The 72,089-nt window shown below is 38.3% G+C and overlaps 1 non-coding gene across 1 annotated transcript; it reads left to right on the forward strand.

Annotated features, from left to right (window-relative positions):
- Nucleotides 1–33,356: 33,356 nt before the first annotated feature.
- On the forward strand, nt 33,357–33,464 carry LOC148577526 (small nucleolar RNA R71). Its single transcript, XR_015903671.1, has one exon. It is a non-coding gene; the product is annotated as a small nucleolar RNA R71 (small nucleolar RNA).
- Nucleotides 33,465–72,089: the final 38,625 nt, after the last annotated feature.

The following is a 72,089-nucleotide window of genomic DNA, read 5'->3' on the forward strand; positions in this document are numbered from 1 at the left end:
TTTATTTGGTGTCGATTAGTAGATGAATAACATAATATAGCGAAGCAGTAAACAGAAGATAAAGATAGAAAGAGAAAGTAGAAAGAACAGAAAGTAGAACACAAACAAAAGAATACAAGAAAATAAAGCACAAAAATAGCATACGAGCAGACAAACATAAAGAAATAGATCACACACAGAAAGGAATGCAACAGAGAATGATGCGCAGACAAGAATGATGCATGTCTAGCCCTAGCGCAGGCCATGAGCTCATGTGTCGGTTGGCTGCCCGCAATCCCGACATTTATCCGGTCACGAGTAATCCCGATTTCCCGAATACGATTTTCCGTTCCTAAATAAATGCGCATATAATAATAGCCGCTCATTTGAGACATCCTCTGCTTACTGCAGGAAAATATATATACTCTGCTCTGCTCTGGGGAAGCGGAAAATAGCTGTAGGTAACTTAGTTTCCCTACAGAAGCTCTGGGTTGCATTAAGCAACTAATATATATTAAATATAGCTCTGGGTTGCATCAAGCAACAAATATATATATATATATATATATATATATATATATATAGCTCTGGGTTGCATCAAGCAACTAATATATATAAATATAGCTCTTTATTATATTACTCTTCTCTTTATATCTCTTTACTCTGTTCTGGTTTCTCTTTTCTCTGTATCTCTTTACTCTGTTTTAATTACTCTGTTCTCTGTATCTCTTTTCTCTTCTCTGATTACTCTTTTCATCTGTATCTATATTACTCTTTTTCTCTTTATCTCTTTACTTTACTCTGGTTACTCTATTTTCTGTGTTTCTCTACTCTGCTCTGATTTCTCTGCTTAACGTATGTATTTAAAGTTTATGTAAATTTCGGTATGAATAGTTCGCCTGTCCCAAGTATAGGTTCATTAAGTCTATACTGAAACAGTTTAACTTTTCATATAATACCTAACCCTAGTCGCAACTCAAGTACTAACTAAGTTGCCCTAGTTCGTTCACTAGTCTCTGTCTGTTTTTCTGTCATTAAAACTTTATAGACTTTTTTTTGGTGTTTATCTTTTCTTTAACTTTTTATCTTTTATTTATCTTTACCTCACTAATATGTTCTTACCACTCCCTAGGTGTTTTATGAAGGTAATTATGAGATTCTGCGCTTAAAGTTGTCTTTCTAAAGCTTTTACAGAAAACTACCTTTTTCGCATTATTTTATTATTTTTATTAAAATATTATTTTTAATTAAATATTATTATTTAATATTTTATTATTATTTATTATTTTATTAATATATTTTCGAAAATTAACTTTACTTTAACCTTTAACCTTTAAAATTCACTTTTTACCACCCGTAACTTCTAATATTTCTACTTTTACCACCCTAACTTCCAGAAATTACCATATGACCCCTTAAACACCAAAAATTTTACTTCCTTGCCCTTTTATGAATCAAAAAGGTGTTCTTCATTGTTCTTCACCACACTCAAAGTGTTCTACATGTTCTTCATAAATTCTTCAGATTCTTTCTCTGTTTTTACCCGTTTTTCAGTCTTTTCAGCAACCGATTTTTACTATAATTCATAATAAATTAGCAGCCACTAAAACCCCATCTTTTCTACATGATTTCAACACAAATTGAACCTCAATTTAAGCTTAGGGTTTCGTTTTTCCAGCTGCCCAAGAACATGAACTTTAAAGCTTGAATTTCATCAAATTTCATCAAAATTTCACCAAATTTTCACCAAGAATCAATCATATATGCAACCAATTTTTAGCACAGCCAAATAATACAACATTCACACATCTCAAACACAAATAATCAAGATTAATTTCGTGGCACCCTACCTTGATTTGCTGCTCCAAATCCGGTTAAACTTTCAGGTGGTCCTGAAGCACTTTTTCCTCCTAAATCACATCAAGAACAACTTTAAATCCAAAAACTCTCAACTGACCAAATCTCACTCAGTATGTTAGGAAGAGATATCTCACCTTAGACTTTCTGAAAATTAATGTTTCTTGGCCCTCAAGTCAAGTTAAGCATGATTCCTAAGGAAGAACATCAAGAAAACACATGTTTTGCATGGTTTTCCTTGAAAACCGAGTTGAAAAGGGAGGGAGACAGCCATCTCACCTTATTTCCAGCCTTGATATGTTATATGGTTATGTAGAGGAAGAAGAGAGGATCATTTTGGTGAAATCGGAATTTTGATTTGAGTTTTAGTTCAGAAGAAATCAAGCTTTGAAGATTAAGTGTTCATGAAAGTTTCTCTCTTTTCTCTCTTGTTATTTTCGGCCAAAATGATGAAATGAGACAGCCTTGGAGGTCTTGGGGGTGTAAGGTGAGTTGTGATTGGTTGGCTTGGAGGTGGATTAAAATAATATTAAAATATCTCTGGTGTACAACTACTAAAACTAGGTGTACCGGAACACTCGTAAAAACATCTCTAAAAATTATTTTCTGAGCTACTAGCATAAATGACACTAGTAACATATTTATTATGAGAATAGAACATTTATAATGACGCCTTAGCATTGCTAAATTCATCAGAGAGTGCTGGTGCTAAGCTGCACCAGTAAACCGTAAACCCGGTTAAACCGATTTTCTGTTTTTAACAAAAACAGACCAGGTGGTGCACGAATTGTGAATCACACTTTTCACAACGCGTACCACTAACCAGCAAGTGCACTGGGTCGTCCAAGTAATACCTTACGTGAGTAAGGGTCGAATCCCACGGAGATTGTTGGTTTGAAGCAATCTATGGTTATCTTGTAAATCTTAGTCAGGAAGTCAATTATGTTTATCAGTTGAATTGTGAATAACCAAGAGAGCATAAATCAAAGGTTACTTGTTGTGCAGTAATGGAGAATATGTTGGAGTTTTGGAGATGCTTTATCTTCTGAATCTCTGCTTTCCTCTGTCTTCTGATTCACGCACGCACGTCCTCCTATGGCAAGCTGTGTGTTGGTGGATCACCGTTGTCAATGGCTACCTTCCATCCTTCCAGTGAAAACTACGCTCACGCGCTCTGTCACAGCACGGCTAATCACCGGTTGGTTCTCGATCCGGTTGGAATAGGATTTATTATCCTTTTGCATCTGTCACTAACGCCCAGCCTTCAGGAGTTTGAAGCTCATCACAGTCATTCAATCCTTGAATCCTACTCGGAATACCACAGACAAGGTTTAGACTTTCCGGATTCTCATGAATGCCGCCATCAGTTCTAGCTTATACCACGGAGATTCTGATTAAGAGATCTCAGAGATACTCATTCAATCGGATATAGAACGGAGGTGGTTGTCAGGCACACGTTCATGGTTTGAGGAAGGTGATGAATGTCACTGATCATCACCTTCATCACAGTTAAGCGCGAATGAACATCTTAGATAGGAACAAGCGTGTTTGAATAGAAAACAGAAATACTTACATTAATTCATCGAGACACAGCAGAGCTCCTCAACCCCAACAATGGGGTTTAGAGACTCATGCCGTCAGAGAATACAAAGTTTAGATCTGAAATGTCATGAGATACAAAATAAATCTCTAAAAGTTGTTTAAATACTAAACTAATAGCCTAGGTTTACAAAAATTGGATAAACTATGATGGATGATGCAGAGATCCACTTCTGGGGCCCACTTGGTGTGTGCTGGGGCCCACTTGGTGTGTGCTGGGGCTGAGACTTAGCAATTCACGTGCAGAGGCCATTTGTGGAGTTGAACGCCAGTTTTTATGCCAGTTTGGGCGTTCAACTCCAGCTTTTGATCCTTTTCTGGCGCTGGACGCCAGAATTAGGCAGAGAACTGGCGTTGAACGCCAGTTTACGTCGTCTATCCTTGTGCAAAGTATGGACTATTATATATTGCTGGAAAGCCCTGGATGTCTACTTTCCAACGCAATTGGAAGCACGCCATTTCGAGTTCTGTAGCTCCAGAAAATCCATTTTGAGTGCAGGGAGGTCAGAATCCAACAGCATCAGCAGTCCTTTTTCAGCCTGAATTAGATTTTTGCTCAGCTCCTTCAATTTCAGCCAGAAAAATACCTGAAATTACAGAAAAACACACAACTCATAGTAAAGTCTAGAAATATGAATTTTTCCTAAAAACTAATAAAAATAGACTAAAAACTAACTAAAACATACTCTAAACTATATGAAATTATCCCCAAAAAGCGTATAAAATATCCGCTCATCACAACACCAAACTTAAACTGTTGCTTGTCCTCAAGCAACTAGACAAATAAAATAGATGACTAAAAGATTGAGAAGCAATAATATCTCAGAGTTTTTGATTGAAGCTCAGATCCTAATTAGATGAGCGGGACTAGTAGCTTTTTGCTTCTGAACAGTTTTGGCATCTCACTTTATCCATTGAATGCTCAGAGTGATTGGCATCTTATAGGAACTCAGAATTCAGATAGTGTTATTGATTCTCTTAGTTCAGTGTGATGATTCTTGAACACAGCTTCTTTATGAGTCTTGGCCGTGGCCCTAAGCACTTTGTTTTCCAGTATTACTACCGGATACATAAATGCCACAGACACATAACTGGGTGAACCTTTTCAGATTGTGACTCAGCTTTGCCAAAGTCCCCAATTAGAGGTGTCCAGAGTTCTTAAGCACACTCTTCTTTTTGCTTTGGACCTTGACTTTAACCGCTCAGTCTCAAGTTTTCACTTGACACCTGCACGCCACAAGCACATGGTTAGGGACAGCTTGGTTTAGCCGCTTAGACCAGGATTTTAGTCCTTTAGGTCCTCCTATCCACTGATGCTCAAAGCCTTGGGATCCTTTTTATTTGCCCTTGCCTTTTGGTTTTAAGAGCTTTTGGCTTTTTCTGCTTGCTTTTTTTTTTTTTTTGCTTCAAGAATCATTTTTATGATTTTTCAGATTATCAATAACATGTCTCATGTTCATCAATCTTTCAAGAGCCAACATATTTAACAGTCTTAAACAACAAATTCAAAAGATATATGCACTGTTCAAGCATTCATTCAGAAGATAGAAAGCATTGCCACCACATTTAACCAATTAGAATTTCTTTTATTAAACTCAAAATTTTATTGCTTCTTATTCAAAAGATCTACTATTTTATTCATGTTTAATGATGATGAGAAAAATAAACTACAGCTTAATTGGAGATAAAATCAAATAGATACTAATTACTATTATATGACTTCTAAGGTAAACTTTTTATAAGGACACTGTCACAGAGTTAAGGCAGAAATTGAAAATTAACAACCTTTATTCTGGGGGTATGGGGGTTCCTCTGATCCTTGGGATGCCTGGTATTACAGAAGACTTTTGGCGCTTCAGTTCCCTTAAGTCACGTCCCTGCTCCTCTTGTTCTTTAAACATATGGGTCAGCATTTGACTGTGTTCCTTCTGTTGTTTTATTATTTGCTCCATAGCTTCCTGTATCTTGGTGACAGACGTCTCAAGATATTCCCAATATTCCGCTTGAGGAATCTCTGGGAGGAATTCCTGTACTCTCTTCTTGAAAAGATCCTCCTGTGCTTGTTGTCTCTCCATTGATGCTTTGGTGATTGACTTTTCAATTAGGATATATTCAGTTATTCCCATCTTGACTCCAGCGTCCTTGCAGAGCAGAGAAATCACGCTTGGATAAGCCAACCTGGCCTCTTTTGAATTTTTGTTAGCAATCTTATAGAGTTCAGTGGAAATCAGCTGATGAACCTCCACTTCCTTCCCTGTCATGATGCAATGAATCATCACTGCTCTTTTAACTGTGACTTCAGAACGGTTGCTAGTGGGCAACAAAGAACGCCCAATGAAGTCCAGCCATCCTCTGGCAACTGGTTTGAGATCCTCTCTCTTGAGTTGATTTGGGACGCCCTTTGTGTTGGTGGTCCACCTGGCTTCAGGGATACATATGTCCTCTAGAATTTTATCCAGGCCAATGTCTGCTCTCATCATCCTCCTGTTGAAAGAGTCTGGATCATCCTTTAGCTGAGGTAGCTTTAACATCTCTCTGATCTTGTCAGGGGTGGTATGAACAATCTTTCCCCTGACCATGGTCCGAAATTCGTAGCAGGCAGTTCCAGATAGTCTTTGCTTGTCAGTCTGCCACATATTAGCATAGAACTCCTGGACCATGTTCCTTCCTACTTTCGTTTCAGGATTAGCTAGGACTTCCCAGTTCCTGATTTGAATTTGCTCCTGGATCTCCGGATATTCATCTTCTTTCAGATCGAATCTAACTTCCGGGATCACTGACCTTAGACCCATTACTTTAAGATAATGGTCTGAATGTTCTTTAGATAAGAACTTCCCTTGATTCCAAAGTGGTTTTGGAACGCTCTCTTTCTTGCCTCTTGGAGTGGATTGTTTTCCTTTGGGAGCCATGATCTTAGTGATTTCGGATAAACACACCAAACTTAGAGGTTTGCTTGTCCTCAAGCAAAAGAAAAGAAAGGAGAGGGATAGAAGGAGATCGAGGTGCACTTGGTGATGGAGGAGGGGGGAGGTCGAACCCAATTATAAAGGGGTGGGGGGGTGGGTTTTCGAAAGATTGGAAAAGATAAGATAAAAAGATTGAGTTGAAAAAGATAAGATAGAAGATATAGTGTTTAATTTTGAAAGGATATGATAGATTTTTGAAAAGATAACTCTGAATTTTAAGAAAGATAATATGGATATTTGAAAAAGATATGGATTAGTTGAAAAGATTTTTGAGTGAAAAAGATAGATTTGTTTTCAGAAAAGATTTTGAAAAGGGTTGGATTGAACTTGGAAAGATGGATTTTTTTGAAATTAAGGATTTTAGAAATCAGAGTTCTTGACATGTTCATGTAAAAATCATGCATTGAAGCATAAAATTTGAAATTAGAATGGAAATACGTGTGGTATAAATGAATTTGGCTCCTCCCTGTCTTCCTGGCGTTTGAACGCCCAAACACTGCTTGTTTTGGGCGTTCAACGCCCAAATGCAGATCTCCTGGGCGTTCAGCACCCAGTTGCTGCCATTACTGGCGTTCAACGCCCATTGGGTGCCTGTTTCTGGCGTTGAACGCCCAGATTGCTGCCCTTACTGGCGTTCAGCGCCCAGTGGATGCCCATTTTGGGCGCTGAACGCCCAAAATGCCCCTTTACTGGCATTTTCTTGCCATTGAGCTCCCTATCTCTGTTTTGTGTGCGGATTCCTTCTGTAACCCTGTAAACTTATACAAATGATTCTGTACCTTAGTGTCAGTGAAATTTATATAAACAAATAAAAATAAAAATAGGGCAAAAATGCTTAGAGGATTGATGCCCCATGGCTGGGTTGCCTCCCAGTAAGCGCTTCTTTATTGTCTTTAGCTGGACCTTGCTGAGCTTTTAATCTAGCTTCAGCCTTGAGCATTCTTGCTCAATGTTGCCTTCAAGATAATGCTTGATTCTCTATCCATTGACAATGAACTTCTTATCAGAATCAATATCTTGAAGCTCCACGTAACCATATGGTGACACACTTGTAATCACGTATGGTCCCCTCCACCGGGATTTCAGTTTCCCGGGGAATAGCCCGAGTCTAGAGTTAAACAACAGGACCTTCTGTCCTGGTTCAAAGATTCTAGATGACAGCTTTCTGTCATGCCATTTTTTTTATTTTTCTTTATAAAGCTTGGCATTTTCGAAAGCTGTGAATCTGAATTCCTCTAGCTCATTTAGCTAGAGCAATCGTTTTTCTCCTGCTAATTTGGCATCAAAGTTTAGGAACCTGGTTGCCCAATAGGCTTTATGTTCCAGTTCCACGGGCAGGTGACATGCCTTACCATAAACAAGTTGGTATGGAGAGGTCCCTATAGGGGTCTTGAATGCTGTTCTGTAAGCCCACAGAGCATCATCCAAGCTCCGTGCCCAATCCTTTCTACGGGTACTTACTGTCCGTTCCAGGATTCTCTTTAATTCTCTATTAGAGACTTCAGCTTGCCCATTGGTTTGTGGATGATATGGGGTGGCTATCTTGTGGCGAATTCCATACCGAACCATGGCAGAGTAAAGCTGTTTATTGCAGAAGTGAGTGCCCCCATCACTGATTAGTACTCTAGGGACACCAAACCTGCTAAAGATATGTTTCTAGAGGAACTTCAGCACTGTTTTAGTATCATTGTTGGGTGTGGCAATAGCCTCAACCCATTTTGATACATAGTCAACTGCCACCAGAATATAAGTGTTTGAGTATGATGGTGGGAAAGGTCTATGAAGTCAATTCCCCATACGTCAAACAACTCAATTTCCAAGATTCCTTGTTGAGGCATGGCGTAACCATGAGGCAGATTACCAGCTCTTGGGCAACTGTCACAATTACGTACAAACTCTCGGGAATCTTTATAGAGTGTGGGCCAATAGAAGCCACATTGGAGGACCTTGGTGGCTGTTCGCTCACCTCCGAAATGGCCTCCATATTGAGATCCGTGGCAATGCCATAGGATTCTCTGTGTTTCCTCTCTGGGGACACACCTACGGATAATTCCGTCTGCACATCTCTTAAAGAGATAGGGTTCATCCCACAAGTAGTACTTTGCATCAGTAACTAATTTCTTCTTTTGTATTCTATTGTACTCCTTGGGTATGAACCTTGCAGCTTTATAGTTTGCAATATCGGCAAACCATGGTGCTTCCTGAATGGCAAATAGATGCTCATCAGGGAACGTCTCAGAGATCTCAAGAAAGGGGAGGGACGTCCCTTCCACTGGCTCTATTCGGGACAGATGATCAGCCACTTGGTTCTCTGTCCCTTTTCTGTCTCTTATTTCTATATCAAACTCTTGCAGAAGCAATACCCATCTGATGAGCCTGGGTTTTGAATCCTGCTTTGTGAGTAGATACTTAAGAGCAGCATGGTCAGTGTACACAATCACCTTTGATCCTACTAAGTAGGATCTGAACTTGTCATTGGCGTAAACCACTGCAAGTAATTCCTTTTCTGTGGTTGTGTAATTTTTCTAGGCGTCATTTAAAATGCGACTAGCATAATAAATGACATGCAGAAGCTTGTCATGCCTCTGTCCTAATACTGCACCAATGGCATGATCACTGGCATCACACATTAGCTCAAATGGTAATGTCCAGTCTGGTGCAGAAATAACTGGTGCTGTGACCAGCTTAGCTTTCAACGTTTCAAACGCCTGCAGGCATACTGTGTCAAACACAAATGGTGTGTCAGCAGCTAGCAGATTGCTTAGAGGTTTTGCGATTTTTGAAAAATCCTTTATAAACCTCCTATAGAATCCTGCATGCCCTAGAAAGCTTCTGATTGCCTTAACATTGGCAGGTGGTGGTAATTTCTCAATTACCTCTATCTTTGCTTGATCCACCTCTATTCCCTTGTTTGAGATTTTATGCCCAAGAACAATTCCTTCAGTCACCATGAAGTGACACTTTTCCCAGTTTAAAACTAGGTTGGTTTCTTGGCATCTTTTCAGAACAAGTTTCAGGTGATCAAGACAGGAGCTGAATGAGTCTCCATATACTGAGAAGTCATCCATGAAGACTTCCAGAAATTTTTCCACCATGTCAGAGAAAATAGAGAGCACGCATCTCTGGAAGGTTGCAGGCGCATTACATAGCCCAAATGGCATCCTTCTATAAGCAAACACTCCGGATGGACATGTGAATGCTGTTTTCTCTTGATCCTGGGGATCTACTGCAATTTGGTTATAGCCTGAGTAGCCATCCAAAAAGCAGTAATAATCATGACCTGCTAGTCTTTCTAGCATCTGGTCTATGAATGGTAAAGGAAAATGATCCTTTCTAGTGGCTGTATTGAGCCTTCTGTAGTCAATACACATGCGCCACCCTGTAACTGTTCTTGTAGAAATCAGTTCATTTTTTTCATTATGAATCAGTGTCATGCCTCCCTTTTTTGGGACGACTTGAACAGGGCTCACCCAGGGGCTATCAGAAATGGGATAAATAATCCCAGCCTCTAGTAATTTGGTGACCTCTTTCTGCACCACTTCCTTCATGGCTGGATTTAGCCGCCTCTGTGGTTGAACCACTGGATTGGCATTATCCTCCAATAGGATTTTGTGCATGCATCTAGCTGGGCTTATGCCCTTAAGGTCACCTATGGACCACCCAAGAGCTGTCTTGTGTGTCCTTAGCACTTGAATAAGTGCTTCCTCTTCCTGTGAATTTAAAGCAGAGCTTATGATCACTGGAAAAGTGTCACCTTCTCCCAGAAATGCATATTTCAAGGATGGTGGTAGTGGCTTGAGCTCGGTTTTAGGGGGTTTTTCCTCTTTCAGAAGAAAGTTCAGAGGCTCTTTCATGTCCCCTGAATCCTCCAAATCAGGCTGAACATCTTTAAAGATGTCTTCCAACTCTGATTCGAGACTCTCAGCCATGTTGATCTCTTCTACTAAAGAGTCAATGAGATCAACTTTCATGCAGTCTGTTGATGTGTCTGGATGCTGCATGGCTTTGACAGCGTTCAACTTGAACTCATCATCATTGACTCTCAGGGTTATTTCCCCCTGTTGGACATCAATGAGGGATCGTCCAGTTGCTAGGAAGGGTCTTCCTAGAATGAGAGTAGCACTCTTGTGCTCCTCCATTTCCAGCACAACAAAGTCAGTAGGAAAGGCGAATGGCCCAACTCTGACAATCATGTCCTCAATCACGCCTGATGGGTATTTAGTGGAACCATCAGCAAGTTGGAGACATATCCGGGTTGGTTTAACTTCTTCAGTTAAGCCAAGCTTCCTGATAGTGGATGCAGGTATCAGGTTGATGCTTGCCCCAAGATCGCATAAAGCTGTCTTGGTGCAATCACCTTCTAATATGCATGGTATCAAAAAACTCCCAGGGTCTTTAAGCTTTTCAGGAAAGCTTTTCAGAATGACTGCACTGCATTCTTCAGTGAGGAGAACTCTTTCTGTTTCTCTCCACTCCTTTTTATGACTCAAGATCTCTTTCATGAACTTGGCATAAGAAGGTATTTGCTCAAGTGCCTCTGCAAATGGAATCTTTATTTCAAGAGTCCTTAGATAATCTGCAAAGCGAGCAAATTGCTTATCCTGCTCCTCTTTCCGGAGTTTTTGAGGATAAGGTATCTTGGCTTTATATTCCTCAACCTTAGTGGTTAAAGAAGCCTTTTTAGAGGGGTTGCTATCAGCACTTGTGTGTGTCTGATCCCTCACTGGCAATTGAGTGCCAGAGTCAGAAGCTGGAGTGACGTTAGACGCCAGCTCACTGTCTGTTCCTGGCGCCTGAACGCCAGAAATATGCCCATGTTGGGTGTTCAACGCTGGATTCTGCCCCATTTGGGCGTTCAACGCCAGATTCTTGCCCATTTCTGGCGTTGAACGCCAATCTTGCCTTGCTTCTGGCGCTGAACGCCAGTTTTGGGCATGGTCTGGGCTTAAAGCGCCAGCCTTCCACCCATTTTCTGGCGTTTTAGTGCCAGAATTATTTTTCCCTGGGCTCTTACTGTCCTCAGGTGAATCTTTGGTGGGTCGCTCATTTCTTGAATTTTTGATGCCTTGAGGTGGGGTATTTAGTGTTTTCCCACTTCTTAATTGAACTGCTTGGCATTCTTCTGCTATTTGCCTTGATAGCTGCTGCTTTGTTTGCTTAAACTATTCGTCCATATGTATATTAGCTATCCTTGTCTCCTGTAGCCTGTCCTTGAATTCAGCTAACTGCTTTGTTAGAAAATCCAATTGCTGATTGAATTCAGCAGCTTGTTTTACAGTACTGAATTCAGCAGTTACTGTTTTAACCTCTTCATTCATGGAAGGGTTGCTGCTTAGATACAGATGCTGATTCCTGGCAACTGTATCAATGAGCTCTTGAGCCTCTTCAATTGTCTTTCTCATATGGATAGATCCACCAGCTGAGTAATCTAGAGACATCTGAGCTCCTTCTGCAAGCCCATAGTAGAAGATGTCTAACTGAACCCACTCTGAAAACATTTCAGAGGGGCATTTTCGTAGCATCTCTCTGTATCTCTCCCAGGCATCATAAAGAGATTCATTATCTCCTTGTTTAAAGCCTTGGATGTCCAGCCTTAGCTGTGTCATCCTTTTTGGAGGAAAATACTGATTCAGGAATTTTTCTGTCAGCTGTTTCCATGTTCTTATGCTGGCCTTAGGTTGGTTATTTAACCACCTCTTAGCTTGATCTTTTACAACAAATGGAAACAGTAATAGTCTGTAGACATCCTGATCTATTTCCTTATCATGTACTGTGTCAGCAATTTGTAGAAATTGTGCCAGAAACTCTGTAGGTTCTTCCTGTGGAAGACCGGAATACTGGCAACTTTGCTGCACCATGATAATGAGCTGAGGATTCAACTCAAAGCTACTGACTCCAATGGAGGGTATGCAGATGCTACTCCCATATGAAGCAGTATAGGGGTTAGAATATGACCCCAGAGTCCTCTTGGACTGTTCATCTCCATTTATGTCCATGATGGATATATGGATATAACTTGGACTGATTTACCTTTTTAATTATTTTATTTCAAGGAAAGAGGACAACTTAACCAAAAATAAAAATAACAAAAATTATGATTTTCGAGAAAGTGAGGAGAGAAAAAGTGGTTGGAAAGTTTTGAAAAAGATATGATTTGGAAAAGATTTTCAAAATTTTTTTTTTATATAATTTTCGAAAATTTGTTTTTAAAATAGAGAGAAAAGATTTTTTTTTTTAATTTAAAGAGGAGAGAGAAAAACAATAAGATAACACAAGATTTAAAATTTTTAGATCTAATGCTCCCTATTTTCGAAAATTTTGGAGGGAAAACACCAAGGAACACCAAACTTAAAAATTTTAAAATCAAGTCACAAGGAAAACTCAAGAACACAAAGAGAGAACACCAAACTTAGAATTTTTAGCAAACCAAGCCAAAATTTTTGAAAACCAAAGGGAAATCAACAAGAAAACACCAAACTTAACGTTTGGCACAGGATTTAATAAAAAAAATATTTTTGAAAAAGATTTTAAAAATATGATAGCCAATTACCATGAACATAAACACCACGTTCTAACTAATTGAGCTATAAATTTAAAGTGTTTTAATAAGGGATAAATAATAAAAGACTCTAAACCAAAAAGAGGAAAGATTTTTCCTAATCTAAGCAACAAAATAATCCGTCAGTTGTTCAAACACGAACAATCCTCGGCAACGGCGCCAAAAACTTGGTGCACGAATTGTGAATCACACTTTTCACAACGCGTACCACTAACCAGCAAGTGCACTGGGTCGTCCAAGTAATACCTTACGTGAGTAAGGGTCGAATCCCACGGAGATTGTTGGTTTGAAGCAATCTATGGTTATCTTGTAAATCTTAGTCAGGAAGTCAATTATGTTTATCAGTTGAATTGTGAATAACCAAGAGAGCATAAATCAAAGGTTACTTGTTGTGCAGTAATGGAGAATATGTTGGAGTTTTGGAGATGCTTTATCTTCTGAATCTCTGCTTTCCTCTGTCTTCTGATTCACGCACGCACGTCCTCCTATGGCAAGCTGTGTGTTGGTGGATCACCGTTGTCAATGGCTACCTTCCATCCTTCCAGTGAAAACTACGCTCACGCGCTCTGTCACAGCACGGCTAATCACCGGTTGGTTCTCGATCCGGTTGGAATAGGATTTATTATCCTTTTGCATCTGTCACTAACGCCCAGCCTTCAGGAGTTTGAAGCTCGTCACAGTCATTCAATCCTTGAATCCTACTCGGAATACCACAGACAAGGTTTAGACTTTCCGGATTCTCATGAATGCCGCCATCAGTTCTAGCTTATACCATGGAGATTCTGATTAAGAGATCTCAGAGATACTCATTCAATCGGATATAGAACGGAGGTGGTTGTCAGGCACACGTTCATGGTTTGAGGAAGGTGATGAATGTCACTGATCATCACCTTCATCACAGTTAAGCGCGAATGAACATCTTAGATAGGAACAAGCGTGTTTGAATAGAAAACAGAAATACTTGCATTAATTCATCGAGACACAGCAGAGCTCCTCAACCCCAACAATGGGGTTTAGAGACTCATGCCGTCATAGAATACAAAGTTTAGATCTGAAATGTCATGAGATACAAAATAAATCTCTAAAAGTTGTTTAAATACTAAACTAGTAGCCTAGGTTTACAAAAATTGGATAAACTATGATGGATGATGCAGAGATCCACTTCTGGGGCCCACTTGGTGTGTGCTGGGGCCCACTTGGTGTGTGCTGGGGCTGAGACTTAGCAATTCACGTGCAGAGGCCATTTGTGGAGTTGAACGCCAGTTTTTATGCCAGTTTGGGCGTTCAACTCCAGCTTTTGATCCTTTTCTGGCGCTGGACGCCAGAATTGGGCAGAGAACTGGCGTTGAACGCCAGTTTACGTCGTCTATCCTTGTGCAAAGTATAGACTATTATATATTGCTGGAAAGCCCTGGATGTCTACTTTCCAACGCAATTGGAAGCACGCCATGTCGAGTTCTTTAGCTCCAGAAAATCCATTTTGAGTGCAGGGAGGTCAGAATCCAACAGCATCAGCAGTCCTTTTTCAGCCTGAATCAGATTTTTGCTCAGCTCCTTCAATTTCAGCCAGAAAAATACCTGAAATTATAGAAAAACACACAACTCATAGTAAAGTCCAGAAATATGAATTTTTCCTAAAAACTAATAAAAATAGACTAAAAACTAACTAAAACATACTCTAAACTATATGAAATTATCCCCAAAAAGCGTATAAAATATCCGCTCATCACCAGGTAACCTTATAATATCATTCAAGCATTTTCTAATACTAATATAATGAAAATATTATACTATTATCTCTCTCCTCTCATGAATCGAGTCCGGTTCGTCAAACAGAGACTATTTACGAAAATCAGAATCAAAACTGCCAACCGATACAGTTCAAAAACTAGGTTCTTCGCGATTGTATTATCGAGCTTGCCTCAAAGGAGGTTCTAGCTTAAAGATGACATAATGATAATGAGGATTGAGATGCTTGATGATATAGCAGAGGTGTTCCCTTTACTGATCTTCCGGAGAAATCCGTACTTTTAGAAAAGATCTCATGTACTCGAAAATCAGGATTGTTACATTCTACCCTCCTAAAAGAAAATTTTGCCCTCAAAATTTCAGTTACCTAGGAATAAATGCGGGTAATCAGCTTTCATCTTATCTTCCAGTTCCCAAGTGTGCTCTTCTTCTCCTCTTGGTTTCCATGCTATTTTAACTAAGCGAACGATTTTGCCTCTTAGCTGCTTATCACTTCTTTCTACGATCCGAACTGGTGATGCTTGATATGTCAAATCATTTCGTAACTGTACTGTCTCTGGTTGTAAAATATGACTCTCGTCGGGAATATATTTCTTAAGTTGCGAGACATGAAAAACATCATGAAGGTTTGATAAATAAGGGGGAAGGACTATTTGATAAACTACTAGACCGACTCTTTTAAGTATTTGGAAAGGTTCTATGTATCGTGGGTTAAGCTTTTTAGTCTTAAGGGCTCTACCTATTCCAGTAATCGAGGTTACTTCTAGAAAGACACGGTTTCTGTCACTAAACTCTAAGGGTCTACGTCTATTATCGGCATAGCTCTTTTGACGGCTTTGTGCAGTCTGGATCTTTCGACGAATCTCCTTTATCTTCTCAGTAGTTTCTTACACTAATTCTGGACCTAAGACACTAGCTTGTCCATCGTCATTCCAACACAATGGTGTCCGACATCTTCTTCCATAGAGAGCTTCATATGGTGCCATCCCGATACTTTATCGGAAACTGTTTTGGTTATCCCAAAAGCAAATGCTTATCCCAGCTGCTTTGGTTGTCTATTATACATGATCGTAACATTCCTCTAACGTCTGGATTGTCTGTCTATCTGAGGATGGTATGCTATACTCGTGTGCAATTCTGTTTCCAATGCTTTCTGGAAAGCTCTCCAGAATCTGGATGTAAACATCGGATCTCGATCTGAAACAATTAACAAAGGTATCCCGTGCAATCGTATGATTTCTTGAATATATATCCGTGCCAGCCTTTCTAAAGTATAGTCAACTCGAATCAGAAGGAAGTGCGCTGACTTTGTCAACCTGTCCACAATTACCCAGATGGCATCGTGTCCTGTTGAGGTCCTTGGCAATCCCGTGAAAAAATCCATAGTAATCTGCTCCCATTTCCATTGTGGTATTTCTAAGGGTTGCAGGGTTCCTGACAGCTTCTGATGTTCCACATTCATCTTCTGGCAGGTTAAACATTTTGAGACATAATCAACTACTTCTTTCTTGAAGCTCGGCCACCAGAACATTTGTTTTAAATCTCGATACATCTTTGTCACTCCAGGATGCATAGAAAGTCTACTTTGGTGAGCTTCAGCAAGAATCTTCTATCGCAATTCTCCAGAGTTAGGCACACAAATTCTTTTCTTGTACCTCCATAGGCCACTACGATCCTATCTCACAGCTTCTTCAGCTCTGCAAGCAATGGTGACATCCCGTACAGTGCTATGGAAATCGGTCCGGCTCCAGGTACTAGATCAATGCTAAATTCTATCTCTCGCTGAGGAGGAAACTCAGGTATGTCGTCCAAGAAAACATCAGGAAATTCCTTCATCATTCAGATTCATTCTAAGCTTAATTCACTATCATTCGACCTAGCCGCTAACAGAACGTACTCCTCACAATCACTCCCGCCTAAGGTAACTCTTACAAAATTCAGATATAAGGTGTGGGACATAAATGGTTTAGTACATAGACTATCGGATGGAATAACAGCAGTTCTTTTAAAATAATCAAGGAAAGCATGATACTTAGATAACCAATCTAATCCTAAAATAACTTCTAAACCACATAGAGGTAAACAGATTAGATCGTGTATAAAAGTCCTGTTCCTAATAGCGAATGGTACTTGCAGAAACACTAAACTGGTCAAAGCATTTTGGGATGCAGGTGTATGGACAATCAAGTAAAAATTCAATTTAAAGAAATATAATCCTAACTCGTGAGCAATAGTTAGAGAAATGAAGAATGCGATGCACCCGAATCATACAGTACAGTTAGAAATCGATTCTTGACATAACCTGACCTTGAATGAGGGCGTTCGATTGCACAACATCATCAATAGTGATAGCAAACACTCGTCCTTGTTGCTGGGTTCTAACTGAATTTTGAGTAAATCCCTTCGGACAATCCTTGGCAATATGTCCAAGTTCTCCATAAGCATAGCAGTTAGGTAATCCAAACTGGCAAGACCTGTTACTATGCTTTTTTCCGCATTGCTTACATGCAGGGTTTATGTAAGCCTGACGGGCTCGTTTACCATTGCCTTGCCTTACTTTACCTCGAGCGATAAATCCAAACTTTATAGTACTGCCAACAGACTCATCTACCATTCTTTTTCGACAGTCTCTTACCCGATGTCCTTCCTTATTACAGTAGTAACATAAACCTGTTCTGAACCGACAAAGCCTACTACCATGATGCTTTCCACAAGTTGGGCATACTACACCACTTTGAGCTTGGTGAGGTTGACTCTCATGTCCTTGTTCAATGTCACGGTTATTGTCACTACGATTATTGCTAGTTAGAAGGCTGACATCTCGGTGGTTTCCATTCCAACACTGGAATTGACCAATAGCTTTAAAGTTGCGACCTTGAGGGGCTAAATTTTGAACAAAGTCTCTTTGTGAACCCTTCCTACGACCTGCTCAAGCTATCGCGACCTTCTTTGAACATTGTTCCACTAGTTTACTTTTATTCACTAGTTCAGCAAAATTTCGTATCTCTAGCGAAACAACAGAATTCATCAGTTTTTCTCGGAGTCCTCCTTCAATCTTAAAACACTTTCATTCCTCAAAGTCTTCTCGGTTCCCTTGACAAATCTTGGAGAAACGGCACAAGTCATCGGACTTATGGGCATACTTAGCAATAGTCATATCCCATTATTTCAACTGCATAAGCTCCATCTCCTTAGCATCTCGTGCTGCTCCCAGAAAATACTTTTTATAAAATTCATCCCTAAAGATATCCTAAGGAATGTCATTTTCATTCTGTTGTAGCAGTCGCTGTATCCCCTGCCACCAGTACTCAGCTTCTCCCTCGAGCATATAAGTAGCAAACTCCACGTGTTGTCCTTCCGGAACATGTTGCACTCTCAGTGATTGTTCAATACCTCGAAACCAATTATCAGTGTCAGTTGCAACGAGTGTACCCTTGAACTTAGGCGGATTAACCTTCAAAAAGGTCGCAAGGGTCATAGGTCTTTCAGGATGCCCTAAGTTGTTCTCATCATTCCCATTATCTTCTCCGTATTCATTCTCGTTCCCATTTCTCACTCCGAGACGTTCAACAGCCCTAGCCGCTGCTACAGTAGCTTCACGCACTACTTCAGCCACGTTGTTCATGGTAGCCATAAACGTTTTCTGTTCCCTCTCGTAGTTAACATTAGGAATTCCTTCCCGTACGCCTCGTCTCCATGAACCCATTGTAGTCTTGTTCACACTAAACAATCATTGTTAAGTGATCAGTCTTAACACTTCAAGTCAAGTGTGAACATTCCCAAAATGAAAACACAGAGACAATCATGCAACATATATCACTGGGATATCCTATACGCATGAGATACACAACAAAGTATGCAATGAAGCATAGTCAGTCCACTCCCCAGGCTCTACTGGGAACGAACTGCTCTGATACCAAATTGTAACGACCCAATTTTCAATATGTCTAGATCATACCGGAAACTGAGCGCTACCAATTTGTCTTCCTAATTATTATCTATTATTTATCATATGAGCCTGATTCGTTGTTAAACACGTAGTTAATTTGCGTGGTGTATTTTTTTTTTGAAAACATTTGGATTAATAGACAGAATCATTTATAATCAATTCACAAGTAATATCAGATAAAGCAGTTATAAATAACCATACAAAAATACATCACAAGTAGTTGACAACATTCGGTGATTCAGCCTTTATTAGCATATAGACTGTTAGTTAGAACACCCCTAGATATAGCTAAATAATATCTATATACATATATATATATATATATATATACAACATCCCAGGTCCTGACCTATTCAAGAGGTCACTAAGCCGGCACCTAGGCTAGCCTAGACTCTATACTCACCTAGTCCCTCTATACTACTAAAGCGAGGGAAAGTACGTTCTAAGTCTTCACAACTCAAGTCAGGTAGAACGTCATCAAAAGATAGAACATCATCTGCTATTCTTCTGCACGATCAGACTTTTCCACAGGACGTCTCTCTGGTACCTCATGAAGTAGCCACACAACAGGAATCTCGTACACAGGATTTAGGTTAAAGTGCGCATACGAACGGGGTGCAGACGTTGGCTGGTCTCACAGTATATACATGTAAACAGAGAACGATATTCACCCTAGACTCAGAAGACTATCTAGAGCAAAATCCACTTCTTGCGAACGGTCATCAGCGAACTATGGTAAGGTACTCTTACTTCCATCTGAAGGGGGAAGGGAGAGAGAAGGGGTAAGAACTAGGGAGTTCTTAGTAGGGCCGGGGTTATTAGTTACGTTCATTTATTTGGTGTCGATTAGTAGACAAATAACATAATATAGCGAAGCAGTAAACAGAAGATAAAGATAGAAAGAGAAAGTAGAAAGAACAAAAAGTAGAACACAAACAAAAGAATACAAGAAAATAAAGCACAAAAATAGCATACGAGTAGACAAACATAAAGAAATAGATCACACACAGAAAGGAATGCAATAGAGAATGATGCGCAGACAAGAATGATGCATGTCTAGCCCTAGCGCAGGCCATGAGCTCATGTGTCGGTTGGCTGCCCGCAATCCCGACATTTATCCGGTCACGAGTAATCCCGATTTCCCGAATACGATTTTCCGTTCCTAAATAAATGCGCATATAATAATAGCCGCTCATCTGAGACAGCCTCTGCTTACTGCAGGAAAATATATATACTCTGCTCTGCTCTGGGGAAGCGGAAAATAGCTGTAGGTAACTTAGTTTCCCTACAGAAGCTCTGGGTTGCATTAAGCAACTAATATATATTAAATATAGCTCTGGGTTGCATCAAGCAACAAATATATATATATATATATATATATATATATATATATATATATATATATATATATATATAAATATAGCTCTGGGTTGCATCAAGCAACTAATATATATAAATATAGCTCTTTATTATATTACTCTTCTCTTTATATCTCTTTACTCTGTTCTGGTTTCTCTTTTCTCTGTATCTCTTTACTCTGTTTTAATTACTCTGTTCTCTGTATCTCTTTTCTCTTCTCTGATTACTCTTTTCATCTGTATCTATATTACTCTTTTTCTCTTTATCTCTTTACTTTACTCTGGTTACTCTATTTTCTGTGTTTCTCTACTCTGTTCTGATTTCTCTGCTTAACGTATGTATTTAAAGTTTATGTAAATTTCGGTATGAATAGTTCGCCTGTCCCAAGTATAGGTTCATTAAGTCTATACTGAAACAGTTTAACTTTTCATATAATACCTAACCCTAGTCGCAACTCAAGTACTAACTAAGTTGCCCTAGTTCGTTCACTAGTCTCTGTCTGTTTTTCTGTCATTAAAACTTTACAGACTTTTCTTTGGTGTTTATCTTTTCTTTAACATTTTATCTTTTATTTATCTTTACCTCACTAATATATTCTTACCACTCCCTAGGTATTTTATGAAGGTAATTATGAGATTCTGCGCTTAAAGTTGTCTTTCTAAAGCTTTTAAAGAAAACTACCTTTTTCGCATTATTTTATTATTTCTATTAAAATATTATTTTTAATTAAATATTATTATTTAATATTTTATTATTATTTATTATTTTATTAATATATTTTCGAAAATTAACTTTACTTTAACCTTTAACCTTTAAATTCACTTTTTACCACCCGTAACTTCTAATATTTCTACTTTTACCACCCTAACTTCCAGAAATTACCATATAACCCCTTAAACACCAAAAATTTTACTTCCTTGCCCTTTTATGAATCAAAAAGGTGTTCTTCATTGTTCTTCACCACACTCAAAGTGTTCTTCATGTTCTTCATAAATTCTTCAGATTCTTTCTCTGTTTTTACCCGTTTTTCAGTATTTTCAACAACCGATTTTTACTATAATTCATAATAAATTAGCAGCCACTAAAACCCCATCTTTTCTACATGATTTCAACACAAATTGAACCTCAATTTAAGCTTAGGGTTTCGTTTTTCCAGCTGCCCAAGAACATGAACTTTAAAGCTTGAATTTCATCAAATTTAATCAAAATTTCACCAAATTTTCACCAAGAATCAATCATATATGCAACCAATTTTTAGCACAGCCAATTTATACAACATTCACACAACTCAAACACAAATAATCAAGATTAATTTCGTGACACCCTACCTGGTTTTGCTGCTCCTAATTCAGTTAGACTTTTAGGTGGTCCTTTAGCACTTTTCTCCTAAATCACATCAAGAACAACTTTAAATCCAAAAACTCTCAACTGACCAAATCTCACTCAGTATGTTAGGAAGAGATATCTCACCTTAGACTTGCTGGAAATTAACGTTTCTTGGCCCTCAAGTCAAGTTAAGCATGATTCCTAAGGAAGAACATCAAGAAAACACATGTTTTGCATGGTTTTCCTTGAAAACCGAATTGAAAGGGGAAAGGAACAGCCATCTCACCTTATTTTCAGCCTTGATAAGTTACATGGTTATGTAGAGGAAGAAGTGAGGATCATTTTGGTGAAATCAGAGTTTTGATTTGAGTTTTAGTTCAGAAGAAATCAAGCTTTGAAGATTAAGTGTTCATGAAAGTTTCTCACTTTTCTCTCTTGTTATTTTCGGCCAAAATGATGAAATGAGACAGCCTTGGAGGTCTTGGGAGTGTAGGGCGAGTTGTGATTGGTTGGCTTGGAGGTGGATTAAAATAATATTAAAATATCTCTGGTGTACAACTACTAAAACAAGATGTATCGGAACAATCATAAAAACATCTCTAAAAATTATTTTCTGAGCTACTAGCATAAATGACACTAGTAACATATTTATTATGAGAATAGAACATGTATGATGAGGCCTTAACGTTGCTAAAGTCATCAGAGAGTGCCGGTGCTAAGCTGCACCAGTAAACTGTGAATCCGGTTAAACCGATTTCCTGTTTTTAACTAAAACAGACCAGGTAACCTTATAATATCATTCAAGCATTTTCTAATTCTAATATAATGATAATATTATACTATTATCTCTCTCCTCTCATGAATCGAGTTTGGTTCATCAAACAGAGACTATTTACGAAAATCAGAATCAAAACTGCCAACCGATACGGTTCAAAAACTAGGTTCTTCGTGACTGCATTATCGAGCTTGCCACGGAAAAGGTTCTAGCTTAAGGATGACATAATGACAATGAAGATTAAGATACTTGTTGATATAGAAGAGGTGTTCCCTTTACTGATCTTCTGGCGAAATCCGTGCCTTCGGAAAAGATCTCGCATACTCGAAAATCAGGATTGTTACACAAGGTGGCGGACAAGTCCTCTACTTTGGCAAGGTTAGCCTTCCCTCATCTCATTTGTCACCTCTGCAATTCAGCTGGAATTGTCATAGAGGAAGACACTCTCATTGAAGAGGACAAGCCCATCACTAAAAAAAAGGATGGAGCAAACAAGAGAGCCCACTCATGGACCTCAACAAGAGCATGAGAAAGTTCCTCATCATGAATTCCCTAAGATGCCTCAAGGGATGCACTTTCCTCCACAAAACTATTGGGAGAAAATCAACATCTCCCTAGGAGAATTGAGTTCCAACATGGGATAACTAAGGGTGGAGCACCAAGAGCATTCCATCCTCCTCCATGAAATTAAAAAAGACCAAAGAGCCATGAGGGAGGAGAAACAAAGGCAAGGAAAAGACATTTAGGAGCTCAAGCACTCCATAAGATCTTCAAGAGGAAAAACTAGCCGCCATCACTAAGGTGGATCCGTTCTTTAATTTTCTTGTTCTTTATTTTCTGTTTTTCGAATTATATGCTTTATGTTTTGTCTATGTTTGTGTCTTTATTACATGATCATTAGTGTTTAGTGTCTATGTCTTAAAGCTATGAACTTCCTATGAATCCCTCACCTTTCTTAAATGAAAAATGTTTTTAATTACAAAAGAACAAGAAGTACATGGTTTCGAATTCTATCTTGAAATTAGTTTAATTATTTTGATGTGGTGACAATACCTTTTGTTTTTTGAAAGAATGCTTGAACAGTGCATATTTTTGAATTTGTTGTTTATGAATGTTAAATTTGTTGGCTCTTGAAAAATAATTAAAAAGGAGAAATGTTATTGATAATCTGAAAAATCATATAATTGATTCTTGAAGCAAGAAAAAGAAGTGAAAAGCTTGCAAAAAAAAAAAAGAGAAAAAAAAGTTGCGAAAAAAAAAAGAGAAAGTAAAAGAAAAAGCAAGCAGAAAAAGCCAATAGCCCTTTAAACCAAAAGGCAAGGGTAAAAAGGATCCAAGGCTTTGAGCATTAATGGATAGGAGGGCCCATAAGAATGAAATCCTGGCCTATGCGGCTAAACCAAGCTATCCCTAACGATATGCTTGTGGCGTGAAGGTGTCAAGTGAAAAGCTTGAGACTGAGCGGTTAAAGTCGTGGTCCAAAGAAAAAAGAGTGTGCTTAAAAGCTCTGGGCACCTCTAACTGGGGACTCTAGCAAAGCTGAGTCACAATCTGAAAAGGTTCACCCAGTTACGTGTCTGTGGCATTTATATATCCGGTGGTAATACTGGAAAACAAAATGCTTAGGGTCACGGCCAAGACACATAAAGTAGTTGTGTTCAAGAATAAACATACTGAATTAGGAGAATCAATAACACTATCTGAATTCTGAGTTCCTATAGATGCCAATCATTATGAACTTCAAAGGATAAAGTGAGATGCCAAAACTGTTCAGAAGCAAAAAGGCTACAAGTCCCGCTCATCTAATTGGAACTAAGTTCATTGATAAGTTTGGAATTCAATGTATATTCTCTTCTTTTTATCCTATTTTGTTTTTAGTTGCTTGGGGACAAGCAACAATTTAAATTTGGTGTTGTGATGAGCGGATAATTTATACCCTTTTTGGCATTGTTTTTACATAGTTTTTAGTATATTTTAGTTACTTTTTATTATATTTTTATTAGTTTTTATTAAAAAATCACATTTCTGGACTTTACTATTATTTTGTGTGTTTTTTTGTGATTTCATGTATTTTCTGGCTTAAATTAAGGGACCTGAGCAAAAATCTGATTCAGAGGCTGAAAAAGGACTGCAGATGCTGTTGGATTCTGACCTCCCTGCACTCGAAGTGGATTTTCTGGAGCTACAAAAACCAAATTGGCAAGCTCTCAATTGCGTTGGAAAGTAGACGTTCTGGGCTTTCCAGAAATATATAATAGTTTATACTTTGCCCGATATTTGATGGCCCAAACTGGCGTTCAAAGTCAGCCTAAAACATCATGGCGTAAAACGCCCAAACTGGCACCAGAATTGGAGTTAAACGCCCAAATTGGCACCAAAGCTGGCGTTTAACTCAAGAAACAGCCTAAGCACGTGGAAGCTTCAATGCTTAGCCCAAGCACACACCAACTGGGCCCCAAAAGTGGATTTCTACACTATCTGCACTTAGTTACTCATTTTCTATAAACCCTAGTTACTAGTTTAGTATAAAAACTACTTTTAGAGATTTATTTGACACTCGGTCTTTTTTGTTGAGCTTATGCAATTGTACACGTTGGGAGGCTGGCCTCACGGCCATGCCTAGACTTTTCACTTATGTATTTTCTACGGTGGAGTTTTTACACCCCATAGATTAAGGTGTGGAGCTCTGCTATTCTTCATGAATTAATGCAATTATTACTATTTTTCTATTCAATTCACGCCTACTTCTTCTCCAATATATACTCTCGTACTTAATTTAGTTAAGTCTGAATGAAGGGGTGACCCGTGACAATCACTCAATCTTCGTTACTCACTTAGCAAAGATCGCGTGCCTGACAACCACAAAGCGGTCTACATGATGTTCAACGTAGTCATTGGACGACAGCTGGAGTATACTCTCTTGGATATCTAATACACGGACCGAGTCTGTGAGATTAGTATCTTCGTGGTATAGGCTAGAATTATTGGCAGCCATTTCTGGGATCCGAAAAGTCTAAACCTTGTCTGTGGTATTCTGAGTAGGATCCGGGAAGGGATGACTGTGACGAGCTTCAAACCTGCGAATGTGGGGCACAAGTGACAGTGTACAAAAGGACAATGGTCCTATTCTGACACTAGCGGGAGCCAACAGATGATTAGTCGTGCGGTGACAGCGCATATAGGTTTGTTTTCATCCGAGAGGATCATACAGCTTGCCATGGAAGGAGGTAACACATGGTTGGAAGAAGGCAATAGGAAAGCAGAGGTTCAGAAGCAACAATGCATCTCCAAACGGTTATCTGAAATTCCCACCAATGAATTACATAAGTAACTTTATCTTATTTTATATTTTATATATATATTTTAATTATCAAAATCTCATAACCATTTGAATCTGCCTGACTGAGATTTACAAGGATGACCATAGCTTGCTTCAAGCCGACAATCTCCATAGGATCGACCCTTACTCGCGTAAGGTATTACTTGGATGACCCGGTGCACTTGCTGGTTAGTTACGCGGAGTTGTGAAGAAGTGTTGAGATCACGTTACGCGCACCAAGTCTTTAGCGCCGTTTAAATAATAACAAACAATTCGCGTACCAGTATTGACAGCATAGTCAAGTGATAATGTCTTTGAATGATTAGAATGTGAATCATTGCAATCCCCTTTCCAGCCATCATTTGTGTGCATGTCATAACAATATGAGTCACTTTGTGGCTCTAGGAAATAGTTCATTTCACTTGATTCTTCATACTCCCTCATTCCTTGTTGATATTCCCAGTCACCATGAGGATGATGACTTAAATCATCTTATGGTGGTGGGCAATATCTCATGAAATTGTCTTGATCATTTTCTGAAGCATATCCCCATTGATTGGGTTATTCAGAATCTGTTAATTCTTGGTGATACTCCCAGCCACCATTAGGATATGGATATGAATTATTTTGTGGTGTTGGGTAATATCCCATGAATTTATCTTGCTCATCTTGTGGCTCTGAAGCATATCTCCATTGATTGGAGTACTTAGAATTTGTGATTTCTCGGTGATATTCCTAGCCACCATTAGAATAGTCAATTGGTGATGGTGGGTAATATCCCATAAAATTTGTTTGATCACAAGATGAGTTGAACTCCATTTAAATTTTGTAAAACACAGTCACCAATGAAAATTAAAATTCATGTCTCAGAGAAGAATTTCTTAGTGAGCCAATAACTCAAACACCTTGGTATCAATTTAAAACAGAAAATTAAAAAGAACAAAAACAAAGAAAATGCTTAATCTAAATTTCTCACCCACTTAGTCATTGTCGATCTATATCAATCCCAGGCAACGGCGCCAAAAACTTGATGAGGGAAAATTAGATTTCCACACAAACTCACCGGCAAGTGTACCGGGTCGCATCAAGTAGTAATAACTCACAAGAGTGAGGTCGATCCCATAGGGATTGATGGATCAAGCAACTTTAGTGAGGTGATTAGTCTAGTCAAGCTAACAGTTGTGAATTGGGTGAAATTGAAGTAGCAAAATATAAATTGCAGGAATTGTAAAATGCAGAAAGTAAATTGACTAAAATTTAAAGAGCAAGAAACATAAATTGCAGAAAATGTAAAGGGAATTGGGTGTAGGAAAATTAAAGAAAACAGTAAATCAGAACTCATAACAATTGCAGAAGATTTAAATTGCATGAAAAGTAAATTCAGATCACAGCAAACTCAAATATAAAGTTGCAGAAAGTAAATTTGCTGAAGAGGATTATCAGAAACTGAAATTGCATAAGTCAAATTGAATTCAATACTGGAATGTAAAGGTGCAAAAAAAAAAAGTGTTTTAAGAGAGCCTTCTATTCTACTCCTACACCTACTCCTATTGCTGCCTACTACTACTACAGCCTAACAGATCTGTCTCAATGAAATGAAACTGATGCCTTTGTATAGGCTTTACAAAATGAAAATGAAATTGCAAACAAATTACAAATCAAAATGAAATTCCTAATCTAACTATCTCTTGTGCCTTTGAGTGATGATACTGGGCTCTACTTGCTTTGAATTTTCAATTGGGCTTGGAATCAGAAAAATTGAGTAGAGTTGCAGCGTCCAAGAAAGCGTAGCGTTCATTTAGAGAACGGAGCGTTCGGGCATCCACGAGTACGCGTCCCTCACGCGTGCGCGTACTTTTGCATTTTTCGCCCACTGACGCGTGCGCGTCACTTACGCGTACGCGTGATCTTCAGATTTTGAGCTTATGACACGTACGCATGCCATATTCCTACGCGTTATGTCAGTGCTCACTTTGTGAACGTAGCACTCACTTTGACAACGCTGTCCCATGCATACGCGTCACCTACGCGTACGCATGGTCTTCTGAAATGCCATTCCCCATGCGTACGCGTGGCCTTCCAAAGTTGCAATTTCGACGCGTGCGCGTCATGTACGCGTGCTGGTATGCAAAATTGTGATCATCAACAATGGCGCCAAAGGACTTGGAGCTCTTAAACGTGAATCACACTTTGTCACAATTCCGCACAACTAACCAGCAAGTGCACTGGGTAGTCCAAGTAATACCTTACGTGAGTAAGGGTCGATCCCACGAAGACTGTCGGCCTGAAGCAAGCTATGGTCACCTTGTAAATCTCAGTCAGGCTAATTCAGATGATGATGGAGAATTGATAATTAAAAGATGAATAAAACATAAAATAAAGATAGAGATACTTATGTAATTCTTTGGTTAGAATTTCAGATAAGCGCATGAAGATGCTTTGTTCCTCCTGAACCTCTGCTTTCCTATTGCCTTCTTCCAATCATTCATACTCCTTTCCATGGCAAGCTTTATGTTGGGCATCATCGTTGTCAATGGCTACTTCCCGTCCTCTCAGTGAAAACATTCCAAATGCGCTGTCACCGCACGGCTAATCATCTGTCGGTTCAAGATCATGTCGGAATAGGATCCATTGATCCTTTTGCGTCTGTCACACGCCCCACAATTGTGAGTTTGAAGCTCGTCACAGTCATCCCTTCCCAGATCCTACTCAGAATACCACAGACAAGGTTTAGACGTTCCGGATCTCAAGAATGGCTGCCATAATTCTAGCCTATACTACGAAGGTTCCAATCTTAGATTAGAAACCCAAGAGATACGCATTCAAGCCATTGCTAGTAGAACAGAGGTGGTTGTCAAGCACATGTTCATAGGTGAGAATGATGATGAGTGTCACGGATCATCACATCCATCAATTTGAAGAACGAATGAATATCTTGGAGAAGAAATAGACTTGAGTTGAATAGAAAAACAATAGTACTTTGTATTAATTATTGAAGAACAGCAGAGCTCCACACCTTAATCTATGGTGTGTAGAAACTCCACCATTGAAAATACATAAGAACAAGGTTCAGGCATGGCCGTGAGGCCAGCCTCCCAAAACGTGATGAGGTCTATCAAAAGTATGAGTAAAAGATTAAAATACAATAGCAAAAGGTCCTATTTATAGAAAACTAGTAGCCTAGGGTTTACAGAAATCAGTAATTAATGCAGAAATCTTCTTCCGGACCCACTTGGTGTGTGCTTGGGCTGAGCATTGAAGCTTTCATGTGTAGAGACTTTTCTTGGAGTTAAACGCCAGCTTTTGTGCCAGTTTGGGCGTTTAACTCCAGCTTTTGTGTCAGTTTTGGAGTTAAACACCAGAATTCTTGAGCTAACTTGGAACGCCAGTTTGGGCCATCAAATCTCGGAAAAATTATCAGCTATTATATATTTCTGGAAAGCCCAGGATGTCTACTTTCCAACGCAATTGAGAGCGTGCCAATTGGTCTTTTGTAGCTCCAGAAAATCCACTTTGAGTGCAGGGAGGTCAGAATCCAACAGCATCTGCGGTCCTTTTTTCAGCCTCTGAATCAGATTTTTGCTCAGGTCCCTCAATTTCAGCCAGAAAATACCTGAAATCACAGAAAAACACACAAACTCATAGTAAAGTCCAGAAAAGTGAATTTTAAATAAAAACTAATAAAAATATAATAAAAACTAATTAAAATATACTAAAAACATACTAAAAACAATGCCAAAAAGCGTATAAATTATCCGCCCAGCACAACACCAAACTTAAATTGTTGCTTGTCCCCAAGCAACTGAAAATCAAATAGGATAAAAAGAAGGGAATATACAATGAATTCCAAAAACATCTATGAAGATCAGTATTAATTAGATGAGCGGGGCTTTTAGCTTTTTGCTTCTGAACAGTTTTGGCATCTCACTTTATTCCTTGAAGTTCGGAATGATTGGCATCTATAGGAACTCAGAATCCAGATAGTGTTATTGATTCTCCTAGTTAAGTATGTTGATTCTTGAACACAGCTACTTTATGAGTCTTGCCCGTGGCCCTAAGCACTTTGTTTTCCAGTATTACCACCGGATACATAAATGCCACAGACACATAACTGGGTGAACCTTTTCAGATTGGGACTCAACTTTGCTAGAGTCCCCAATTAGAGGTGTCCAGGGTTCTTAAGCACACTCTTCTTTTTGCTTTGGACCTCGACTTTAACCGCTCAGTCTCAAGTTTTCACTTGACACCTTCAGGCCACAAGCACATGGTTTGGGACAGCTTGGTTTAGCTGCTTAGGCCAGGATTTTATTCCTGTGGGCCCTCCTATCCACTGATGCTCAAAGCCTTGGATCCTTTTTATCACCCTTGCCTTTTGGTATAAGGGGTATTGGCTTTTTCTGCTTGCTTTTCTTTTTCTTTCTTTTCTCTTTTTTTTTTTGCATATATCCTTTTTCTGCAAGCTTTTCACTGCTTTTTCTTGCTTCAATAATCAATTTTTATGATTTTTCAGATCATCAGATAGCATTTCTTCCTTTTCCCATCATTCTTTCAAGAGCCAACAATTTTAACATTTATAAACAATCAGATTCAAAAAAATGCGCTGTTCAAGCATTCATTCAGAAGAACAATAGTATTGCCACCACATCAAAATAATTAAACTGTTTAAAATTTGAAATTCATGCACTTCTTTTCTTTTTCAATTAAAAACATTTTTCATTTAAGAAAGGTGATGGATTCATTTTCATAGCTTTAAGGCATAAACACTTAGACATTAGTGATCATGTAATAAAGGCACAAACATAAATAAACATAAAGCATAATAATTCGAAAATAGAAAATAAAGAACAAGGAAATTAAAGAACGGGTCCACCTTAGTAATGGCGGCTTGTTCTTCCTCTTGAAGATCTTATGGAGTGCTTGAGCTCCTCAATGTCTCTTCCTTGCCTTTGTTGCTCCTCTCTCATGGTTCTTTGGTCTTCTCTAATTTCATGGAGGAGGATGGAATGCTCTTGGTGCTCCACCCTTAGTTGTCCCATGTTGGAACTTAATTCTCCAAGGGAGGTATTGATTTGCTCCCAATAATTTTGTGGAGGAAAATGCATCTCTTGAGGCATCTCAGGGATTTCATGATGAGGAGTTTCCTCATGCTCTTGGTGAGGTTCTCTCACTTGCTCCATCCTTTTCTTAGTGATGGGCTTGTCCTCATCAATGAGGGTGTCTTCCTCTATGTCAATTCTAGCTAAATTGCAGAGGTGACAAATGAGATGAGGGAAGGCTAACCTTGCCACAGTGGAGGACTTGTCTGCCACCTTGTAGAGTTCTTGGGATATAACCTCATGAACTTCTACTTCCCCTCTAATCATGATGCTATGAATCATGATAGGCCAGTCTATAGTAACTTCAGATCGGTTGCTAGTAGGAATGATTGAGCGTTGGATGAACTCTAACCATCCCCTAGCCATGGGCTTGAGGTCATGCCTTCTTAGTTGAACCGGCTTCCCTCTTGAATCTCTTTTCCATTGAGCGCCCTCTTCACATATGTTCATGAGGACTTGGTCCAACCTCTGATCAAAGTTGACCCTTCTAGTGTATGGGTGTGCATCTCCTTGCATCATGGGCAAGTTGAATGCCAACCTTACATTTTGCGGACTAAAGTCTAAGTATTTCCCTCGGACCATTGTAAGCCAATTCTTAGGGTCTGGGTTCACACTTTGATCATGGTTCTTGGTGATCCATGCATTGGCATAGAACTCTTAAACCATTAAGATTCCAACTTGTTGAATGGGGTTGGTGAGAACTTCCCAACCTCTTCTTCGGATCTTATGTCGGATCTCTGAATATTCGCCCTTTTTGAGCTTAAAAGGGACCTCGGGGATCACCTTCTTCTTGGCCACAACTTCATAGAAGTGGTCTTGATACACCCTTGAGAGGAATCTCTCCATCTCCCATGACTCGGAGGTGGAAGCTTTTGCCTTCCCTTTCCTCTTTCTAGACGTTTCTCCGACCTTTGGTGCCATTAATGGTTATAAAAAAACAAAAAAAAGCTTTAGCTTTTACCACACCAAACTTAGAAGGTTGCTCGTCCTCGAGCAAAAGAAGAAAGAAGAGAGTAGAAGAAGAAGAAATAGAGGAGATGAAGGGGCTTAGTGTTTCGTCCAAGGGGGAGACGTAGTGTGTGAAAATGTAGGAGTGAAGATGGGTTTATATAGGAGTGGAGAGGGGGGTAAGGTTCGGCCATTATGGGTGGGTTTGGGTGGGAAAGTGGTTTGAATTTGAATGGTGAGGTAGATGGGGTTTTATGATGGATGGATGTGGATTGGTGAAAGGTTTATGGAGAAGAGGGTAGGATTTGATAGGTGAGGGGTTTTTGGGGAAGAGGTATTGAGGTGATTGGTGAATGGGTGAAGAAGAGAGAGAGGTGGGGTAGGTGGGGATCCTGTGGGGTCCACAGATCCTGAGGTGTCAAGGATTTCTCATCCCTGCACCATGTGGCGTGCAAAATGCCCCTTGCTATCATTCCTGGTGTTAAACGCCAGGCTGCTGCCCATTTCTGGTGTTTAACGCCAGCTTCTTGCCCATTCCTGGCCTTAAACGCCAGTCTGGTGCCCATTTCTGGCGTTAAACGCCCAGAATGGTGCCAGACTGGGCGTTTAAGCCCATTCTGCTACCTTTACTGGCGTTTAAACGCCAGTAAGTTTCTCCTCCAGGGTGTTCTATTTTTCATTTTGTTTTTCCTTCTGTTTTTACTTTTTCAATTATTTTTGTGACTTCACATGATCATCAACCTACAGAAAATATAAAATAACAAAAGAAAATAGAAATTTAATATAGATAGTTAGAGATTGGGTTGCCTCCCAACAAGCGCTTCTTTAATGTCAATAGCTTGACAGTGGCTCTCATGGAGCCTCACAGATGTTCAGAGCAATGTTGGAACCTCCCAACTCCAAACATAGAGTTTGAATGTAGGGGTTCAACACCAAACTTAAAGTTTGGTTGTGGCCTCCCAACACCAAACTTATAGTTTGACTGTGGGGGCTCTGTTTGTCTCTGTATTGAGAGAAGCTCTTCATGATTCCTTTCCATGGTTACAGAGGGATATCCTTGAGCTTTAAACACAAGGGAGTCTTATTTCACTTGAATGATCAATTCTTCTCTGTCAACATCAATCACTTACACTCTCTCTTTGGATTCTCTTCTGTATTGCTTGGGAGAGTACTAGGAGGGAGTTTAGTAATTTTCTTACTCAACTGACCCACTTGTGCCTCCAAATTTCTAATGGAGGACCTTGTTTCAGTCATGAAACTTTGAGTGATTTTGATTAGATCAGAGACAATGGTTGTTAAGTCAGAGTGGCTTTGCTTAGAATTTTCTGTCTGTTGTTGAGAAGATGATGGAAAAGGCTTGCTATTGCTAAACCTGTTTCTTCCACCATTATTGTTGTTGAAACCTTGTTGAGGTCTCTGTTGATCGTTCCATGAGAGATTTGGATGTTTTCTCCATGAAGGATTATAGGTGTTTCCATAGGGTTCTCCAATGTAATTCACCTCTTCCATTGCTGGGTTCTCAGGATCATAAGCTTCTTCTTCAGAGGAAGCTTCCTTAGTACTGCCTATTGCTGCTTGCATTCCAGACAGACTCTGAGAAATCATATTGACTTGTTGGGTCAATAATTTATTCTGAGCCAGTATGGCATTCAGAGTATCAATCTCAAGAACTCCCTTCTTCTGAGTTATCCCATTATTCACAGGATTCCTTTTAGAAGTGTACATGAATTGGTTATTTGCAACCATTTCAATGAGTTCCTGAGCTTCTGCAGGCGTCTTCTTCAGATGAAGAGATCCTTCAGTAGAGCTATCCAATGACATCTTGGATAGTTCAGACAGACCATCATAGAAAGTTCCTATGATGCTCCATTCAGAAAGCATGTCAGAAGGACATCTTCTGATCAATTGCTTGTATCTTTCCCAAGCTTCATAGAGGGATTCTCCTTCCTTCTGTCTGAAGGTTTGGACTTCCACTCTAAGCTTGCTCAATTTTTGAGGTGGAAAGAATTTTGCCAAGAAGGCATTGACTAGCTTTTCCCAAGACTTCAGGCTTTCTTTAGGTTGTGAGTCCAACCATGTCCTAGCTCTGTCTCTTACAACAAAAGGAAAAAGCATAAGTCTATAGACTTCAGGGTCAACCCCATTGGTCTTGACAGTGTCACAGATTTGCAAGAATTCAGCTAAGAACTGATGAGGATCTTCCAATGGAAGTCCATGAAACTTGCAATTCTGTTGCATTAGAGAAACTAATTGAGGCTTAAACTCAAAGTTGTTTGCTCCAATGGCAGGGATTGAGATGCTTCTCCCATAGAAGTCGGGAGTAGGTGCAGTAAAGTCACCAAGCACCTTCCTTGCATTGTTGGCATTGTTGTTTTCGGTTGCCATGGTTTCTTCTTCCTTGAAGAGCTCTGTTAGGCCCTCTAAAGAGAATTGTGCTTTAGCTTCTCTTAGCTTTCTCTTCAAGGTCCTTTCAGGTTCAGGATCAGCTTGAACAAGTATGCCTTTATCTTTGCTTCTGCTCATATGAAAGAGAAGAGAACAAGAAAGTAGGGAATCCTCTATGTCACAGTATAGAGATTCTTTGAGGTGTCAGAGGAAAAGAAGAATAGAAGGAGGAGGTAGATGGAAGAGAATTCGAACATATAAAGAAGGAGGAAGTTCGAATTGCACCTTGAGGAAGAGTGTTAGTCCTTTAAATAGAAGGATGTGAGAAGAAGGGAAGAATTTTCGAAAATAAAGTAAAAGATTCTGAAATAATTAAAAGAGATTTTGAAAAATTTGATTGATGATTTTCGAAAACTAAGATTGGGAAAGAAATAAAGTTATTTTTGAAAAAGATTTTGAAATTAGAAATTTAAAAAGATATGATTGAAAGTTAATTTTGAAAAAGATGTGATTGAAAAGATATGATTGAAAATCAATTTAGAAAAAAAGGTTTTTTTAAAATTAAAGTTGATTACTTGACTAATAAGAAATTATAAGATATGATTCTTAAATTTAAAATTTGATCCTTTCTTAATAGGCAAGTAATAACTTGAAAATTTTGAAGTAAATCATTAATTTTAGCAAGGATTTTCGAAAATAGTAATAAATAAAAAATGAAAAAAAATTGATTTTGAAGAGATATGATTGAAAAGATATGATTTGATTTTGAAAAATTATGAAGATTTGAAAAAAATCTAAATTAAAAACAAAATCTTCCCTCTAGTGTCATCCTGGCGTTAAACGCCCAAAATCCTACCTTTTTGGGCGTTAAACGCCCAGCCAGGTACCTTGGCTGGCGTTTAAACGCCAGTTTTCCTTCTTCACTGGGCATTACGCCCAGCTTTTTCTGTTTGATTCCTCTGCTGAATGTTCTGAATCTTCAATTCTCTATATTATTAGCTTGAAAAGACATAGTTTTGAAAATATTTTTGAATTTTTGATGATGAGAAACAATAAAAAATGCAACTAAGATCAAATGAACAATGCATGCAAGACACCAAACTTAGAAATTTTGTATTAGAGGCTTTAACAAATTGAGAATGCATAAGAAAAACAACAAAACAAATAAAACAGGAGAATTTAAAGATCAGAGCACTGAAATCATCAAGAACAACTTGAAGATCAATGAAGAACAATATGTATAAATTCGAAAAAATGCAAGAAGAAGAAAGTCATGCAATTGACACCAAACTTAAAAATTGATACTAGACTCAAACAAGAAACATAAAATATTTTTGATTTTTATGATTTTATAGATTTTTTTGTGATTTTCGAAACTTATATGGAAAAAGAAAATAAAGAGATTCAAAACTTTTAATAAGAATTCCAGGATTCATGCAATGTTAGTCTAAAGCTTCAGTCTAAAAAGATTAGACATGGTTGGCCAAGCTTCAGCAGGACATTACATTCAGCAGCTAAATTGATGAGAATCAATCAGCTTTTGTAATGATCAGAACATCACCTTGAAACTCTAGAATTCATTCTTAAAAATTCTGAAAAGTACCTAATCTAAGCAACAAGATGAACCGTCAGTTATGCAAACTCGAACAATCCCCGGCAACGGCGCCAAAAACTTGGTATGCAAAATTGTGATCATCAACAATGGCGCCAAAGGACTTGGAGCTCTTAAACGTGAATCACACTTTGTCACAATTTCGCCCAACTAACCAGCAAGTGCACTGGGTCGTCCAAGTAATACCTTACGTGAGTAAGGGTCGATCCCACGGAGACTGTCGGCCTGAAGCAAGCTATGGTCACCTTGTAAATCTCAGTCAGGCTAATTCAGATGATGATGGAGAATTGATAATTAAAAGATGAATAAAATATAAAATAAAGATAGAGATACTTATGTAATTCTTTGGTTGGAATTTCAAATAAGCGTATGAAGATGCTTTGTTCCTCCTGAACCTTTGCTTTCCTATTGCCTTCTTCCAATCATTCATACTCCTTTCCATGGCAAGCTTTATGTTGGGCATCATCGTTGTCAATGGCTACTTCTCGTCCTCTCAGTGAAAACGTTCCAAATGCGCTGTCACCGCACGGCTAATCATCTGTCGGTTCTCGATCATGTCGGAATAGGATTCATTGATCCTTTTGCGTCTGTCACACGCCCCACGATCGCGAGTTTGAAGCTCGTCACAGTCATCCCTTCCCAGATCCTACTCAGAATACCACAGACAAGGTTTAGACGTTCCGGATCTCAGGATTGGCCGCCATAATTCTAGCCTATACCACGAAGGTTCCAATCTTAGATTAGAAACCCAAGAGATACGCATTCAAGCCATTGCTAGTAGAACAGAGGTGGTTGTCAGGCACATGTTCATAGGTGAGAATAATGATGAGTGTCACGGATCATCACATCCATCAAGTTGAAGAACGAATGAATATCTTGGAGAAGAAATAGACTTGAGTTGAATAGAAAAACAATAGCACTTTGTATTAATTCTTGAAGAACAGCAGAGCTCCACACCTTAATCTATGGTGTGTAGAAACTCCACCGTTGAAAATACATAAGAACAAGGTTCAGGCATGGCCATGAGGCCAGCCTCCCAAAACGTGATGAGGTCTATCAAAAGTATGAGTAAAAGATTAAAATACAATAGCAAAAGGTCCTATTTATAGAAAACTAGTAGCCTAGGGTTTACAGAAATCAGTAATTAATGCAGAAATCTTCTTCCGGATCCACTTGGTATGTGCTTGGGCTGAGCATTGAAGCTTTCATGTGTAGAGACTTTTCTTGGAGTTAAACGCCAGCTTTTGTGCCAGTTTGGGAGTTTAACTCCAGCTTTTGTGCCAATTTTGGAGTTAAACGCCAGAATTCTTGAGCTGACTTGGAACGCCAGTTTGGGCCATTAAATCTCGGGCAAAGTATCAACTATTATATATTTCTGGAAAGCCCAGGATGTCTACTTTCTAACGCAATTAAGAGCGTGCCAATTGGGCTTCTGTTGCTCCAGAAAATCCACTTTGAGTGCAGGGAGGTCAGTATCCAACAGCATCTGCGGTCCTTTTTTCAGCCTCTGAATCAGATTTTTGCTCAGGTCCCTCAATTTCAGCCAGAAAATACCTGAAATCACAGAAAAATACACAAACTCATAGTAAAGTCCAGAAAAGTAAATTTTAAATAAAAACTAATAAAAATATAATAAAAACTATTTAAAATATACTAAAAACATACTAAAAACAATGCCAAAAAGCGTATAAATTATCCGCTCATCACGTGCGCGTTGATACCAATTTTTCAATTCCCAATTTTGGATTTGCCTGAAAACGCTCAGTAAGCCACGATAGCGTTCTCTTTGCAAATGAGCACTGATGGTGAAATAGAGCACTCTTCCTTGATTTAGTCATGGGCCATGCTTTTAAAAGCGTGGCCTAAGGCTCCAAAGTGTGCCCAAACTCCAAAATATTCCCCAGAATCTCCCTTTTCTCCTTTTTAGCTTATTTTGTGCTTTGTGCTTCTTTTTCTATTTATTTTCTACAAAATTTATAAAATTAAAAGATCAAAGAAATATACCATTTAAACACAAAAGTATTCAATATTTAAGCACTAATCATTAATTTCTTGTATGAAAAAGCATAGAAAAATATGACATGATGACATGTCATCAAGGTGTCCTCCTAACATGCTCTCAGAATGGTCTATCCTAGGAGTTTTCTATAATGGTCTGTCTGAGATGTCCAAAATATCATTGGACAGCTCTGCAGGTGGATCACTCCACTTGAAGAAAACACCTGCAGAAGCTAGAGAACTCATTGAGATGGTTGCAAATAATCAATTCATGTACACCTCTGAGAGAAATCCTGTATACCAGGGGATGATGAATGGAAAATTGATGGTCTAGAATTCACAAATGAATTCTCGTTGCAAGTATAGTTTCTAAACCAGCAATAATCCTTTCATACAAAAGATTGTTTGTCACAAGTACAAACCCCTAAAATTAATAACCGAAGTATTCAAACCTCGGGTTGTTCTCCCTAGGAATTACGATAAAGTGTTCTTGTTATTGGTTATGAGGTATGTTTGGGGTTTTTGAACTAAGAGACAAGAAAAGTAAATGGCAATGAAAATACACTAGCAACTAGAAAAGCTCTTGGCAAGGAACGAGAACTAGAAGTCCTATCCTAGTTATCCTCCTCAATTGTGACAACAATTATCCATTGCTCCCACTTAGTTAACCTCTAACCATGGAGGAAAGTCAAGTGGATGAATTAATTTGATTCCTCAAGTCCTAATAAACTCCTATGAAAAGACTAACTTTAGAGGCATTCAAATTAACTAGCAACTTCTAATCTTCAATCAATCAAAGGCATTAGATAACTCAAGAGTCACTAATTACTCTACCTAGGCCAAGAGGAACAAAATCTATGCTAAAATCCAACCAAGCATTTTATCAAACACATGGAAGGCATAAAAGGAAAGTAAAATGAGTTAAGCAATTCAACAATAAAGGAACATGAATCATAAATTGCATTAAAAGAGAAATAGAAGAAATAAAAGTGCATCAACATAAAAGTAAAGAATTACAAGAATTAAATGCTAAACTAGAGAGAGAAAAGGTAGAAGAAGAAGAATTACAAAAGGAAAATTAAATCAAACCATGAAATTAACCTAGATCTAACCTAATCCTAATTCTAGAGAGAAGTGAGAGCTTCTCTCTCTAGAAACTAACTTTCCCTCCAAAACTTAAACTAAACTAAACTAGTGTCACTAGACATGTGATTCCCCTTCAGTCCTTGGGTTAAATAGCATCAGAGATGAGTTGGATTTGGGCCTGGGAAGCCCAGAAATTGCCCCCAACGGATTAGCTTTAAGTGAGTCACGTGCGAGCATCGACGCGTACGCGCACGTCATGCGTACGCGTCGCTTGACAATTTTCCATCCATTCGTACGCGTCATGTACGCATACGCGTCACCATGCGACCTCATCATTTCACGATTGCGCATCTGCTGCACGTGCGCGTTGTTGAACTCATCCCAAATCCTTGCTTTTCCATGATTTCTCCACTTTGCATGCTTTTCTCTTCTTTCCTTTAATCCATTCCTAGCCTTTTCAACCTGAAATCACTAACACACACATCAAGGCATCTAGTGGAATCAAAGGTGAATCAAAATTGGCAATTAAGGGCCTAAAAAGCATGTTTTCACACTTAAGCACAAATTAGGAGCCAATCATAAAACCATGCTATTTCATCGAATAAATATGCGTAAAAGGTCATAAAATCTCCTAAATTAAGCACAAGATAAACCCTACAAATGGGGTTTATCAGGGGACCTCTCAGAAGAAAGGAGTTCTTGAAGTTGATACTCTGAATGCCATATTAGCTTAGAACAAGATCTTGACCCAGCAGGTCAATATGATCTCTCAGCATTTGACTGGAATGCAAACTGTAGCTGGCAATACTTAGGAAGCTTTTTCTAAAGTAGAAGCTTATGATCCTGATCAAACCACCATGGAGGAGGTAAATTACATGGGAGAATCCTATGGAAACATCTACAAACCTTCATGGAGGAATCATCCTAACCTTTCATGTAAGGATCAACAGAAACCTCAGCAAGGTTTCAACAATAATCAAGGTGGACGGAACCAGAATAGGTTCAACAACAGACCACAATTCCCATCTTCTTAAGGGAATATGGAGACTCCTAAGCAGAGCCTTTCTGACTTAGCCATTCTAGTCTCTAGCCTCTCTAAGACCACCCGTAGTTTCATAAATGAAACTAGATCCGCCATCAGAAATTTGGAGGTACAAGTTGGTCAGCTGAGCAAGAGGATCCCTGAGACTCCTCCTAACACTCTTCCTAGTAACACTGAAGTGAACCCAAGAGAAGAGTGCAAGGCTATCACCACTGAGGTAGAGGCCGAATCTGGAGAGACTGGGAAGGCATTGAACGCTAGTAAGGAAGATCTCATTGGGCGTTCAACGCCCAAAATGGCCAAGAACCTAGTGCCAAACGCCAGTGAGGAAGCCCTCACTGGGCGTTCAACGCCCATACAGACAGCAAAGCTGGCGTTGAACGCCAACCAGGGAGCACTGGCTAGGCGTTCAACGCCTAACCTAGCACCAGAGCTGGCGCTGAACACCAGTGAGGAATCCCTCACTGGGCGTTGAATGCCCAAACAGACGGGGAAGCTAGCATTTAACACTAGCCAGGACATCCCTGTTGGCATTCAATGCCCAAAATGGTAAGGGAACCGGCGTTTAACGCCAGTAAGGGTATACAGCATGGGCATTCATTGCCTAAAGAGCCATCAGAGCTGGCGTTGAACGCCAATAAACGCACACCCTATGAGTGTTCAATACCCACTCAAGAAATCCCTATCCAAGAACTAAAGGAAGCCAAGGCTCATATAGGGACTATAGAGGTTCCTTTGCATGCACTTCTGCAATGCATAAGTTCTGATGAATACTCATCCTCTGATGCGGACAAAGACACTAGGGAAGAGCAAGTTGCTCGGTACCTAGAAGCTCTTATGAAGCTGAATGCTAAGCTATTTGGTACAAAGCGTTTGGAGGAAGAACCTCCACTGCTTAACAAAGAACTAAATGCTTTGGTTCAGCAGAGGCTACCTCAGAAGCTTCTAGACCCTGGACGCTTCCTGATTCCTTGCACCATAGGCACCATGACCTTTGAATAGGCTTTGTGTGACCTAGGGTCAAGCATAAACCTCATGCCACTCTCTGTAATGGAGAAGCTGGAAATCTTTGAGGTACAAGCTGCAAACATCTTATTAGAGATGGCAGACAAATCAATGTAGAAGCCATATGGCTTAGTAAAGGATGTCTTGTTGAAGGTTAAAGATCACTACATCCCTGCAAACTTTATAGTCTTGGACATAGGAGAGGATGAGAATGATTCTATCATCCTCAGAATACCTTTCTTAGCTACTGCAAATGCCATGATTAATGTGGCAAAGGGAGAAATGGTTTTCCAATAAGGAGAGGACTATATCTTGTTTAAGATGCCTCACTCCAACTCTCCCTCTGAGATAACTGTGCAACACCTAGTGTTCCAACCATCTCTTTCAATGCAGAGCTGTACTAAACCCCCAAACATCAATTCTAAATTTGGTGTTGGGCAGCCATTAACAAACACTGAGAACAAAGGTACCAGGAAGAAAGTACCTAAAGGCTAGAGGGACAAGAAAGTCCCAACTGAAGGCCTCTCACCTGGCATGAGAGTTATCTTCACCAAGAAGCTAGTCATACCACATACGGTGAGTCGTGTCCTGTCTCTGGAGCATGTGGAGCTCATTCATGAGAAGATAGGAGGAAAGTTCACTGTGAGGGGCGAAATTCTGAGCCTATACTCATCTTCGTAAGGAGCTAACCGTCAAGCTAATGACGTTAAAGAAGCGCTTGTTGGGAGGCAACCCAACCTTAATTAATTATTTCTATTTTCTTTTATTTTATTTTTCTTTAAGTTATCTTTTTTCAGGGTCATAATCGTATGTAGCAGTCAGAATAGAGACAGAAACGTTAAAGCAGTGAAAATAGAACACTCTAGATGGAGTGTTACTGGTGTTGAACACCAGCCAAGGAGCACTGCCTAGGCGTTCAATGCCCCCAATGGGCAGATCTTGGGAGCAGATCCTGGGCATTCAAACGTCAGTGCAGAAGGCAGGGAATCTGAATTCTCTAGTCCCTCAAGACCAGTGGGTCCCACAGCATCTTTACCTATCCCACTTCTTCCTTTTTACTTTCACACTTTCCCATACACTCTTCCCTATAAACACTAACCCAATCACCTCCATATCACTTCTCCTAAACCATTATAACTCCCACCAACCCCCACTCACTTCAAAATATGGTTAAGTGGACTTAAAGAATTAGTTCTTTGATTAGCTTGAGTGTCCACCTAATCCTACATCACCTATGTACGCATAACAATACAACCTTTCTACCCATTTTCTTTTTCTATCTCACCTCACTCATGCATTTTCTTTTCAAACACGGCATATGCATCCTTTATTTACTCTTTCATTTCATACTTTGTTATGCACAAGTTTTTTTTTTGGAACTTTGGATACATATGTTTTAATTAGTAAAATGCATGAGCATTACCTAATTGCCAAAAAAAAAATTTTTCACAAAGAGTTCATGTCTCTATCACCAATGCTTCCCAAAATTCCCCCACACTTAGAATTTACACACTAATCCACCAAAGCTAATCAAAGAGTAATTTAGGGACATCAATGGTTTTCCGCTTAAGGGGAGTAATGTGCTATCATCAGAACAAAAGGGGATTCATAAGCTCAAAGGGGTTCACAAAGGTGAATGCAAGGGTTGGCCATATAGGTTAGTGAGTTTATCATCCAAGATGGCCTCAATCATGCTAAATGCATCCAAACATAAATACAGGATATAAAGAATCATGCAAATCAATGATCACAATAAAAAGGAGTATAATCACACACAAGAACAACATTATGGCTGAAAAGTGCAACCATCTATTAAAGCTCAAATCTCAAAAGGTATGTTGTTCTAGCTCTTTTCCATGTTCTATAACAAAATACTCCAAGCAAGTTGGTAAACATAATTTTTCTTCAATCCAATCAATGGTATGCCCCTAGAAAAGGTTTCATGGAACTTTCTTGGTATTTTGCCAACTTATTCATTCTATCATACAACATGCAAGCATTAACTACCATATAACTATGAACTATAAAGAGATATTCATAAACAATTCAACTAAGATGCAATGAAAATAAAGCTACTAAAATTCATCAAAAAGAACTAAAACGAGTATTGCAAAGTGATTTGAGAAAAAAAATTTTTTTTACCCCTACACGAAGTCGATCCTCTCTCACACTTAGTCCGTGCACGGTCCTTGATGAACGGATATTTTATACCCTTTTTGGCATTGTTTTTACATAGTTTTTAGCATGTTTTTGTTACCTTTTATTATATTTTTATTAGTTTTTATTCAAAAATCATATTTCTGGACTTTACTATGAGTTTGTGTGTTTTTCTATAATTTCATGTATTTTCTGGCTGAAATTGAGGGACCTGAGCAAAAATCTGATTCAGAGGCTGAAAAAGGACTGCAGATGCTGTTGGATTCTGATCCTTTTCTGGCATAAAATGCCAGAACTGGCACCAGAACTGAAGTTAAACACCCAAACTGGCACCCAACTTGGCGTTTAACTCCAAGAATGGCCTATGCACATGAAAGCTTCAATGCTCAGCCCAAGAACGCACTAAGTGGGCCCCAGAAGTGGATTTCTGCACTATCTGCACTTAGTTACTTATTTTCTGTAATCCCTTCTAACTAGTTTAGTATAAATAGAACTTTTTACTATTGTATTGAGACTGTATTAGCATTTTATGTTACATTTAGAGGCTAGCCATTCGGCCATGCCTAGACTTTTCTCTCTTATGTATTTTCTACGGTGGAGTTTCTACACCTCATAGATTAAGGTGTGGAGCTCTGTTGTTCTTCATGAATTAATGCAAGTACTATTGTTTCTCTTTTAATTCACGCCTACTTCTTCTCCAAGATATACTCTCGTACTTAATTCAGTTAAGTCAGAATGAAGGGGTGACCCGTGACAATCACCCACTATCTTCGTTACTCGCTTAGCCAAGATCCGCGTGCCTGACAACCATAAGCGGTCTACATGATGTTCAACGTAGTCATTGGATGACAGCCGGAGTATATTCTCTTGGGTCTCTGATCTAGGGACCGAGTCCGGAAGATTAGAACCTTCGTGGTATAGGCTAGGACCAATTCGCAGTATTCCTGAGATCCGAAAAGTCTAAACCTTGTCTGTGGTATTCCGAGTAGGATCTGAGAAGAGATGACTGTGACGAGCTTCAAACTTGCGAATGTTGGGCGTAGTGACAGTGTGCAAAAGCATAAAGAGATCCTATTTCGATGCTAGTGAGAACCCACAGATGATTAGTCATGCGGTAGCTGTACCTGGTATTTTTCATCCGAGACGAGAAATCCGACAGTTGATTAGCCGTGCAGAAACCGTACCTGGTATTTTTCATCCGAGAGGATCATACATCTTGCCATGGAAGGGAGCACGCATGATTAGAAGAAGACAATAGGAAAGCAGAGGTTCAGAAGCAACAAAGCATCTCCAAACGCTTATCTAAAATTCCCACCAATGAATTACATAAGTATCTTTATCTTATTTTATGTTTTATTTATCTTTTAATTATCAAAACCTCATAACCATTTGAATCCGCCTGACTAAGATTTACAGGATGACCATAGCTTGCTTCAAGCTGACAATCTCCGTGGGATCAACCCTTACTCACGTAAGGTATTACTTGGACGACCCAGTGCACTTGCTGGTTAGCTGTGCGGAGTTGTGAAAAGTGTGATCACAATTTCGTGCACTAAGTTTTTGGTGCCGTTGCTGGGGATTGTTCGAGTTTGGACAACTGACGGTTCATCTTGTTGCTTAAAATAGGTAATTTTTTTTATGTTTAAAGCTTTTTATTTTTATTTTCGAAAAATTCAAAAAACATAAATATGTTTTTAGTTTTCGAAAAATTCATAAAAATTTGTAAGAATGAATTCTAGAGCTTCTTGAGATATGTTGAAGCCTGGCTGGGTTTTAAGCCATGTCTAATCTTTTGGACCGAGGTTTCCACTTTCCATTGTAGAAAGGACATGTCTGTATTTGTTCTGCTAAAGCTTGGCTGGTTATTTGGCCATGTCTAATTCTTTTGGACTGAAGCTTTAGACTAACATTGCATGAATCTTGGAATTCTTATTAAAAATTTTGAATTTCTTTAATTTCTTTTTTCAAAACTTTTTTCGAAAAATATACAAAATTTTTTTTTAATAAAGCCATAAAAACCAAAAATTGTGTTTCTTGTTTGAGTCTAGTGTCAAATTTTAAGCTTGGTGTCAACTGCATGTTTTTAATTTTTCTAAAATTTTCAAAAAATCATATATTGTGTTCTTTCTTGATCTTCAAGTTGTTCTTGTTGATTTTCCTTATTTGATCTTTAAATTTTCTTGTTGTGTGTCTTTTCTTATTTTTCATATGCATTTTCGAATTATTAGTGTCTAAAGTTTAAAAATTTCTAAGTTTGGTGTCTTGTATATCTTTCTTTTCTTAAAAATTTTCAAAAAAATATGTTCTTGAGGTTCATCTTGATCTTCAAATTGTTCTTGGTTTTCATCTTGACATTTAAAATATTCTTGCATGCATTTTTTGTTTTGATCTTAAATTTTCATGTTTTGTGTCATTTTGTTGTTTTTCTCTTTCTTCATTAATTCAAAAAAATCAAAAATAATATCTTTTCCTTATTTTACTCATAAATTTCGAAATTTTGGGTTGACTTAGTCAAAAATTTTTAAAATTTAGTTGTTTCTTGTTAGTCAAGTCAAAATTTCAATTTAAAAATTTCTATCCTTTCAAATCTTTTTCAAAATCAAATCTTTTTCATTTTTCTTTCATATTTTTCGAAAATTCTTCAAAATTAATTTTCAAAATCTTTTTCTTATTTTTATTTAATATTTTCGAAAACTTTACTAATAATTTAATGTTTTGATTCAAAAAATTTCAAGTTTGTTACTTTCTTGTTAAGAAAGGTTCATTCTTTAAATTTTATTTCTTTTCTTAAATTTCGAATTCTAACTTATAAATTAAATAAAAACAAAAATATTTTTCTTTTCTTTTAAGTAATATTCGAATACTCTCTCTCAAAGGAATCTCTATACTGTGACATAGAGGATTCCTCTTCTTTCTTTGTTCTCTTCTTTTTCATATGAGCAGGAACAAGGATAAGAACATTCTTGTTGAAGCTGATCTTGAACCTGAAAGGACTCTGAAGAGGAAGCTAAGAGAAGCTAAAGCACAACACTCTGGAGAAGACCTTTCAAAAATTTTCGAAAAAGAAGTAAACATGGCAGCCAAAAACAACAACAATGGTGGAGATGCAAGGAAGATGCTTGGTGACTTTACTGCACCAACTTCCGACTTCCGTGGAAGAAGCATCTCAATTCCTACAATTAGAGCAAACAACTTTGAGCTTAAGCCTCAATTAGTTTCTCTAATGCAGCATAATTGCAAGTTTCACGGACTTCCATTGGAAGATCCTCATCAGTTCTTAGGTTAATTCTTGCAGATCTGTGACACTGTTAAGACCAATGGAGTTGATCCCGAGGTCTATAGACTTATGCTTTTCCCCTTTGCTGTGAGAGACAGAGCTAGGATATGGTTAGACTCACAACCTAAAGAAAGCCTGAACTCTTGAGAAAAGTTGGTCAATGCTTTCTTGGCCAAATTCTTTCTACCTCAAAAGATGAGCAAGCTTAGAGTAGAAGTCCAAACCTTCAGACAAAAGGAAGGTGAATCACTCTTTGAAGCTTGGGAAAGATACAAGCAATTAATCGGAAGGTGTCCTTTTGACATGCTTTTAGAATGGAGCATCCTATGTATATTCTATGATGGTCTGTCTAAATTGTCCAAGATGTCCTTGGATCACTTTGCTGACAGATCTCTTCATCTGAAGAAGACGCCTGCAGAAGCCCAGGAACTCATTAAGATGGTTGCAAATAACCAGTTCATGTATACTTCTGAAAGAAATCCTGGGAATAATGGGATGACTCAGAAGAAAGGAGTTCTTGAGATTGATACTCTGAATGCCATATTGGCTCAGAATAAAATATTGACTCAGTAAGTCAATATGATTTCTCAGAATCTGACTGGAATGCAAGCTGCATCCGGCAGTACTAAAGAAGCCTCCTCTGAAGGAGAAGCTTATGACCTTGAGAATCCTACAATGGAAGAGGTGAATTACATGGGAGAATCCTATGGAAACACTTACAATCCTTCATGGAGGAATCATCCTAATTTTTCATGGAAGGGTCAACAGAAGCCTCAACAAGGCTTCAATAATAATGGTGGGAGAAATAAGTTTGGCAATAGCAAGCCTTTTTCCATCATCTTCTCAGCAACAGATAGAAAATTCTAAGCAGAGCCTCTCTGACTTAGCAACCATAGTCTCTGATCTATCTAAGACCACTCTCAGTTTCATGACTGAAACAAGGTCCTCTATCAGAAATTTGGAAGCACAAGTGGGTCAGCTGAGTAAAAGAGTTACTGAAATCCCTCCTAGTACTCTCCCAAGCAATACAGAAGAGAATCCAAAGAGAGAGTGCAAGGCCATCAATATACCCAAAGTGGCCGAACCTATAGAGGAGGAAGACGCAGTGATTTCCAGTGAGGAAGACCTCAATGGACGTCCACTAACCACTAACGAGTTCCCTAATGAGGAACCAAAGGAATTTGAGGCTCATATAGAGACCATAGAGATTCCACCGAACTTACTGTTGCCATTCATGAGCTCTGATGAGTATTTCTCCTCTGAAGAGGATGAAGATATTGTTGAAGAGCAAGTTGCTTAGTATCTAGGAGCAATCATGAAGCTGAATGCCAAGTTATTTGGTAATGAGACTTGGGAGGTTGAACCTCCATTGCTCATCAATGAATTGAATGCCTTGGTTCGACTGAAATTACCTCAGAAGAAATCAGATCCCAGAAAGTTCTTTATACCTAGTACCATAGGTACCATGACCTTTGAGAAGGCTCTGTGTGACCTGGAGTTAGGAATAAACCTTATGCCACTCTCTGTAATGGAGAAACTAGGGATCTTTGAGGTACAAGCTGCAAGAATCTCACTAGAGATCGCAGACAAATCAAGGAAACAGGCTTATGGACTTGTAAAGGATGTCTTAGTGAAGGTTGAAGGCATGTACATCCCTGCTGAATTCATAATCCTAGACACTAGGAAGGAAGAGGATGAATCCATTATCCTTAGAAGACCCTTCCTAGCCACAGCAAGAGCTGTGATTGATGTGGATAGAGGAAAGTTAGTCCTTCAATTGAATGAGGACTACCTTGTGTTTAAGGCTCAAGGATCTTCTTCTGTAACCATGGAGAGAAAGCATGAAAAGCTTCTCTCTATACAGAGTCAAACAGAGCCCCCACACTCAACTTCTAAGTTTGGTGTTAGGAGGCCACCATTAAGCTCTGAGTCTCTGTGAAGCTCTCTAAGAGCTCACTGTCAAGCTATTGATATTAAAGAAGCGCTTATTGGGAGGCAACCCAATGTTATTTAATTATTTTTATTTTTATAGACATTTGTTTTCCATTGTCATGTTATGTTTTCTTTAGGTAGATGATCATGTGGAGTCACAAAAATAGCTGCAGAATTAAAGCAGAATCAAAAACATCGTCAAAAATAGCACACCCTGGAGGATAGGCTTACTGGTGTTTAAACGCCAGTAAGGATAGCAAAATGGGCGTTTAACGCCCAGTCTGGCAGCATTCTGGATGTTAAACGCCAGAATTGGCAGACAGACTAGCGTTTAATGCCAGAAAAGGGTGTCTGGTGTTTGGCTGGCGTTAAACGCCAGAATTGGCAAGCAGACTGGTGTTTAACGCTAGAAAAGGGTATCAGCCTAGCGTTTAACACCAGAAAAGGTAGCAGAGAAGGCGTTAAACACCAGAAATGGCACACAGTGGGCGTTTAAACGCCAGAAAGGTGCAGGGACCAGAATTCCTTGACACCTCAGGATCTGGGGATCCCACAGGATCCCCACCTACCCCACATCCCTTTCTATCCTCTTCACACCTTTCCATAACACTCTTCCCTAAATACCCTTGACCAATCACATCAACACCTATTCCCCTTCACCTATCAACTCCTACCCTCTTCCCCACACTCTCTTCACCACTCACATCCATCTACTACTCCCCAAAAACCCATCATAAAACCCCACCTACCTCTCCATTGAAATTCAAAACATTTCCCTCCCAAACCCAACCCCTTCATAAATACCCCTCCTTAACACCTTCAATTTCACACATCATACACACTTAAACCCCCTTAGGCCAAACCCATAATCCCCCTCCATCTCCTTTATTTCTTCTTCTTCTCCTTCTTTCTTTCTTCTTTTGCTCGAAGATTAGCAAAACTTTTATGTTTGGTGTGGAAAAAGCTATGCTTCTTATTTTTCCATAACCATTAATGGCACCTAAGGCCAGAGAAATCTCTAGAAAGAGGAAAGGGAAGGCAATTGCTTCCACCTCTGAGTCTTGGGAGATGGAAAGATTCATCTCAAACGTCCATCAAGACCACTTCTATAAAGTTGTGGCCAAGAAAAAGGTGATCCCTGAGGTCCCCTTCATGCTCAAAAAGAGTGAATATCTGGAGATCCGACGTGAGGTTTGAAGAAGAGGTTGGGAAGCTCTCACCAACCCCAACCAACAAGTTAGAATCTTAATGGTTCAAGAGTTCTATGCTAATGCATGGATCACTAAGAACCATGATCAAAGTGTAAACCCTAACCCAAAGAATTGGCTCACAATGGTTTGGGGAAATACTTTTATTTCAGTTCGGAAACTGTAAGGTTGGCATTCAACTTGCCAATAATGAGAGGAGATCCTGATCCTTTCACTAGAAGGGTCAACTTTGATCAAAGGTTGGACCAAGTCCTCATGGTCATCTGTATGGAAGGAGCTCAATGGAAAAGAGACTCCAAAGGTAAGCCGATTCAACTAAGAAGACTTGACCTCAAGCCCGTGGCTAGAGGATGGTTAGAGTTCATCCAACGCTCTATTATTCCTACTAGCAACCGGTCTGAAGTAACTGTAGACCGGGCTATCATAATCCACAGTATCATGATTAGAGAGGAAGTAGAAGTTCATGAGATAATATCTCTAGAACTATACAAGGTGGCTGACAAGCCCTCCACTTTGACAAGGTTAGCCTTTCCTCATCTCATCTGTCACCTATGCAATTCAGCTGGGATTGTCATAGAGGAAGACATCCTCATTGAAGGAGACAAGCCCATCACTAAGAAGAGAATGGAGCAAACAAGAGAGCCCACTCATGGACCTCAACAAGATCATGAGGAAATTTCTCATCAAGAAATCCCTGAGATGCCTCAAGGGATGCATTTTCCTCCACATAACTATTGGGAGCAACTCAACACCTCTTTAGGAGATTTGAGTTCTAACATGGAGCAACTAAGAATGGAGCACCAAGAGCACCCCATTATCCTCAATGAAATCAGAGAGGACCAAAAGGTCATGAGAGAGGAGCAACAAAGGCAAGAAAGAGACATAGAGGAGCTCAAGCACTCCATAGGATCTTCAAGAGGAAGAACTAGCCGACGTCACTAAGGTGGACCCGTTCTTTAATTTCCTTGTTCTTATTTTTCTGTTTTTTTATTTCTATGCCATATGTTTTGTCTATGTTTGTGTCTTAAAGCTATGAATATTCCATGAGTCTTTCACCTTTCTTAAAATGAAAAATGTTTTCTGAAAAAGAAAAAGAAGTACATGAATTTCAAATTCTATCTTGAAATTAGTTTGATTATTTTGATTTGGTGGCAATACTTTTTGTTTTCTGAATGAATGCTTGAACAGTGCATATTTTTTATAGTGAAATTCATGAATGTTAAAATTGTTCGCTCTTGAAAGAATAATGAAAAAAAAGAGAAATGTTATTGATAATCTGAAAAATCATAAAATTGATTCTTGAAGCAAGAAAAAGCAGTGAAAAACAAAGCTTGCGGAAAAAAAAAGAAGGAAAAAGAAAAAGCGAGCAGAAAAAGCCAATAGCCCTTTAAACCAAAAAGCAAGGGTAAAAAGGATCCAAGACTTTGAGCATTAATGGATAGGAGGGCCGAAAGGAATAAAATCCTAGCCTAAGCGGCTCAACCAAGCTGTCCCTAACCATATGCTTGTGGTGTGAAGGTGTCAAGTGAAAAGTTTGAGACTGAGTAGTTAAAGTCGTGATCCAAAGAAAAAAGAGTGTGCTTAAGAACTCTGGACACCTCTATCTGGGGATTCTAGCAAAGCTGAATCACAATCCGAAAGGGTTCACCCAGTTAAAGTGTCTGTGGCATTTATGTATCCGGTGGTAATATTGGAAAACAAAGTGCTTAGGGTCACGGCCAAGACTTTGAAAGCTGTGTTCAAGAATAAAAAAAGAACTGAACTAGGAGAATCAATAATATCATCTGAATTCCAAGTTCCTAAAGATGCCAACCATTCTGAGATTCAATGGATAGTGAGATGCCAAAACCATTCAGAAGTAAAAAGCTACTAAGTCCCGCTCATCTAATTAAAATTGAGCTTCATTGGAAACTCTAAGATTTATTGTATCTTACTCTTCTTTTTATCCTACTGTGCTTTTAGTTTGTTGGGGACAAGCAACAGTTTAAGTTTGGTGTTGTGATGAGCGGATATTTTATACGCTTTTTGGCATTGTTTTCATATAGTTTTTAGGATATTTTGTTTAATTTTTGTTAAGTTTTCATAGGTTTCAGTGTTAAATTCATATTTTTGGATTCTCCTATGAGTTTGTGTATTTTTGTATAATTTCAGGTATTTTCTGGCTGAAATTGAGGAGATGGAGTAAAAGTTTGATTCAGAGACAGAGAAAGCACTGCAGATGTTGTCCGGATCTGACCTCCTTGCACTCGGAAGAGCTTTTCTAGAGCTGCAGAAGTCCAAATAGAGCGTTCTTAATGGCTATGGAAAGCCGACTTCTAGAGCTTTCTAGCAATGTTTAATAGTTCATACTTTGCTTTAGAATAGAAGGCCCGAAACAGGCGTCCAACGCCAGCTTCCTGCCCTATTCCAGGCGTTCAGCGCCCAAGGAGCAGAGACCAGCGTCCAAACACCCAAAGAGGAGACCCTAGCCAGCGTTCAATGCCCTAGAGGCCTCATAGCACGTGGATCTCATCAAAGCTCAGCCCAAACACTCACCAAGTGGGCCCCAGAAGTGGATTTTAGCACTAAAAGACTGTTTTACCCTTTCTTATGTAATCCTTAGTTATTAGTTTAGTATTTAAGGGATATTTTACATAATCATATGGACTTCTATGCCATATTTTTCGTTTTATCATTGTATTTTCTAATAGTATGAGTTTCTAAACCTCCTGGGTTGAGGGGAAGAGCCCTACTGAGCTTTATGGATTAATAAAAGTATTACTATTTCTCTTCAATCCGTATTTGATTTAATTCTAAGATGTATTTTCGTTCTTCAACATGATGAACGAGATGACCCGAGACAATCATCTTCGTTCTTCATACTAAGACCGCGTGCTTGACAACCACCCGTGTTCTTCTTGGGTTTGTGTGAATGAATACTTAAGTGGAAAGCATTGAACCACCAGCTTGACTATACATCTCTTAGATGGCTAATCCACGACTTCGTTGGGGACTTCTCGAGACACCAGTTCAGCCGAGGTATGGGGAGATTAGGGTCTCTGTGGTAGAGGCTAGAACCAACGTGCAACATCCTCTGATCTAGAAGATTTAACATTGTCTGTGGCGTTTTGAGTAGGATCACCAAAGAGAATGAATTGCAGGAACATCACCCTCAATCAGAATAGATCCGCACTAACCCTGGGGTTCAGATCTGGAGAAATAATGGCGGCTGCTCAAACCAGCGTCAATCACATACAGCCTGCCATAGAAGAAATCATTCACAATTGAAGAAGACAGTAATACCAGAGTTAATCCAAAAGGACAAAGCATCTCCAGACCTTAACCACCTTCTTATCATAGTTTACACGACTTCTGAGTTCTGATTACCCTTTTTCATTCCTTTTATGCTTTTAACCAAATTCAAACCAATAACTCTTCTACCCACTTAACTAAGAAATGCAAGATAACCATAGCTTGCTTCAAACGACAATCTTCGTGGGATCGACCCTAACTCGCTCAGGTATTACTTGGACGACCCAGTGCACTTGCTGGTTGATAAACACCATTTTTAGGGTTTATCATGTTCTTAATTGAGTAGATTTTATCCACTATTCTCACACTTATTCATAGAATTTGCATTTTTTATATTTTCCTTCCTAATTCTGTGATATAGTTGAAAACATGTTTCTTGGGCCTCTAAATTGTCAATTTTAATTACCATTTATTACCATTCGATGCCGTGATCTGTGTGTTAAGTGTTTGCAGGCTTTATAGGGCAGGAATGGCTTAGAGGATGAAAAGAAAACATGCAAAAGTGGAAGGAACGCAAGAAAATAAAGTTTTGAGAAGCCGGCAGCACTACAAGAAAAACACCCATTCAGGTACACTTGAAAAGTGTAGCCAAAAGTGAAAAAAAATGATGCCTTAGGCTACGGCTACGCTTTTTGGGGTGATTCCTATTCGGCCGTTGCCTATTCTCAAAGGCTACGCTTTTCTACACCAAGGGCTACGCTTTTGGCTTTTGGGAATAGGGTGCGCTTTTCAAGTGATACTGTCCAGGACCAAAGGCTACGCTTTTCAGCTTCCATTTTACCAGAATAGGCTACGCTTTTCAGTGCTACTGCATCACCTGTAAAGCGTAGCCATATTGTATACTATAACTACTCTATATAAGTATAGCCTTAGGTCCCTCATTGTTTTTTTTTTAATTTTCTGTATAACCATAGCTACTCTATATATATATATATATATATATATATATATATATATATATATATATATATATATATATATATATATATATATATATATATATATATATATTTTGTACATAATATTTAGTAATATGATTACATATATAATTCTGTATTTTTAATTAAATGAGTTAAATATTATAAAATAAAAATAAATACATAATTATACTAAATAATTTCTTTAAATAATAAAAATTATCTATAAATTAAATATATTTATAATGATCCAAATGTACTAATATTCATACATCTCACACTAAATTAAACATAGCCATATCAAAATAGACATGAGACCACTTAGAATTTACTACTAATACTCTACGGAAAACTAAAATATTATATTCTATATGAGTATCTTCTAATAAAAGTAATTACTCTACCATACATGTATTCATTCTCAATATTACTCCATCTTAACCCATAAACCACAATGATAAACAGCTTAATCTTCATTATCATCCTCAATATTATCCTGCACAATTATATAGAAAAGTAATTAAAAAATATTTATAATGATATTCGCAATTATAAAAATTAAAAAATCAAACTGAAAATAGTTGTATAAATTATCAAAACTATGTCAACCTAAAAAATAAAGTTAGCACAATTCTTGGTGCTGCTTCAGTTAGCATAACTCTAATAATCTTTATATGACTTCAAGTATGAGAAGCTCCCAACAATATAAACAGGTGCACAAATCCAGGCACAAATTCAAAAGTACAAAAAAAAAAAAAAAACAGAAATTATAGCAAACAAAAGTGCACAAAACTAGAATTACAACAACCAGAATTGCACAAACAATTTTCAGCCATAACAATATAACTTCAAGTGTTAAAGTGTCAATAAAGCCAACAACATATGATTTTCAGCCATAGCAATTAACTTAACCATATACAAATATAAGAGGTATAACATATTATACATATACCTAATATATTATACATATAAAAAAAGGGGCAAAAGAAATCCTAATATATTATTATTTATTTTAAATAGGAATCCTAAAGTGTACTTTGGTTTTGGTTTTGCAACTGCGTTCTAAGAATTTAATTTTATATGATTTTTTAAAAATCGGCTACTGATTTAGTATACTTCAGAAAAACAGCAAGCAGTAACCAACTTAGAAAAATCATATAAAATCCATCTTTGATTGGATTCTCCTAAAGTTTGGTGTGGTTAAACCAGACTTACCCATCTTTCACCCAGTTCAAGTTCCAGAGTATTTTCGCTTTTCTAGAAAAAGTCATGCCTCTCGAAATATGGTTTTATTTTAAGGAAAGGGTGCTATCGCAGCAGTGAACAGCCCTGCTTCCAGAAGACATAACTTTATCTATAAAATTCAAATTGTTCTAAAATTTGGACATAAAATACTAGACATCCTAATATTTCATTCTTCTTTAGTTTCACCTCCACAGAGTTTCAGAGTATTGAAATATGTGGTTTTGAAGTTGCTGTTCCAGAATTCGTACAGCATTTTTTCTGCAGAAAATGACCATTTTCTAAAAATCATATCTTCCAAACCACACATCGGAAAATTCTGAAATTTTAGGAGAATAATCTAGACATCTCAAGGTTTCATAGAAAAATAATTTTACTCATTTTGAGTGGCTAGATTACTCCCAATTTTGTTCAAAAATTGCTGCCCAAAACTGCATAATTCTGTAACATGTAACCTCGGGTTTTGAGAGGTCAAAAATTGATTACTAGCTTTTCACTCACTCTAACCTTGCATTCTAACTTTCTTTTACCTATTGTAACTTGTTGGAAAGATTAAATCAGCCCCAAGTGCTCAGGGTTAATAAATCACCATTTTTTGTCACTTTTCACGTTTAAGCATACTCATATGAAATCAACAATTTCTGGATTATTCAACATAGCAATCGAGCCACAATTCACTCAAGTAATTCACATATATTATCATCAATTTACTGCATCATATATAACAAATAGACCAACATCATCTCAAATAATCATTAGCATGTATCATCAATTAATTAAAGTTTCATAAGTGTCATGCTTGTATAAAAAAGTAAAAATAGATTATAATCAAAACTAATATTTTTAAGCTAAAAAACAGCTCATAGACGAAAATAATGTTTTGAAGTTTATGATTCTAAGAAAAAGCTCACTATTTTTGAATTGTAACGATTTTACCAATTTGATTTCAACTATCCAATATTAAATAATAGTAACAAAAATCTCATACCAAATTTTTGTAATTATCCACTTAAAAATAGCTTTTTTTAATCCATTCCAAACACAATAGATTATCTTAAAACCACTTTTCATCTAAAGTATCCAACATAAATTGACTTCATATATTAAGTTATTTTAAAAAGTAATTATACAAATAAGACTCAATAAGTTTAATTTTTCAGCATTCTCAAACAACCTTAATAATTCAGCTGTCATTCCCATTTTTTGAATAAAAAACATAGAAATTTTACATCAGGTAAGATGTATACACTGGCGATGTCAATAATTCAAAACCAAGACCATGTGAGAGGGCAATGGAGTTATAATCCAAAGGCCATAGAGAAGTTGGATTTTCAGAACTTTTTGCTATAGGAGATTTTTTTTTTAGAAGAAACATTGTCTAATTATCGACTAAGAAAAGAAATGCAAGCACACACAATTAAAATCATAACAAACATATGGGAAGTTAGTTAAATTGATACAATCTTTCAATGACCAAGGCATCAAGTCACATTATCAGTAAACATGCAAATAAAGCCAAATTTATAAATTTATCCCAGCTAAGGAAAAGTGTAAAGATACAAAGATTTCATCGCAGGAACTCACCAATGTAAATGTTCTGAACAATGAAAAGCATAGAGAATTAGAGATAAAAACTGATTTCCAGGTAACAATTTCACATGGAAACATAAGACAATCATAAGGCACGTGCATAAAAATCAGTTACTGAAAATAATTTAGTTGACACTGAGAAGAGCAGGGACAAAACTGGGTTAAGCCTCTAGTTTAACCACTTTTCTGTGTTCCAACAAACTAAAGGTGTGACCCAATACACTAAAGTCTAAACCCGCTAACACAAACAAACCAAGGGGCCACATTTATATAACATTTCAATTAATTAATAATTTAATTTCACCTACTATATAAGTAGTATATCTACTACTCTTTTCTTTCACAATAACACTATATAACACAAATATCAACAACAATAACATGGAGTCAGTTTAGTCCTGGGTTTCAGAGCACAATCTCACTACAGTCATACACAGATTAAAATCATTTTCAGATGGGGCTCAAGACAATTCAAAGTTTCTTTCCAGTTCATTTTAATTTCATGCAACAGTAACTTGCAAAGTAGTACAACACGAAATGGAAAATCCGAACTGACAACGAGTCTAACTCATTTATTGAATCAATTTTGGCATGGAACTGATAAGCAGAAACCATAATACCTGGCATCAATTTCTCATCCACGGCCCAGCCAAGGGCTTTCTGAGCTAGTTCAGTCAACGGAGGATGCTCGGGACCAAAGAAATACAGGTCAGATTTCCCAAGTAGCTCTACTGTTTCTTTCGGTACTTTGAAAAGAGAAATTCAATTAGCTCTCAAGAATTTTGCAGCTTTACTTGTTCCTAAAAGAATACAAAAACAAATTATATTAGTGCTTATGAGTAGAAGAAAGGCACAGAGCTATAAATTTAGAAAATGGATTCATTCAACTTCATGAAATCAAGATGGAAGGACATTGCTTTCTGATCAGTGCTAAGACAGCACACACTTCAGGATTGCTGTTTAAGACTAAATTTGGAAATCAAATTTCATTTAGTATCCAATCTAAATTCTAACCTGACCTTCCCATGATGTACAACCATAAAATTTTACCATTGCATTTCTATTTATTCAAAGAATATCATATTGCTCTTGTTTCAAACACTGCAACAAAACTCTACATCAACAACAGCATGCATGTTATCAAATCTATCCTTCTATTAATAAATTACTAAAAAGTTATGATAAAATAAAAGTACTCTTAAGAGAGAATAGGATAGCACAAAAAGGTCATCATGAGTCCTACAAACCATATATAAACGAACAAAAAAACAAAAGCAATTGAACAAGAAAACAATCAAAATACTCTAAGTCTAAACTATCAACAAAATTTCTATTTTTCTTTTGTTAATTGGTACACCTAAACATGCTTAAGTAAAGACAAATGCAAAAGTAGCATGTCTAGTAGTATTTTTCCCACATTCCAATCTTTAATCCATTTTCAAATCATAGTTTTTTCAAATATCTGATCTAAAGATATGCTTTGATCATCAATGGTGCACAAGCTAATTATGATCTCACCTCAGTAGATTGTTGGAAAGCAGTAGCCTGCCTCAGGTAGATGCCCCGTGAAGAAGGATCTGCAATCAGCAATCATGAGCATAAAGGAATTAAACAAAATAATGCCAGTACCCATACTAACTACAACAACACAAACACCATGTTAGTAAACAAAATAACTATATATATATATATAGAAAAATTCTATAGATCGATGCAAAGTGAAGAAAACACAAATCCTCAACCTGAGCCATTACTTGAGCAGCATCAGGTCTTTTCCAATAGTCTTCGGTACTACCTATACCACAAAAGAAAACCAGTTTATATTAAGCTATTCAACAACAAAGTGTTTTCACAAGTCATAACCAAATCAAATAACTCTTAAGCGATTTCGTAAATTTTGTATTAGGTCTACTCTCTTTAAAGCCAATATAAATCCAAGATAAATCCTAAAAAGTTAAAATCCCAACACTAACAAGCATGGTTAATAGAACCGAAATGACACTGACAGGGTCACCTTTTATACCAGGCTACAATTAAATAAACATATAAAACTATAAAAAAAACTTAAATAAAAATTTAAAAGCCTCAGGAGTAGATTTTTGTTCTTGATCTGGTGTTTGTGATTAAGAAATCTTTAAAAAAGAAATAGAACTAATTGAATAAATTGACAACCTAGAAGCTCAATCAACCAATGAACTAATTAGCTAAAACAAGAACTAAATCAACCTAATTAGCTAAATGAAGAACTAAATGAACCAATTAACCAACAAAATACTTTAGCTAAATGTCTAAGTTGACAAATTAACTTACTTAGGTAGACAAAATAGAAAATTAACACACCAGATCTGAGCAGTGGCGCTAAAATGAAGCAAGAGAAACAGAAGCGGTGAGCAAAGGAGAAAAGCTGCGACCAGAGACGAGGAGAAGCCGAAGCACAAACAGATGCGGCGAACCACCAGCGGTGACAATGGGACTCAATGCGCAAGCAGAACAGCCAGCTGCGGTGGAAACAGAAGAGATGCGGACGCAGGAGGTGAACCACCAGCGACGAACCGGTTCTCTCTTCTCTGATCTCTCTTGGTTTATTGTGTAGGAACTAGGAAGGCTAGGTAGAGTACTGAGTGATGGTAAATTAGGTTTTGTTTTTCTTTTCTTTTTTCTTCCAATCTTTTGATGAAACTGTATGAAAAAAGAAACTAAAGAAAGAAAGAGTGTGTGTGATTTTCATCAGCATTTAGCAATGAGGAGACGCGACGCGAGCGGCGGTAGCAACGGTGAAAGAAGCTCGTGTGGCGGAGAGAGGAAGAAATGGAGATGGCGAAGTGGTTAAGCAGGGAAGAGGAGCGATGGTTCTGGAGTTGTGAGTGGTAAGCGGGGAAGAGGAGTGACGGTTCTGGGGTGGTGTGTGGTGACACCGTGAAGATTAGTGGCGGAGAACCAGGGATTTGGGGATGATGAGTGGCAGGCACAAGGGAAGAAGGGTGAGTGTTTTGTTCTCTGCTGATTTGGCTAAGTGTTAGTGTAGTATGGATGAAAAAGGGAAAAAAGATTACTAAGTCTCGCATGGGTTTGGGCCTACATAGATTACGCAATACTTCTAAAGCGCACCCAAAACTTAACAAATGGGTTAATTTTTAAAAGCGCTCCCTTTGGTAAAAAAAGTGTATCCATAGCTTTTTAGATTTGGTTACGCTTTATAAGTGATATTTAAAATATCTAAGGAGACGCTTTTGAAGTGATGCTTCAATAGTGTTTCCTTTTCTCTTATAAAAGGGCACCATGCGAAAAAGCGTAGCCTATTCTAAGAATAGGCTATGCTTTTCAAATGTAACTTAAAAAAAGTGTGGCTGAATGGGTGTTTTTCTTGTAGTGCAGCGACGCGTACGCGTGGACGACGCGTACGCGTGACTAGCGTAGAAGACAAGCAACGCGTACGCGTGACTGACGCGTACGCATGACAAGGATTTTTCTCAAACGACGCGTACGCATGACTGACGCGTACACATGACATGCACCACGTACAGAAATTTCAGAAAGCACTGGAGGCGATTTCTGGGCTACGTTTGGGCCCAGTTCCAAGACCGAGAACACAGAATAAAGGCTGCAGAGTGGGAGAATCATTCATTCATCCATTCATTCATTCAGACAACATTCATTCAAATAATTTTAGGTTTAAATTTAGTTCTCTAGAGGGAGAGGCTCTCTCCTCTCCCTAGGTTTTAGGATTTTAAGTTTAGCTTTTCTTAATCTCAGATTTCTACTTTGCTTTAATTTAGTTTTCCTCTACTCTTATTTGTCCTAGTCCTTTAGTTTACTTATTTCTCTTATTGATTTGTTTATTTCCCCAATTTGGTTTATGAATTCTATGTTAGATTGAATTTCCTATTTAATGCAATTTGAGGTATTTCATATTTATGATTGCTTTCTTCAATTAATGTTATTGATGCTTAAAATTGGTTGTTTGGATTTTATATTCCTTGTTAGTTTTCTATATTTTTATGTTGTGCCTTCCTAGTGTTTGATAAAATGCTTGGGAGGGTTTTAAGTTAGATTTTTATATTATTGGCTTTGGTTGAGTAATTGGAGACTCTTGAGTTATCAAACTCCCTTGTTGATTGATAATTAAAAGTTGCTAGTTGATTTGAATTCCACTAACTCTAGTCTTTCCATAGGAGTTGACTAGGACTTGAGAAATCAAATTGATTTATCCACTTGATTTACCTTCATAGTTAGAGGTTAACTAGGTGGGAGCAATGGAAAATTAATGTCACAATTGAGGATGATAATGAGGATAGGACTTCTAATTATCAATCCTTGCTAAGACTTTTCTTAATTGTTATTTTATTTCCTTGTTATTTACATTCCTTGTTTCACATTTAAAAAATCCCAAAAGATACTTTTCCATAATCAATAATAAATACAGCTCCCTGCAATTCCTTGAGAGACGACCCAAGGTTTGAATACTTCGGTTGATTAATTTTATTGGGTTTGCTTTAGTGACAAACAAAATTTTGTATGAAAGGATTCTTTGTTGGTTTAGAAACTATACTTACAACGAGAATTTATTTGTGAATTTCTTTACTAGCAAAAATCCATTCATCAAAATGGCGTCGTTGCCGGGGAATTGCAAACGTGTGCCTTATTATTGGTTATTGTGAATATTGTGAATAATTTTTCTTTTTCGTTTCTTTGTTAGTTGTTTCTAGTTTTAGGAGTTTATTCTTGTTATTTTCTTATTAGTTTTTGTTTTTACTTTCCTTTGTTGCTATGAATTCTCACCCCTTTGGCTACGAGTTTAGTTCAAATTATGTTGTAGGGAATGGAAGCTACAATGCGAACATGCATCAAGGTTGGGACAATCAAAGATGGGAAGGGCCACAAGGATTTGATCAACCCTCTTGGCAACAACCCCCTCCAATGCACTATGAGCAACAACCATTCTATGATGCATACCAAGGCAATGATTATGGTGGACCTATTCGTGACAATCAACAACCTCCACCAACATACTATGAACAAGAGCCATTCAAGGACGCATGTTGGTGCACGAAATTGTGATCTCAACTGCGCCAACAACTTGGTACGCACGATCATAATCTCAACTCTTTTTCACAACTCCGCACAACTAACCAGCAAGTGCACTGGGTCGTCCAAGTAATACCTTACGTGAGTAAGGGTCGATCCCACGGAGATTGTCGGCTTGAAGCAAGCTATGGTCATCCTTGTAAATCTCAGTCAGGCGGATTCAAATGGTTATGGGACTTTTGATAATTAAAATATAATTAAAACAGAAAATAAGATAGAAGTACTTATGTAATTCATTGGTGGGATTTCAGATAAGCGTATGAAGATGCTTTGTTCTTTCTGAACCTCTGCTTTCATATTGCCTTCATCCAATCATTCATACTCCTTTCCATGACAAGCTGTATGTTGGGGGATCACCGTTGTCAATGGCTACCGTCCGTCCTCTCAGTGAAAATGGTCCAAATGCGCTGTCATCGCACGGCTAATCATCTGTCGGTTCTCACTCATGTTGGAATAGGATCCATTGATCCTTTTGCGTCTGTCACTACGCCCAACACTCGCGAGTTTGAAGCGCGTCACATTCATCCCATCCCAGATCCTACTCGGAATACCACAGACAAGGTTTAGACTTTTCGGATCTCAAGAATGGCTGCCAATTGATTCTAGCTTATACCACGAAGACTCTAATCTCATGGAATGGAGGGCTCTATTTTTAGGAGAGGCAACCATGCGTCGTAAACCATGAGGCTAAGAGATACACACTCAAGCTAGTGCAGATAGAACGGAAGTGGTTGTCAGGCACGCGTTCATAGGTGAGAATGATGATGAGTGTCACGGATAATCACATTCATCAGGTTGAAGTGTGAGTGAATATCTTAGAATAAGAATAAGCTTGAGTTGAATAGAAAAACAATAGTACTTTGCATTAGTTCATGAGGAACAGCAGAGCTCCACACCTTAATCTTTGGGGTGTAGAAACTCCACCGTTGAAAATACATAAGTGATAATGGTCCAGGCATGGCTGAATGGCCAGCCTCCCAAAGAGGGTTCAATCATCAAAATATGATTAAAAAGATGATTAAAAGATTGATGAAAATACAATAGCAAAAGGTCCTATTTATAGAGAACTAGTAACCTAGGGTTTACAGAAATGAGTAAATGACGCAGAAATCCACTTCCGGGCCGACTTGGTGTGTGCTTGGGCTGAGCATTGAAGCTTTCACATGTAGAGGCTTTTCTTGGAGTTAAACGCCAGCTTTGGTGCCAGTTTGGGCGTTTAACTCCAGCTTTTATGCCAGTTCTGTCGTTTTGACGCCAGAATTTTTATGCTGACTTGGAACGCCGGTTTGGGGCATCAAATCTCGGGCAAAGTATGGACTATTATATATTTCTGGAAAGCCCAGGATGTCTACTTTCTAACGCAATTAAGATCGCGTCGATTGGGCTTCTGTAGCTCTAGAAAACCTACTTCGAGTGCAGAGAGGTCAGAATCCAACAGCATTTGCAGTCCTTTTTCAACCTCTGAATTAGATTTTTGCTCAAGTCCCTCAATTTCAGCCAGAAAATACCTAAAATCACAAAAAAACATACAAACTCATAGTAAAATCTAGAAATGTGATTTTTATTTAAAACTAATAAAAATATAAGAAAAAGTGACTAAAACATATTAAAAACTACCTAAAAACAATGCCAAAAAGCGTATAAATTATCCGCTCATCACAACACCAAAATTAAATTGTTGCTTGCCCCCAAGCAACTAAAAACAAAGTAGGATAAAAAGAAGAGAATATACAATGAATTCCAAAAACATCTATGAAGATCAGTCTTAATTAGATGAGCAGGGCTATTAGCTTTTTGCTTCTGAATAGTTTTGGCATCTCACTTTATCCCTTGAAGTTTAGAATGATTGGCATCTATAGGAACTCAAAATTCAGATAGTGTTATTGATTCTCCTAGTTCAGTATGTTGATTCTTGAACATAGTTACTTTATGAGTCTTGGCCGTGATCCTAAGCATTTTGTTTTCCAGTATTACCACCGGATACATAAATGTCACAGACACATAATTGGGTGAACCTTTTCAGATTGTGACTCAGCTTTGCTAGAGTCCCCAATTACAGGTGTCCAGAGCTCTTAAGCACACTCTTTTTGCTTTGGACCATGACTTTAACTGCTCATTCTCAAGCTTTTCACTTGACACCTTCACGCCACAAGCACATGGTTTGGGACAGCTTGGTTTAGCCGCTTAGGCCAGGATTTTATTCCTGTGGGCCCTCCTATCCACTGATGCTCAAAGCTTTGGATCCTTTTTATTTTACCCTTGCCTTTTGGTTTAAAGGGTTATTGGCTTTTTCTGCTTGTGTTTTTCTTTCTCTTTTTTTTCCGCAAGCTTTCTCTATTCACTGCTTTTTCTTGCTTCAAGAATCAAGTTTATGATTTTTCAGATCATCAATAACATTTCTCCTTTTTCATTATTCTTTCAAGAGCCAACAATTTTAACATTCATGAACAACAAATTCAAAAATATGCACTGTTCAAGCATTTATTCAGAAAAACAAAAAGTATTGCCACCACATCAAAATAATTAAACTATTTTAAAATTCAAAATTCAAGTACTTCTTTTTCTTTTTCAGAAAATATTTTCCATTTAAGAAAGGTGAAGGATTCATAGGACATTCATAGCTTTAAGGCATAGACTCTAAGACACTAATGATCATGTAATAAAGACACAAGCATAGATATAACATAAAGCATAATTTTCGAAAAACAGAAAATAAAGAACAAGGAAGTTAAAGAACGGGTCCACCTTAGTGATGGAGGCTAGTTCTTACTCTTGAAGATCTTATGGAGTGTTTGAGCTCCTCAATGTCTCTTCCTTGCCTTTGTCACTCCTCCCTCATGACTCTTTGGTCTTCTCTAATTTCATGGAGGAGGATGGAATGCTCTTGGTGCTCCACCCTTAGTTGTCCCATATTGGAACTTAATTCTCCTAGGGAGATGTTGATTTGCTCCCAATAGTTTTGTGGAGGAAAATGCATCCCTTGAGGCATCTCAGGGATTTCATGATGAGGAATTTCCTCATGCTCTTGGTGAGGTTCATGAGTGAGTTCTCTTGTTTGCTCCATCCTTTTCTTAGTGATGGGCTTGTCCTCATCAATGAGGATGTCTTCCTCTATGTCAATTCCAGCTGAATTACAGAGGTGACAAATGAGATGAGGGAAGGCTAACCTTACCAAAGTAGAGGACTTGTCTGCCACCTTGTAGAGTTCTAGGGATATAACCTCATGAACTTCTACTTCCTCTCCAATCAGGATGCTATGGATCATGATAGCTCGGTCTATAGTGACTTCAGACCAGTTTCTAGTAGGAATGATTGAGCGTTGGATGAACTCCAACCATCCCCTAGCCACGGGCTTGAGGTCATGCCATCTTAGTTGAACTGGCTTCCCTCTTGAATCTCTCTTCCATTAAGCGCCCTCTTCACAAATGTCTTTGAGGACTTAGTCCAACCTTTGATCAAAGTTGACCCTTCTAGTGTAGGGGCGTGCATCTCCTTGCATCATTGGCAAGTTGAATGCCAACCTTACATTTTCCGGACTGAAATCTAAGTATTTCCCCCAAACCATTGTGAGCCAATTCTTTGGGTCCGGGTTCACACTTTGATCATGGTTCTTGGTGATCCATGAATTGGCATAGAACTCTTGAACCATTAAGATCCCGACTTGTTGAATAGGGTTGGTGAGAATTTCCCAACCTCTTCTTCGAATCTCATGTCGGATCTCTGGATATTCACCCTTTTTGAGCTTGAAAGGGACCTCGGGGATCACCTTCTTCTTGGCCACAACTTCATAGAAGTGGTCTTAATGCACTCTTGAGATGAATCTCTCCATCTCCCATGACTCGGAGGTGGAAGCTTTTACCTTCCCTTTCCTCTCTCCGGCCTTTGGTGCCATAAATGGTTATGGAAAAACAAAAAAGCAACGCTTTTACCACACCAAACTTAGAAGGTTTTCTCGTCCTCGAGCAAAAGAAGAAAGAAAAGAGTTGAGGAAGAGGAAATAGAAGAGATGGAAGGGGTTTAGTGGTTTGGCCAAGGGGGGTAAGTGTTGTGCATGATGTGTGAAAATGAAGGAGTGAAGATTTGTTTATATAGGAGTGGAGAGAGGGGTAGGGTTCGGCCATGTATGGGTGGGTTTAAGAGGGAAAGTGGTTTAAATTTAAATGGGGAGGTAGGTGGGGTTTTATGATGGATGGGTGTGGATTGGTGAAGAGATTATGGAGAAGAGGGTAGAATTTGATAGGTGAGGGGTTTTTGGGGAAGAGGTATTGAGGTGATTGGTGAAGGGTATTTGGGGAAGGGTGTTATGGGAAGGTGTAAAGAAGAGAGAGAGAGATGAGGTAGGTAGGGATCCTGTGGGATCCACAGATCCTGAGGTGTCAAGGATTTCTCATCCATGCACCATGTTGGCATGTAAATGCCCCCTTGATTGCCAATCATGGCGTTAAACGCCAGGTTCCTACCCATTTCTGGCGTTTAAACGCCAGCTCTGTGCCCCTTTCTGGCGTTAAACGCCCAGAATGGTTCCAGACTGAGCGTTTAACGCCCATTCTGCTACCCTTACTGGCATTTAAACGCCAGTAAGCTTCTCCTCCAGGGTGTGCTATTTTTAATACTGTTTTCATTCTATTTTTGCTTTTTCAGTTATTTTTGTGATTTCACATGATCATCAACCTACAGAAAACATAAAATAACAATGGAAAATAAATAGATATAATAAAATTGGGTTGCCTCCCAACAAGCGCTTCTTTAATGTCAATAGCTTGATAGTGGGCTCTCATGGAGCCTCACAGATACTCAGAGCATGATGATGGCCTCCCAACACCAAACTTAGAGTTTGAATGTAGGGGCTCTATTTGACTCTGCATTGAGAGAAGTTTTTCATGCTTCCTTTCCATGACTACAGAGGTAGATCCCTGAGTTTTAAATACAAGGGAGTCCTCATCTACTTGAAGGACGAATTCTCCTCTGTCAACATCAATCACAGCTTTTGCTATGGCTAGGAAGGGTCTGCCAAGGATGATGGATTCATCCATACACTTCCTAGTGTCTAGGATTATGAAATCAGCAGGGATGTAGTGGCCTTCAACCTTTACCAAGACATCCTTTACAAGTTCATAAGCCTGTTTTCTTGAATTGTCTGCCATCTCTAGTGAGATTCTTGCAGCTTGTACCTCAAGGATCCCTAGCTTCTCCATTACAGAGAGAGGCATGAGGTTTATACTTGACCCCATGTCACACAGAGCCTTCTCAAAGGTCATGGTGCCTATGGTACAAGGTATTGAGAATTTTCCAGGATCCTGTCTCTTCTGAGGTAATTTCTGCCTAGTCAAGTCATCCAGCTCTTTGGTAAGCAAGGTGGGTTCATCCTCCCAAGTCTCATTACCAAATAACTTGGCATTTAGCTTCATGATTGCTCCAAGGTACTTAGCAACTTGCTCTTCAGTAACATCTTCATCCTCTTCAGAGGAAGAATACTCATCAGAGCTCATGAATGGTAGAAGTAAATTCAATAGAATTTCTATGGTCTCAGCGTGAGCCTCAGATTCCCATGGTTCCTCATTAGGGAACTCCTTGGAGGCCAATGGACTTCCATTGAGGTCTTCCTCAGTGGAAATCACTGCCTTTCCCTCCTCTATGCATTCGGCCATGTGGGATATGTTTATGGCCTTGCATTCTCTCTTTGGGTTCTCTTCTGTATTGCTTGGGAGAGTACTAGGAGGGAGCTCAGTAACTTTCTTATTCAGCTGACCCACCTGTGCCTCGAAATTTCTAATGGAGGACCTTATTTCAGTCATGAAACTTTGTGTGGTTTTAGATAGATCAGAGACTATGGTTGCTAAGCTAGAGTGGCTCTGCTTAGAATTCTCTGTCTGTTGCTGAGAAGATGATGGAAAGGACTTGCTATTGCTAAACCTATTTCTTCCACCATTACTGTTGTTGAAGCCTTGTTGAGGCCTCTGTTGGTCCTTCCATGAGAGATTTGGGTGATTTCTCCATGAAGGATTATAGGTGTTTCCATAGGATTCTCCCATGTAATTCACCTCTTCCATTGCTGGGTTCTCAGGATCATAAGCTTCTTCTTCAGATGAAGCTTCTTTGGTACTGCCTGTTGCTGCTTGCATGCCAGACAGACTCTAAGAAATCATATTGACTTGCTAAGTCAATATTTCATTTTGAGCCAATATGGCATTCAGAGTATCAATCTCAAGAACTCCTTTCTTCTGATTTGTCCCATTATTCACAGGATTCCTTTCAGAAGTGCACATGAATTGGTTATTTGTAACCATTTCAATGAGTTCCTAAGCTTCTACAGGCGTCTTCTTCAGATGAAGAGATCCTCCAGCAGAGCTGTCCAATGACATCTCGGACAGTTCAGACAGACCATCATAGAAGATACCTATGATGCTTCATTCTGAAAGCATGTCAGAAGGACACCTTCTGATTAATTGCTTGTATCTTTCCCAGGCTTCATAAAGGGATTCACCTTCCTTCTGTCTGAAGGTTTGCACTTCCACTCTAAGCTTACTCAATTTTAGAGGTGGAAAGAATTTGGCCAGAAAAGTACTGACCAGCTTTTCCCAAGAGTTCAGGCTTTCCTTAGGTTGTGAATCCAACCATATTCTAGCTCTGTCTCTTACAGCAAAGGGAAAAAGCATAAACCTGTAGACCTCAGGATCAACCCCATTGGTCTTGATAGTGTCACAGATTTTCAAGAATTCAGTTAAGAACTGATGAGGATCTTCCAATGGAAGTCTGTGAAACTTGCAATTCTGTTGCATCAGAGAAACTAATTGAGGCTTAAGCTCAAAGTTGTTTGCTCCAATGGCAGGGATAGAGATGCTTCTCCCATAGAAGTCGGGAGTAGGTGTAATAAAGCCACCAAGCACCTTCCTTGCATTGTTGGCATTGTTGTTTTCGGCTGCCATGGCTTCTTCTTGTTTGAAAATTTATGTTAGGTCCTCTCCAGAGAGTTGTGCTTTAGCTTCTCTTAGCTTTCTCTTCAAGGTCCTTTCAGGTTCGGGATCAGCTTCAACAAGAATGCCTTTGTCCTTGCTCCTGCTCATATGAAAGAGAAGAGAAGAAAGTATGGAATCCTCTATGTCACAGTATAGAGATTCCTTGAGGTGTCAGAGGAAAAGAAGAATATAAGGAGGAGGTAGAGAAGAGAGAATTTGAACTTATAGAGAGAGGGAGTCCGAATTGCATATTGAGGAGGAATGTTAGTCCCTTAAATAGAAAAATGTGAGAAGGGGGGAAAGAATTTTCAAAATTAAATTTATAAAGATTTTGAAATAATTAAAAGAAATTTTGAAAAATTGATTGATGATTTTTGAAAATTGAAATTAAGAAAGTAGTTAAGTGATTTTGAAAAAGATTTGAAATTAAGAATCAAAAAGATATGATTGAAAATCATTTTTGAAAAAGATGTGGTTGAGAAGATATGATTGAGAAAATATGGTTTTAAAAAGATATAATTGACAAACAATTAGAAAGATTTGATTTTTAAAATTAATGTCTTAGCTAACAAGAAATTTAAAAGATATGATTCTAAAATTCAATTATTGAACCTTTCTTAACAAGGAAGAAATTTTTGAATCACATCTCTAATTGTTAGCAAGAATTTTCGAAAATAGTAAAAAAATTGGAAAGGATTTGATTTTGAAAATATATGATTTGAAAAATATTTGATTAATTATGAAAATTTGAAAAAGATTTGAATTAAAAACAAAATCTTCTCTCTTGTGCCATCTTGGCGTTAAACGCTAGAATGGATACCATTCTAGGTGTTTAACGCCCAAAATACTACATTTTTGGGCGTTTAAGGCCCAGCCACCGCTGGCTGGCGTTTAAACGCCAGTTTTCCTTCTTCACTTGGCGTTTTGAACGCCCAGCTTTTTCTGTGTAATTTCTCTGCTGCATGTTCTGAATCTTCAATTCCCTGTATTATTGACCTGAAAAGACACAATTTTGAAAATTTTTTTTTGAATTTTTAATAATGAGAAACAATCAAAATGCAACTAATCATGGAAAACTAAGATCAAACAGACAATGTATGCAAGACACAAAACTTAGAAATTTTCATATTAGAGACACTAACAAATTGAGAATGCATATGAAAAACAACAAAACACACAAAACAAGAGAGATTAAAGATCAGAGCAAGGAAATCATCAAGAATAACTTGAAGATTAATGAAGAACAGAATTCATACATTCGAAAAATGCAGGGAATTAAATAAAACATGCAGGACACCAAACTTAAAATTTGACACTAGACTTAAACAAGAAACACAAAATTTTTGGTTTTTATGATTTTATAAATTTTTAGGTATTTTTCGAAAATTAGATTGGAAAAAGAAAATAAAGAGATTCAAAATTTTTAATAAGAATTCCAGGAATCATGTAATGTTAGTCTAAAGCTTCAGTCTAAAAGGATTAGACATGGCTAGCTAAGCTTCAGTAGGACATTACATACAACAGCCAAATTGATGGGAATCAATTAGCTTCGGTGATGATAAAAGCATCATCTGAAACTCTAGAATTCATTCTTAAAAACTCTGAAGTCATAGAATAAATTTTTTTTTTTTGAAAATTTTTCGAAAATAAAAATAATAAAAACAAAAAGCTTAAAATTAAAATAAAATTACCTAATCTGAGCAACAAGATGAACCATCAGTTGTTCAAACTTGAACAATCCCCGGCAACGGCGCCAAAAACTTGGTGCACAAAATTATGATGTCAACTGTGCCAACAACTTGGTACGCACGATCATAATCTCAACTCTTTTTCACAACTCCGCACAACTAACCAGCAAGTGCACTGAGTTGTCCAAGTAATACCTTACGTGAGTAAGGGTCGATCCACGGAGATTGTCGGCTTGAAGCAAGCTATGGTCATCCTTGTAAATCTCAGTCAGGCGGATTCAAATGGTTATGGGATTTTTGATAATTAAAATATAATTAAAATATAATTCATTGGTGGGATTTCAGATAAGCGTATGAAGATGCTTTGTTCCTTCTGAACCTCTTCTTTCCTATTGCCTTCATCCAATCATTCATACTCCTTTCTATGGCAAGTTGTATGTTGGGGGATCACCGTTGTCAATGGCTACCGTCCGTCCTCTCAGTGAAAATGATCCAAATGCGCTGTCACCGCACGGCTGATCATCTGTTGGTTCTCACTCATGTTGGAATAGGATCCATTGATCCTTTGCGTCTGTCACTACGCCCAACACTCGCGAGTTTGAAGCTCGTCACAGTCATCCCATCCCAGATCCTACTCGGAATACCCCAGACAAGGTTTAGACTTTCCGGATCTCAAGAATGGCTGCCAATTGATTCTAGCTTATACCACAAAGACTTTGATCTCATGGAATGGAGGGCTCTGTTGTCAGGAGAGGCAACCATGCATCGTGAACCAGGAGGATAAGAGATACACATTCAAGCTAGTGCAGATAGAACGGAAGTGGTTGTCAGGCACGCGTTCATAGGTGAGAATGATGACGAGTGTCACGGATCATCACATTCATCAGGTTGAAGTGCGAGTGAATATCTTAGAATAAGAATAAGCTTGAGTTGAATAGAAAAACAATAGTACTTTGCATTAATTCATGAGGAACAGCAGAGCTCCACACCTTAATCTATGGGGTGTAGAAACTCCATCGTTGAAAATACATAAGTGATAATGGTCCAGGCATGGCCGAATGGCCAGCCTCCGAAAGAGGGTTCAATTATCAAAACATGATTAAAAAGATGATTAAAAGATTGATGAAGATACAATAGCAAAAGGTCCTATTTATAGAGAACTAGTAACCTAGGGTTTACAGAAATGAGTAAATGACGCAGAAATCCACTTCCGGGCTCACTTGGTGTGTGCTTAGGCTGAGCATTGAAGCTTTCACATGTAGAGGATTTTCTTGGAGTTAAACACCAGCTTTGGTACCAGGTTGGGCGTTTAACTCCAACTTTTATGCCAGTTCTGGCGTTTTGACGCCAGAATTTTTATGCTAACTTGGAACGCCGGTTTGGGGCATTAAATCTCGGGCAAAGTATGGACTATTATATATTGCTGGAAAGCCCAGGATGTCTACTTTCTAACACAATTGAGAGCGCGTCAATTGGGCTTCTATAGCTCCAGAAAACCCACTTCGAGTGCAGGGAGGTCAGAATCCAACAGCATCTGCAGTCCTTTTTCAGCCTCTGAATCAGATTTTTGCTCAGGTCCCTCAATTTCAGCTAGAAAATACCTGAAATCTCAGAAAAACACATAAACTCATAGTAAAGTCCAGAAATGTGATTTTTATTTAAAAACTAATAAAAATATAATAAAAATTGACTAATATATATTAAAAACTACCTAAAAATAATGCCAAAAAGTGTATAAATTATCCGCTCATCACATGTCAATTTAATAACTATGGTGGACCCCTTTGTAGTTACCAACAAGCCCCACCATATGCCTATGAACCCCCTCCTCAACATAGCTTTGAACCACCATACTCACAAGCCACCTACTACCAAACACCCTCATATGATCCTAACCCATACCCACCCTATCAACCACCTTATGAGCCAAATGAACCATACATAGAACCACCACAATTCCAACCCAATTATTCCCAATAACCACCACCTCAATATACACCACCTCCATATCCCTATCAGAATGAACCATCTCCATATCCTTATCAAGATGAGCCACCCTCCTATTATGAACCTTTTCTCCAAAATAATGAACCCTCCCATCCACCCCAACCTCCACTGGATGACAACACCCTTCATG

This window comes from Arachis ipaensis, chromosome B1 (genome assembly GCF_059453495.1).
Source record: "Arachis ipaensis isolate K30076 ecotype BB chromosome B1, ASM5945349v1, whole genome shotgun sequence".
In the NCBI taxonomy this organism is placed as follows: domain Eukaryota; kingdom Viridiplantae; phylum Streptophyta; class Magnoliopsida; order Fabales; family Fabaceae; genus Arachis; species Arachis ipaensis.